This window comes from Salmo salar, chromosome 06 (assembly GCF_965601325.2).
Source record: "Salmo salar chromosome 06, fSalSal1, whole genome shotgun sequence".
NCBI lineage: Eukaryota > Metazoa > Chordata > Actinopteri > Salmoniformes > Salmonidae > Salmo > Salmo salar.
Window position 1 is genome coordinate 17,100,215 of NC_138296.1, and position 72,089 is coordinate 17,172,303.

General features: G+C 43.1%; 3 protein-coding genes across 3 annotated transcripts in view; 2 read left to right on the top strand and 1 right to left on the bottom strand.

The window, feature by feature from the left end:
* The window catches only part of LOC145879803 (metalloproteinase inhibitor 2-like), a 4,146-nt gene extending 2,055 nt beyond the window's left edge, over positions 1-2,091 (top strand). The window contains exons 2-5 of the mRNA XM_082976338.1: positions 20-90; positions 971-1,073; positions 1,531-1,655; positions 1,797-2,091. Of these exons, the coding sequence (XP_082832464.1) occupies positions 20-90; positions 971-1,073; positions 1,531-1,655; positions 1,797-1,970 (473 nt within the window). The 3' untranslated portion in view covers positions 1,971-2,091. The remainder of the gene's footprint in view (positions 1-19; positions 91-970; positions 1,074-1,530; positions 1,656-1,796) is intronic.
* Positions 2,092-27,178: 25,087 nt separating this feature from the next.
* LOC145879804 (metalloproteinase inhibitor 2-like) lies at positions 27,179-31,981 on the bottom strand (the record flags this gene model as incomplete). The annotated part of the gene is made up of 5 exons (XM_082976339.1): positions 27,179-27,576; positions 28,918-29,042; positions 29,438-29,531; positions 30,298-30,361; positions 31,917-31,981. Coding segments are annotated over 5 exons (510 nt in total), but the record flags the coding sequence as incomplete, so codon positions are not given.
* Positions 31,982-47,124: 15,143 nt separating this feature from the next.
* On the top strand, positions 47,125-51,417 carry LOC145879805 (metalloproteinase inhibitor 2-like). The gene is made up of 5 exons (XM_082976340.1): positions 47,125-47,391; positions 49,217-49,287; positions 50,164-50,266; positions 50,857-50,981; positions 51,123-51,417. The coding sequence occupies exons 1-5, from the start codon at positions 47,262-47,264 to the stop codon at positions 51,294-51,296; spliced, it is 603 nt and encodes a 200-aa protein (XP_082832466.1). The 5' UTR covers positions 47,125-47,261; the 3' UTR covers positions 51,297-51,417.
* The last annotated feature ends 20,672 nt before the right edge of the window (positions 51,418-72,089 follow it).

Below are 72,089 nucleotides of genomic sequence, written 5' to 3' on the forward strand. Positions count from 1 at the left end.
CCAAGTTTCTCTCTTCCAGTGATCAGGGCAAAGGTGGTTGGAGTGAAAGCTGTGTCTGGTAACACCAACTATTATGTCCAACAGATCAAGGTATGATCAGCCTTTTTATTAAGGTGTTGTTCCTGACTACATTGAAGCCCACTGAACCCCAGTCTGACAGCTTCACTCCTTTCCCCTGGGCTCCAACCCTTCAATGTTTGCCGATCTGGGCTGGCATAAGCAGTGTAGTTGTGGAGCTTCCATCGTATGAATAGGAGCTTCTGTAGTAATGGCTCATGCCTCTTGCTGGAAAGCACATTATTCAGTCAACGTTCCTACCAGTCCTAGACTATGGTGACATCTATATGAATGCAGCTGCCATTTCATTAAAGCTTTTAAATGCAGTTTATCATAATGCACTGCACTTTATTACTGGTGATGGGGGTTTGGTAATCATCACTGCATTCCCTACCAGGAAGTTGGCTGGCTCTGTCACGTTGGTTGATAAATTGCCAGATTTTCATTTATAAAGCCATTTTACTAAAACTCTCACTGTGCCTAAAATTACTACTGACCTTTTAGACATTTTAGTTAGTCGGTCTCAGATAAGGATGGTTGACTCTGGATATTCCATTGGTCTCAACTGAGTTGGATGAATCTGCCTGAAATATTTTAGCATTATTTGTGGAACGATCTTCAAAATGTTGTAAATGTGATGTTGAGTCAGAATTGTTTGACTGTTCTGCTTACATTTTGTAACTTGATGTTTGTAATTCGGCGATCTGTTAATAATACCTTGGTCTCTGTATGACACCCTGATAAAATAAAGGTTAGATTAATAAATATGTTGCTCTGCAAACATCAAAAGCTGAGGGGATGGGGTATAGGGAGGGAATTAGGAAAGACTGACAGTGCCTGAGAGCTGCTGTCTGTTAGGTTCCAAATTGTAGATGTTTGACAGATCTTCCTTTCTCTCCTTGTGATTGGCTAGATGTTCAAAGGTCCTGACCGGGTTATCCACACCATCTTCACTTCATCCTCTTCAGCCTCGTGCGGCGTGACTCTGGAACTCACCAAGGAGTATCTCTTCACAGGTGTGGATCTCACTACATTACCCAAGTTCATTGCTATCACTGGTTAAACTGCTCAACCTATGCTTGTAGCATCATGGCCGTTTGCAATGACGGCCAAACGCTGACGAAGCTGGGCAAATTGTGCGCCGCCCTATGGGACTCCCAACCACGGCCGGCTGTGATACAGCCTGGATCTTCAAGTTACGCTTTACAATACCAAATGTTATGAATTTAAATGTTTACAACTAATGCATCACTTATTTATTACGATAAATTCTAGTGTTCCAGGCTGCATCGGTATGTCTTCCTGCTCCAGGGTAAAGTTTCCCTAAGGGACAGATTTAGGATCTGTTTCCCCCTCCCCAATTCTAATCTTAACCATTTGTGGGGGAAAAAGGGGAAATGGTTCTAAGATCAGCATCTGGGGTTGACTTTTACCACACAGGTTGTTGACTCACTGTCTTCTCTCTGTCTTCAGGCAGGCTGAATACTGATGGCAAGATGCTCATAGGCATGTGTGACTTTATTCAGTACTGGGAGGACTTGAATGGCACACAAAGGAAGAGCTTGACTCAACGCTACCAAAGCGGCTGCGATTGCACGGTGTGTGACAGGAATTATAGTAAAATTACATCACACCACTTTTGTTCACTTTGTCACATTGGCTAAACACATGAGCTGGGGTATTGGGGTAATGATCAGTCAGTGATCTGGATCTTTCTCTCTCCCTGCTCTGATCTACAGATCATCCGCTGCTCTTCCCTCCCGTGTCCCGTCAGCGCCCCAGATGAGTGTCTTTGGACGGACTGGTTGTTGGCTGATGGCCAAAGCGGACCCCAGGCCAAGTACTCTGCCTGTCTCAAGAGGAGTGATGGGTCCTGTGCCTGGTACAGGGGGATGGCTCCATCCAAGAAGTAGTTCCTGGATATTGAAGACTTCTAAACTCTATAGGCCTTCCGCTCACTGCTCCCTGACTAAAGATGTCTGCAATTTAAAAGCTGGTCACTTCTTGTGCAATAAAAATGTACTACTCCTCAAATATAGTGCTCCAAGTATTCATTTCTTGTGCTTGTCTGTTTTTAAACTGGAACCAAAGGTGTTATTGAAACCCAAAAGGGTGATCTCAGTGTTGGCTGACACGGTTGTGTTTCTAACTAGACCATTATTCCTGAAATACCATCCTAAATCCTGGGGCATGTTCAGCTGGGCACAATATATTAGAATGAATGTTATATACATGAAGGCATTGACAAATGCAGGTGTGGTTCCCTTCTGCACATTGAATGAATTTAAATTAAATTGCTGAGAACCCTCACGCTTGCTGACCAAAAGATTGTCGGAGTTTTCAGAACATTTATCTTAAGTCAATAAATTTGTACTTTTTTTTTTTCTCACTCACTACCCACTGGGCAATGTTTTCCATGTAATTTAACACTGTTGCATCAAAGTGAAACTTATTTTGGATTTGAGAAGTCAAATCTTTTACCTGAATCCATTGACATTATTTGACAACTCAACCAAATGTCAATGAAATCTAAACGTTGAACTGACATCTGTGCTGAGTGAGTGGACTATATGGAGAACCGTTCAGAATATTTTGGAAAGCTATGTAACGTATTTAACTAGGTGAGCAAGTTAAGAACAAATTCTTAATTACAATGCTGGGACAATTGTGCGCCACCCAATCACGGCCGGTTGTGATTCAGCCTGGAATCAAACCATGGTCTGTAGTGACGCCTTTAGAACATATGCAGTGCTTTTAGACCGCTGCGCCACTCGGGAGCCCTAATACATGCATATTTGTCTCCTTTTCAGCACCAGTTGGTAATATGCAAATACTCAATTGTATATTTAAGGTTTGATAAAGTATTTAATAGTAAACTGGTTTAGACAATTGGTGAATTAAAAATACTGTTCTGGATTGACTTACGTTGTCTAAAAGTAATGATGGACTATCATTTCTCTTATTTGAGCTGTTCTTGCCATAATATGGACTTGGTCTTTTACCAAATAGAGCTGTCTTCTGTATACCACCCCTACCTTCTCACAACACACCTGATTGGCTCAAACGCATTAAGATGGAAATAAATTCCACATTGTTTTAAGGCACACCTGTTCATTGAAATGCATTCCAGGTGACTACCTCAAGAAGCTGGTTGAGAGAATGTCAAGAGTGTGCAACGCTGTCATCAAGGCAAAGGGTGGCTACATTGAAGAATCTCTATAAAATATATTTGTTTAATGCTTTTTTTGGTTACTACATGATTCCATATGTGCTATTTCATAGTTTTGATGTCTTCTCTATTATTCTACAATGTAGAAAATAGTAAAAATAAAGAAAAATCCTGGTATTAGTAGGTGTGTCCAAACTTTTGACTTACTGTACATCTGTCCAAATGAAAGATAGCCAGCTATATGTTAAGTCAAAATTGTCCAAACCGAAACAGTCACAATTGCAGACTTCAATATGGTGTCAATTGTTGCAGTTGTTTCGGTTTGGACAATTTTGACTTAACATATAGCTGGCTATCTTTCACTGTAAAAAAGGGGGTGCAAATCAAAATTAAAATATATTTGCACACCCTTTTTTTGCCCTCAGAACAGCCTAAATTCATGTGGGCATAGACTCTACTATGTGTCAAAAGTGTTCCACAGGGATGCTGGCCCATGTTGACTCCAATGTGAGTTGTGACAGTTGTGTCAAGTTGGCTGATGTCTTTTGGGTGGTGGACCATTCTTGATGCACACGGGAAACTGTTGAGCATTAAAAACCCAGGAGTGTGCAGTTCTTGACTGCAACTCTGATGCACATGGGAATATCTTTGGTTTGTCTCTGACATTCAGAAGCTGAGCTATGACCTGAAGTCGAAGAATCAAAGAAATTGGACTTTGCTTGGGAAGTATGCCACTTTAACATTCTAGTCGGAACTAGCAAAATCTGAAATTTTCAACTTGCTAATTCGTTGAACGCGGCACGTGATTAAATACAACCAGTTAGCAAGTGAAACATTTCAGAGTTTCCTAGTTCGGACTAGCATGTGAACACGGCATCAATCTTATACAATGTGTTACTATGCTGCTATCAATTGATCTGTTCACTTTCTGTCTAATAAAATACAGTATGTATGATTCAAATAAATGATCATAATTAAATATATTTGGGGAAATCGGGTCGAAAATTTATTTCCCTTATCCATCATTATTATTATTATTATTATTAAATAGCCTATCTAAAATATGTTAGGAGTCTTGTTAAACTATGTAAAATTGCAGGAAATTAGCTTCAAAACAACATTTTCCTAGGTCCCTCAAAGTCAACAAAATCATGCTGGTGTTGTATTTAATATAGGCTATCTCAATATGTGAAAAGGCAGACCCTGGGGAATAAACCCATGCTCTATTGTGCTGTACACTACTGTACTGTACTGTACTGTACTGTACTGTACCCTACTCTACTGTACTGTACCCTACTCTACTGTATTGAACCCTATTCTACTGTACTGTACCCTACTGTACTGTACTGTACTCTACTCTGCTGTACTGTACTCTACTCTACTCTGCTGTACTCTACTCTGCTGTACTGTACTCTACTGTACACTACTGTACTGTACTGTACCCTACTGTACTTTACTGTACCATACCCTACTATACTGTACTGTGCTTGAGTTTCTTACAATTGAAGAAAGGGCCCATGGACTCTTGATCTAGTGGTCTTGGTCTTGAGACCACATCAATTCAGTCTTTAACTTGTCATGGTCTCAACTTATTGGGTCTGGGTCTTGGGACAAATGTCCTGGTATAAATCTTGGTCTTAGCTCCTGGATATTATCTTAGTTTTTGGTTTACAAACCATAAGCAACCCAATTTGAAGAAGTCAATACTTTCTGATCATTGGCTGATTACTCCCAACCCATAGGAATCCCCACCCAGTTGACTACTTTTAAATGGTGGAAGCCCTCAATGGCAATGTCTTTCCTAAAATAAGTTATATCCATCTAGATCCTCCATTTAGCTCTATGATTGACACTTGACACCGAAATGCCTGTTATTCTGCCCACATAAAGATAGGTAGTGATAATTGAAACTTATAACAACATAAATAACTAGATGTATAAGTAATTCAATCAATAAACAAGTTTTAGATTCATACAATAATCACGCAATAGAGATTATACTTCTCTAAATTAAATTTAAAGGTTTTGAAAATCAGGTTAAAAATCATGTTTTTACTATTTTGTTAATTTGGTATGTAAATATATATTTTTTACATTCATCTGTAATAGAAGGTTAATCAACATTAACTCTACTGTTCATGGTTCTTCCTTTATTGCAACTTTTTCACTATGTTTCGGTAGTGACAAATTGAGTGAGGTGGTAGGGAATTCAGGTAAATATTTCAAATCTGCAGTAGGTGTGTGAATAATATACTGTATTTTCCTATTGGAAGACATGTGTGCTGAAAGTTTGGGAAAAATAAGATACAAACTAGCCTTTCTTTTCAACCCCCAATTTGCAGTCTAGCCTATGTCATCACTACTTGTTGATTTGATGAGTTTTGGATTAATGAAGACAATGGTGTAAAGTTACTACGTAAAATATTTTGAAGTACTACTTCGGTATACAGTATTTATACTATTACTCAAGTAGTATTTTACTTTGGTTACTTTCACTTTCTATGAAGGTATCTTTACTTTAACTCAATGACAATTGGGTAGCCTAGTTTTTCCACCTCTGGGCCTTGGTAGCCTAGCCAACCAAAGTTGATCAAGTTCACATTTTCTCCAAACACAAATAAATTGTCTTAGGCTATAAATACATAATGTTAGCACTTTGTTTCCCCTGGCCAGATGAGACAGGGTCCATAGAGGCCTACAGTTCGTCAGACTGATAGTGCAGGTCAGATCACTAATGTTTAGGTGTAGGCTGCTACAACATTTCTCTAAAGAGTTTTTGCTTGTCTATTGGGAGTGAGTTATTTTCCTGTTTGCTAAAATAATACCGGTGGGAAGATGATGGCACACGTCTATATAAATCAGAGCGCGCTCTGCTCCACCTGCACCACCTGTAATTTCTGTGAATCTGATTGGTCAAAGAGGTGGCACCACAGGTCCCAGAATGGTGAGGATTTTTTTTGCTTCTGCTGTAAAGTTACCCCAAGTTATTTTTTTTTACTGAAAGAAACAACACTGTAAGGAATTCCAGTAGGCGTAGCCTAAAATGTATCTTTCTGGTTCATCCCCATTGTTTAATTGAAAGACGGACAATTTATGTCCCGTTAGGCAGGGGAGTGGCTGTGGTTCTGGATTAATAGAATGATCAACCTACCACTGGCTTGATTCTGACTGGGGGAGGAGTTAACAGCCTGCAATAAAAGGCAGCTGATTCCTTGTACTATTTAGACGTCTTAATTGGTTTCTCGTAGTTATGGAGTGAATTGTTGTGGGGTAAACATTTTCCTTCCACACAATAGTTTTTTTCTTGTGTAAAGTCGACATTAAAGTTATACATTTCTATAATGACTTGGTCGTTAAGTAGTTATTTCATTAGTTTGGTAGTTCTGTTCCTCTGCCGGATCGATGACATCACAGAAGCTTGCACTTGCATGATTGTACATCCTCAACAGGCTTTTTGCAATGCAGCCGTCGTTAAGGCAAATTTGGCAACATTTCTTACATCTAGAGTTTCTTCACATGTTGATGGGGCTGTGTACTACACTATCAATGCACATCATGCAAACATGTTATGAATTCTCTGTGGTTGTTGTAATGTTAACATTTTTAAGACCTGATCATTAGGTCTATTTTTACATCTTCTCTCACCTACTTATGTAAATAACTGTAACAGTAAAATGGGCTACACCTGGGGTGTGTTCATTAAAGAGATGACGAAGGGACCTACCTGCATTTTTCTAATAGAAACTGTCGTATGCGTTTTCTGGTTAACCTTATCAGTTCTGAGACCCAAGCAAAAATCAGCTTTTCGTTTATCTGCATGTCCAGCCCTTATTGACAAATTAGAAAAATAATTGGTCTGCCAGAGCAAAAACCTGATTTTTAAAAAGGAATTTATAGGAATGCTGTAAGTACAGAAAGTGTTTGCTCACTGGGAAATGAATATGCAACTAGTCAGTGACAACTGTTTGGTGTTTGACAGCTACTATGTGCGCATATTACAGTACTAAAGACACTATCCTTGGATTTCCTATGGTCTTCAATGTAGAATAACCCTGACCTTCTAATGACACTTGTGTAGCTTGTGAGCGTCATAGAGCAAAATATTAGATGTGCGTGTCAGCTTTTCATAAATGGCATTTAGTAGTACCTCAACCCATTCAGACTCTACAGACATTTTTGTAAATGACTCTGCACTTGGCCCCTTCGAGATCTGCCCTTGTCTCAAACCTCCCTCTACCTAATTACAAACTAATGGCTGGTACCAACGGATGCAGTAGACATGGACTAATCCAACGTTACAAGCTAGAAGTGTGTAGCTCAAACACACTTTTTAAAAGGGATTAGAAGTCCATAAACTGGGACTCATTGGGTTAAACTGCTTCACATAATGCTCCCAGCATCACGGCCCACTCTAAACCATTCTCTTCACCTTGTACAAGTGTTATAGAAACAATACATTCTCTGTACATGGAGTTACACGTTATAACAATTTACACATAATTATGTGGACACCTGCTCGTATAACATCTCATTCCAAAATCATTCTCAATAATATGGAGTTGGTCCCCACCCCCCCTGCTATAACAGCCTCTCCTCTTCTGGGAAGGCTTTCCACTAGATGTTGGAACACTGCTGCGGGGACTACCATTCATCCACAAGAGTATTAGGGAGGCTTGATCTGTTGTTGGGTGACTAGGCCTGGCTTGCAATTGCTCTTCCAATTCATCCCAAAAGTGTTTGTGGTCAGGACGCTGAGCAAGCCGGTCAAGTTCTTCCACACTGATCTAGACAAACCGTTTCTGTACAGACCTCACTTTGTGCACTGGGGCATTGTCATGCTGAAACAGGAAAGTGCCTTCCCCAAAAACTATTGCCACATATGGAAGCACAGAATTGTCGAATGTCACTCCACCATGTTTTCCCCACAGCACATTGACTCCTGTCTGTAGGCAAGCTGGAGACTGGAAGGATGTACGTAACACTGTGTGGCTATAATCTGCCCTGGGAGGACTTGAGTGCTGCACAAAAGAACAGCTTGACTCACCGCTACCAAAGCGGCTGCGATTGCAAGGTGTGTGTGATGGGAATTATAGTCATATAACTGTACACCAATATTTACACAGCACATTTTCTAAAAGGGATTATATTACTCTGGTCACATTGTCAAACACATGCGCTGGCGTATTGGGATAATGATCAGTGATGTTGGTCTTTCTCTCTCTGCTCCACAGATCATCCACTGCACTTCCCTCCCCTGTCCGATCAGCACCACAGATGCGTGCCTGTGGACTGACAACGGCCAAAACCTTGCCTGTATCAAGAGACATGGTTCCTGTGCCTGGAAGTAGTTCCTGGATATTGACAAACCTTATAGTTTACAGGCTCTTTGCATTGTGATTTAAAGATGCCTGCAATAGTTAAAATATATATATATATATTATGATTTAAATGAATTAAAAGTGCTTACTGGTCCCTTCTAAAAGTGCAATAAAAATAAACTACAAATGAATTATAGCGCTCTAAGTATTAATTTTCATCTGCTGTTCATTTGTTACTAGTATTTTAAAAGAACAAAATGTGTTATTGAAACCCAAAATGGTTCTGTGGTGTTGGCCCATGTGGTTGTTTATAAATAGAACAGTTCCTGAAAAATGGCATCCTAAATCCTGGGGTGTGTTCAACAGCGCACAATGTAGAAAGTTCAGATGAAGAACAAATTGTCTTCTCTGTCAGGAAGAAAGGAATCATGTCGGCTCTAATGGCATTTCTATCTGGAACATTCTACATTTGTCTACTGAATATGGCTCTTTAGTAGTTTGGGTCTGTAATGACATTGACCAATTTAAACCACTTCGATTCTTCCTTGCTTTATAAGTCAGAACATTATTCTTGGTGTATATTCAGTGGATGAATATTCTGTTAATTCTTATGCACAATGCTGTGTTCATGTGCTAATCGAATTAGGAAACTGATGTTATCTTGCTAACTGGTTGTTATACAATTGCCATATTTAGCCAGTTGGATTATTATTTTATTAGCACAGGAGTGGTCAAAGTGCCACACTGGCTGACATCACTGGGTTGAATTCACTATAACTGCTTTATTCAATTGAATGGCTTATCTGCTTATCTTACTACGGACAAAAATATTCAATTTCTCTGCAGCGTAGATGGTAAACCTGGTTGATTTGGTTCACAGTGCAGGTTAGCATTTTTTTGTCGATCTTGTACCACATTGCAGATGGGCACAGGCCTAAAATCTGATTTTAAACTTCACTTTCACCACACTGCTAACCTTAAATTAAGACAAAAAAGCAATTTTTCCTTCATGAATTATATCTTTGACTGTGCAGCTGGCCTAAGGGGAAATCGCCCAGGTCTGCCTCCAGGACAAGACTCATGACAAACATCAACCTGTTCAGTGTATTCACCACCCCTTGGATTTTTTTACCATTTTTTTAGCGGGATTAAAATAGATTTTAAATAGGAATCCCCATCCAAAAATGCCGACAAAAGAATAAAATATAGTTGTGAAGTATTAACCGCCTTTGTTTAGGCGAGTCTAAATTAGGTTAAGGAAAAGCATCTGGTTTAACCAATCACATAAATGACATGGACTGAAAGAGTGGCTTACATGATTTTTGAGTGACTACCCTTCCTCTGTTCCTTATACATCTGCAAGGTTCCTCAAAGACCAGGGAGCTTTTTGAAAGGCTTATAAAGAAGGGCAGTGATTGGTGGATGGGTAACAAAGTTAACAATTATACTGTGGATTATGTATAACACCACCCAGACATAAAAGATAGTCGTCTTTATGAACTGAGCTGCAGGACAGGAAGGAAACTGATCAGGGGTGTCACCATGAGGCCATTGGGGATTTTAAAATGGTTATGGACTTCAATGGCTGTGATGGGAGAAAACTGAGGATGGATCAACATCGTAGTGACTCTACAATAATGACCTAAATGACAGTGAAAATAAAAATATTCCAAAACATGCATCTTGGAAGGCACTAAAGTAATACTGCAAAAAACATCTTGAATGAATACACTTTTTGGTCTAAATACAAAGCATTATATTTCGGGCAAATCCAGCTACCAATACTACTACTACGACTACTTCACAAGAAATACTTCTAGACTAGCAAGCACACCACATTTACTTCAGTAAATGTCCTTTTCTATTTTTTTTTAATACATTTCATAGGTGACCTGATTAGACAAACTCTGTTCTCATTATAGCCCATATAAAACCGTTTAGCAACTGACTAATCACTGTCATACCCTAGACAGATATTGATAAGGTCTGAAAGGGACTTTCCCATCGGCCAAACCAGCAGTCTTTCTTGGTTAACCAATGATTTTGGTAACTTGCCTGAAAAAGGGAAAATTGTTGTTTACACACAGAAATGCCATAACTTGTCGGTCTCTTAATTATACAACAGGAAGGAAGCCTATTAATTTCAATTAAACCCAGGTGTGATCACGCTGGCTCCACAGGAGGCTTGCGCTGCTCAAGCTTCAACTCACTCTCTGGTACTAAACTCAGCAAAAAAAGAAACATCCTCTCACTGTCAACTGCGTTTATTTTCAGCAAACTAAACGTGTAAATATTTGTATGAACATAAGATTCAACAACTGAGACATAAACTGAACAAGTTCCACAGACATTTGACTAACAGAAATGGAATAACGTGTCCCTGAACAAAAAGGGGGGTCAAAATCAAAAGTAACAGTCAATATTTGGTGTGGCCACCAGCTGCATTAAGTACTGCAGTGCATCTCCTCCTCATGGACTGCACCAGATCTGCCAGTTCTTGTTGTGAGGTGTTACCCCACTCTTCCACCAAAGAACCTGTAAGTTCCCGGACATTTCTGGGGGGAATGGCCTTAGCCCTCACCCTCCGATCCAACAGGTCTCAGACGTGCTCAATGGGATTGAGATCCGGGCTCTTCGCTGGCCATGGCAGAACACTGACATTCCTGTCTTGCAGGAAATCACACACAGAATGAACAGTATGGCTGGTGGCATTGTCATGCTGGAGAGTCATGTCGGGAAGAGCCTGCAGGAAGGGTACCACATGAGGGAGGAGGATGTCTTCCCTGTAACGCACAGCGTTGAGATTGCCTGCAATGACAATAAGCTCAGTCCAATGACGCCCCAGACCATGACGGACCCTCCACCTCCAAATCGATCCCGCTCCAGAGTACAGGCCTCGGTCTAACGCTCATTCCTTCGATGATAAACGCGAATCCGACCATCACCCCTGATGAGACAAAACCGCAACTTGTCAGTGAAGAGCACTTTTTGCCAGTCCTGTCTGGTCCAGTGACGGTGGGTTTGTTCCCATAGTCGACGTTGTTGCTGGTGATGTCTGATGATGACCTGCTTTACAACAGGCCTACAAGCCCTCAGTCATGGTCATGGTGCAAGTAACCAGTCAAAACCACCATAGCTTCCAACCCCTACTGGATTGTCTGACAATGTGTAGCATGTACATAGCATGCTTGCTAGTTTGTTAGCACCCACATGAGGGTGAAGCTGGCGTGATTAGGTGAGTTTCCATTAAATAGTGTATCTCAGCTGGAGTAATAGGATAAATGTGTCTCAGCTCTGCTCGCCCTGACTAAAAGTTACACTTCCAGTGTAGCAGGTAAAAAAACAAACGGATTTTGTGACGCCCCTACTGGAATTCTTTGCGGTTTGGTTGTTTTCTGTTAAAACCTCCCTGCCTAATGGGACAACAACAGGGCAGGCTCAACTTGCCTAGCTGCCATAAATGCCATAAATTGTCCATCTTTCACTTAAAAATGGGTATAAACCAGAAAGTTCAGTTTTAGGCTATGTCTACTGGAATTCCTTACAATTTTGTGGTTTTCTGTAGAAAACAACACTTGGGTCATTCTAACCCTGTAACCCTTAAAGTCCCTTCATCAGCTCTTGGACCAACAGGCTCTGAGACAGCTTCTACACCCAAGTCATAAAACTGATTAATAGGCATGAGACTACTAAATAGTAAATTAATTGGTGACCCGGGCTACATGCATTGATCCTATCATGCAATGAGTATATGCACACCCACATGACTCTACAGTATATACACACTGAATGTGCACTCTCACACAAAACCCACACATACTGACATACACTACACGCACAAAACTTTCACACTAATCATATGCTGCTGCTACTCTTTATTATACTGTTATTATTATCTATCCTGATGCCAAGTCACATTACCCTGTCTTCATGTATGTACATAAATACCTCGTACCTCTGCACACTGATCTGGTACTGGTACTCCCTGTATATAGATCCACACTGATCTGGTACTGGTACTCCCTGTATATAGCTCCACATTGATCTGGTACTGGTACTCCCTGTATATAGCTCCACATTGATCTGGTACTGGTACTCCCTGTATATAGCTCCACATTGATCTGGTACTGGTACTCCCTGTATATAGCTCCACATTGATCTGGTACTGGTACTCCCTGTATATAGCTCCACATTGATCTGGTACTGGTAGTCCCTGTATATAGCTCCACATTGATCTGGTACTGGTAGTCCCTGTATATAGCTCCACATTGATCTGGTACTAGTACCCCTGTATATAGCTCCACATTGATCTGGTACGAGTACTCCCTGTATATAGCTCCATTCTTGTGTATTTTATTCCTCTTGTGTTACTATTTTTATACTAATTGTTTTACCCTGTGTCACGTCCTGACCCTAGTAAAATGTCATTTTCTATAGTAGAGTAGGGCAGGGCGTAACAGGGGGTGTTTTGGGTTGTTCTATGTTTTCTATTTCTATGTTTAAGTTCTAGTTTTTCTATTTCTATGTTGGGATTGTTTGGGTTGCTCTCTAAATGGAGGCAGCTGATCCTCGTTGCCTCTGATTAGAGATCATATTTAAGTAGGGTTTTTTCTCTTCCTGTTTTGTGGGTTATTGTCTTTTGAGTAGTGTGTTTTCCTCTCTGCGTCACGGTTTTTTTTTTTGTGTGTGCAAGTATTTTTCATGTATTGAATTTAGTTTCACAATAAATTAATATGTGGAACTACGAACACGCTGCATTTTGGTACGATCCTTCAAACAGCCGTGACAGAATAACCCACCACCAAAGGACCAAGCAGCGGGGAATGGAGCAGCAGGACAAATGGACTTGGGAGGAGATATTGGATGGGAAAGGATATTGGATGGGAAAGGCGGCGGGTGAGCGATTATTTCATCTGAGGCAGGAGACGAGGAGCGCTCAGGACTTTGCCCTAGAGTTCCGGACTCTCGCCGCCGGATAGGGGTGGAATGAGGGGGCCCTGATTGACCACTACAGATGTGGTCTTCGTAAGGACGTCCGCCGGGAGCTGGCTTGCCGGGACAATTCTACCACCCTGGACCAACTTATAGACTTGTCCATCAGGCTGGACAACCTGCTGGCTGCCCGGGGACGTTCCAGTCGGGGTCTGTTTGTTCCACCTCCCAGCCCTCCTGCTCCTACGCCCATGGAGATAGGAGGGACTGCCACTAGGAGGACCGGAGGGGGGGCCTCTCCTGCGCACATTGTGGTCGTAGAGGACACACTGTGGACCGGTGTGGAGAGGTCCACCCGGGAGTTCAGATGGCAGGCAGAGCACCACATCCACCCCCAGGTGAGTCAGCACCAGTCACACCCAGAGCCTTCTGTCGATCACATGTACACCTCTGTTTGTTTTCCGGAGTTTTCCCCTCACTTCCAGTATAAGGCACTAGTCAATTCAGGTGCAGCTGGGAGTTTTATGGACCGCGGGGTCGCCAAGAAGTTAGGGATTCCTCTGGTTCAACTGGACCAACCCTTCCCCGTGCATGCCCTAGATAGTCAACCACTAGGGTCCGGCCAAGCAGGGGAAGTCCCTGTCCCACTAGTCATGGTGACGCGGGGGGGTCATGAGGAACGTATCAGCCTGTTCCTCATTGATTCCCCGGCATTTCCGGTGGTACTGGGAATTCCCTGGCAAGCCACACACAACCATAACATTTCGTGGAGGCAGAGGGCTCTTAAGAGGTGGTCAAGGGAATGCTCAGGCAGGTGTGTAGGAGTTTCCATCGGTGCGACCACGGTGGAGAGTCCAGACCCAGTCTCCACAGTGCACATTCCCTCTGAATATGCCGATTTGGCTATGGCCTTCTGTAAAAGGAAGGCGACTCAATTACCCCCTCATCGACAAGGGGATTGTGCGATTAAACCTCCAGGCTAACGCAGCCTTTCCTAGGAGTCATGTGTATCCTCTGTCTCAGGAGGAAACAGCGGCTATGGAAACATACGTCAGTGAGTCCTTGAGACAGGGATAAATTCGGCCATCTAAGTCACCCCTCTCCTCGAGCTTCTTTTTTTGTGAAGAAGGAGGGAGGTCTGCGTCCGTGCATTAATTATAGAGGTCTTAATGCCATCATGGTGGGTTTCAGTTATCCACTACCTCTCATTGCCACGGCAGTGGAATCTTTTCACGGGGCGCGCTTCTTCACAAAATTAGATCTCAGGAGCGCGTTTAACCTGGTGCGTATCCGAGATGGAGACGAGTGGAAAACCGCATTTAGTACTACATCTGGCCATTATGAGTACCTCGTCATGCCGTATGGGTTAAAGAATGCTCCCACCGTCTTCCAATCCTTTGTAGACGAGGTTCTCAGAGACCTGCTCGGTCAGGGTGTGGTGGTGTACATCGATGACATTTTGATCTAGTCCTCCACATGCGCCGCGCATGTGTCTCTGGTGCGTAAAGTGCTTGGGCGGCTGCTTGAGCATGACCTGTATGTCAAGGCTGAAAAATGTGAGTTTTTCAAACGAGCCGTTTCTTTTCTGGGATATCGCATTTCCACCAACGGGGTGGAGGTGGAATGTGACCGCGTTACAGCCGTGCGTAATTGGCCGACTCAAACCACGGTGAAGGAGGTGCAGCGGTTCCTGGGGTTTGCCAATTACTACTGGAGGTTTATCAGGGGCTTTGGTCAGGTGGCGGCTCCCATTACCTCACTGATGAAGGGGGGGCCGGTGCGGCTGCGGTGGTCAGCAGAGGCGGACAGAGCCTTTAGTGATCTGAAGGCTCTGTTTACCGACGCTCCGGTGCTGGTGCATCCGGACCCCTCTTTGCCATTCATAGTGGAGGTGGACGCGTCCGAGGCTGGGGTAGGAGCAGTGCTGTCGCAGCGCTCGGGTGCGCCGCCGAAGCCTCACCCCTGTGCGTTCTTTTCTAAGAAGCTGAGTCCGGCGGAGCACAACTATGATGTGGGGGACCGGGAGTTGTTAGACATGGTCAAGGCCCTAAAGGTGTGGAGACATTGGCTTGAGGGGGAACGACACCCTTTCCTCATCTGGACTGATCACCGTAACCTGGAGTACATCCGGGCAGCGAGGAGACTTAACCCTCGGCAGGCCAGGTGGGCCATGTTTTTTGCGAGGTTTCAATTCACATTGTCATATATTCCAGGTTCCCAGAACCGGAAGGCCGATGCACTGTCGCGTCTCCACGACACCGAGGAGCGAACCATCGATCTTACTCCCATCCTCCCTGCCTCCTGTCTGGTGGCACCAGTGGTCTGGGAGGTGGATGCGGACATCGAGCGGGCAGGTCAGTCAGAACCTACCCCACCTCAGTGTCCCTCTGGTCAGAAGTACGTCCCGCTCGATGTTCGTGATCGTCTGATCCGGTGGTCGCACACTCTACCCTCCTCGGGTCATCCTGGTGTTGAACGGACAGTGCGGGCCCTTAAAGGGAAGTACTGGTGGCCCACTTTGGTTAAGGATGTCAGGCGCTATGTCTCTTCCTGTTCGGTGTAAGCCCAGTGTAAGGCTCCTAGGCACTTGCCGCGAGGGAAACTACAGCCCCTCCCCGTTCCACAGCGATCGTGGTCCCACATGTCGGTGGATTTCCTTACAGATCTCCCGCTTTCTCAGGGGAACACCACGATCCTGGTTGTTGTGGATCGGCTCTCTAAGTCCTGTCGTCTGATCCCTTTGCCCGGTCTTCCTACGGCCCTACAGACCGCGGAGGCCTTGTTTACACATGTCCCCCGGCACTACAGGGTGCCCGAGGACATCGTCTCTGATCGGGGTCCCCAGTTCACGTCCAGGGTGTGGAGGGCGTTTATGGAGAGGCTGGGGGTCTCAGTCAGTTTGACATCGGGTTTTCACCCCGAGAGTAATGGGCAGGTAGAACGTATTAACCAGGATGTGGGCAGGTTCCTGCGGTCCTATTGCCAGGACCGGCCGGGTGAGTGGGCGAGGTTTGTGCCATGGGCCGAGATTGCGCAGAACTCTCTGCGTCACTCCTCTACTAACCTGTCGCCCTTCCAGGTGGTATTAGGGTACCAGCTGGTCCTGGTGCCTTGGCATCAGAGCCAGACAGAAGCTCCTGCGGTGGAGGAATGGGTTCAGCGCTCCAAGGAGACCTGGAGTGCCGTCCAGGAGTGCCTTAAACTAGCCATAGGACGGCACAAGGAGAGCGCTGACCGCCGCCGCAGTGAGGCCCCTATGTACAAACCAGGGGACAGAGTCTGGCTCTCGACCCGGAACCTGACCCTCCGCCTGCCCTGCCGGAAGCTGGGTCCACGATTTGTGGGGCCGTTTAAAGTCCCGAGGAGAATAAACGAGGTGTGTTATAGGTTACAACTTCCTTCATATTATCATATTTACCCCTCGTTTCATGTGTCTCTCCTCAGGCCGGTGGTAGCTGGTCCACTGCAGGGCGCTGAGGTGCGGGAGGTTCCGCCGCCCCCCCTGTACATTGGGGGGGGGGGGGGGGGGGCAGTGTACACAGTCCGGTCCATTTTGGACTCCCAACGTTGGGTAGGGGGCCTGCAGTCCCCCGTGGACTGGGAGGAGTACAGTGCTGAGGAGAGGTGCTGGGTCCCGGTGGGGGACATTCTGGATCCAGCCTTGTTGCAGAGTTTCCACAGCCTCCGACCGGATCGCCCTGCGCCTCATCCTCCGGGGCGTCCCCGAGGTCGACGTCGGCGCACTGCGGGGGCCGCGCGTCGGGGGGGGGGGGGGTGTGTACTCTCACAACGTCCACAGAAGTTGGCGCTCCTCCCCTGTCGGGCGGTGCTCGGCGGTCGTCGTCGCCGGCCTACTAGCTGCCACCGATCGATGTTTCAGTGTCTGTTAGTTACGTCTGTATTTGTACGCACCTGTTCCTTGTTAGTAATTAGTGGGGGTGTATTTAGTTTGTTGTTTGGGATTTGTGCGGGATTGTTTTCATGTAACGTTGTACGTAGTCAGGATTGGTTTTGGTATTGTTTGGTTTTCACGACGCATTTTGGATAGGCATTAGGGTTGCCGGGCTACGCCCCGTGTATTGGATTTTGAAGCTGTTCTCCTTCAGTTCTGTGGATTATTTTTACCCTGCCTTGTTGTTGTGATTCCTTTGGACTTTATTAAATACGTCTCTTATACGGATCTCAGTCTCCTGCGTTTGACTCACCTGTCTCCTGCTATTTTTAACAACGTGACACATGAACATTTACCACGCTGCGCTTTGGTCCGATGATTCATCTTCTTCAGACGACGAAGACTGTTACAATAACACGTTTTTTTACAGCAGCAGACTGATTGATAATGTCATAAGCTGCACTGGTTACCTAAAATAGCTCCCACAATCTTCTTATCAATTCCTTTCAGCCAATTATCATTAATTTGTTTCAGTGCCGTACATGTTGAGTGCCCTTCCCTATAAACATGCTGAAAGTCAGGTGTTAATTTGTTTAATGTGAAATAGCATTGTATCTGGTCAAACACAATTTTATCCAAAAGTTCACTAAGCGTCTGTAGCACGTTGATTGGTCGGCTGTTTGAACAAGTAAAGGGTCCTTCGCTATTCTTTCGTAGCGGAATAACTTTTGCTTCCCTACAGGTCTGAGGGCACACTCTTTTCTGCAGGCAAAGATTGAAGAAATGGCAAATAGGAGTGACAATATAGTCCGCTAACATCCTCAGTAATTTTCCATCCAAGTTGTCAGTACCAGGTGGTTTGTCATAATTGTGTTTTGTTATTTTTGTTCACCTATTCCACACTCACTTTACTGAGTTAAAATGACAATGCTTATCTTCCATAATTTGGTCAGTTATGCATGTATATGAAAGTTCAGGGTTTGTTGTTGGAATGTCATGTTAGGCCTACTGTACCCGTCCGATGCAGCAGGCCAGTAAAACAGATTTTTCTGCTTCCTCCTTGTTGTTTCATTAAGAAACTGATATGTATGTGTTCGTGAGAGTCTTGCCTTTCCATAGAGGGGTCATACACTATTAATATTTTTGTGAGAATACTGATTTTTGGGATGTCTCATGGTCCGACAAACACTGCTGTAGCTCAGCCACCTTCCACTGCAAATGCGGAAGGCTGCCATTGGAGGATGTGGTGATTGAGACATAGCCCATTGTGTGGGAAAGTTTTATTGTCTGAGGAGATAGCCTTGAATTGTACACAGCATCTCCTCTCACTCGATCTTGGTTCGTGCAGGTGACTGTGACCTCTTCCTCAGACCAATTGTCAGTACGCCCAGAACATTGCTCTGGGATCAAAAAGGAGTATCTTGGTTTCAAGGTCCTAGCTTTGAGAGAAGAAGCCTTGTGAGGCATCAGTCAGTCACATGCAGGAACCAATGTTAATAAGGGATAATGAATGTCAATCATGCTTATATGACTTGTTTGTGTAGCATTATATAAGGACTGAAAGGGAATGCCTTAGTTTTCATCAAGCTTGGATTGAGTTTGTGAACCTCTCCGGCTGTAATAATAAAGAGTGGTTCACTTAAAATTGACTTCAGGTGTCCCTGGTGTTGAATTTCCACCTTAATCTTGGCGTCAGTGAAGGTCTGCGAGGGAACACCGGTGGCACATTCCGTGTGAGGGAAATTCCCATCTGACCAAAGACGACGTGGACCCGCCCCGACCAGACTTTACTGTGAGGTGCCCTGGGGAAGATACCTGATCCGGCAAACCTCTGAGGGACACGTCTACTGAATTTCAGTAAGTCAATTTAAATTAATTTGTATAAAAATAAATACAAATCAATGAAACAAATCAAACTAAACATAAAAATGAAAAAAGGTACCATAGTCCTAAGAAGCCTATGGCTAGAGTGAGGGCAGGAAAAGCCCCAATGACAATTGTCTGTAGGTATTTATGAGAAGTGTCTACGTGGTCTGAGAACCACTGATAATAGCACAAGATGTAATTGATCACGAGCTGTTCTTTTATATGTATTGGAAGTAGTGGCAAGAGAACAGTTGAAGATGTGTATGTAAGCCTAGGAGGTAACAACAAGAGAACCGTTAAATACATATGTAAGCATAGGAGGTAACAACAAGAGAATCGTTGAAGATACATATGTATGCATAGGAGGTAATGACAAGAGGATCGTTGAAGATACATATGTATGCATAGGAGGTAACAACAAACGAACAGTTGAAGATGCATAAGGAGTAATAAGTGAGATTACTGAGTGTGTTTGGGAATAGTACTAAGTGAATATGGATGTGAGTATTATGTGATTGACTAATTGACTGAACAGGGGTTTAGACCTAGTGTAAGATTTGTGTGAGATGACGTGTTAAGATGGACATACATTTTTTTTTTTTTAAGTTCAACAGGCTTTAAGTATGGGAAAGGGAAATAGTAAGAGTAGGTTGGAGGATCCGTGCTGGGATTCAAAAGGGCTGTGTAGTGTAATGGCAAAAAAATGGTAGTGGGGTACTGGACCAAACAGAAGACTGGGCAAGATGGACAGATGGAGATTTCCCTGCTGACGGGACACTGAGCACAGAAAAACTTGCGTCTGTGACAGGACTGAGACAAGATCTAAAGACAGTTGAAGGAAAATGAAACTAAGGACGGAAAGACACTGAAGAAGGCACAGCTGATGTACTACTCTGGAAGAGAAAGAGGTCATTGAGAAAATGGGGGCAGCCATGGAAACCAAAGAGGCAGAGGAAGAGGTAGAGGCCGAGGGGCCCCTGCTGGAGCTGACGGAGGACGAGACTGGAGCTGCTACAACTGTGGGAAGTTTGGGCATTTCTCAAGACACTGTCCTGGAGCAGGGAAAGGCCAAGGAGAGTGGCCGTCCCCATCTGTTGGCATGCAGGTGGACAACCCATTTGGAAGAGGAGGTGGACAAGGGGGCTGCCAAACAGTGTCATGACTGACCACGAGAATCCAAATAGGTCAGATCAGGTTTGCAATGAATAACTTCAATCAGACCCCCTCTCACCCATAGAGGGGAAAGGAAAGAACTAGAGGGGATTAAGGTGGCAGTGTTCCGAAGTTCGGAGAGTCTGGAATGCCCAAAGTAAACTGCCTGTTACTCAGGCCTAGAAGCTAGGATATGCATATAATTGGATGTATTTGATAGAAAACACTTTGAAGTTTCTAAAACGGTTAAAATAATGTCTGTGAGTATAACAGAACTGATATGGCAGGCGAAAACTCGAGGAAATCCATCCTGAGTTTTTTTGGGGGACATTCCTATGCTTTGCTTTAGGAATTACTGCCAAAAAAAAACTCAGAGATTGCCGTACCTATGGCTTCCACTAGATGTCAACAGTCTTTATACAAGGTTTCAGGCTTGTTTCTTTAAAAACCAATGAGAAGTTGGAGTTTTTCCAAGGTGTTCCTCATAGGGTCTGAAGTCCTGTGAAGCGCGTGTATGAGTGCGCGCTCTTCGTTATTTATCTCCAGTATTGAACATAATAAAATTTAAGACGGAATGTAGTGTTTATTTACATATTAGTGTACCTGAGGTTTGATTAGAAACATTGTTTGAATTGTTTGGATGAAGTTTACGGTAACTTTCTTGATTCCTTTGTCTGTATATTGAGCGAGTTGAACGGGTGGATTACTGAATCAAACGCGCCAACTAAACTGACTTTTTGGGGATATAAAAAAGGACTTTATCGAACAAAACGACCATTTGTTGTGTAACTGGGACCCTTGGGATTGCAAACAGAGGAAGGTATTCAAAGGTAAGTGATTTATTTTATCGCTATTTCAGATTTGTGTGATGCTTGTGCTGGTTTTGAAAATATGTTTATGCTGGACATATGCGTGGCGCTGTCCTCAGACAATCAAATGCTATGCTTTCGCCATAAAGCCTATTGTAAATCGGACAAAGCGGTTCGATTACCAAGATTCTAAGCTAAAGAATCATGTATGACACCTGTATTTTCATGAATGTTTGATATTACATTTTTTGTATGTTGAATTTCGCGCTCTGCAATTTCACCGGATGTTGTCGAATTTGCTCCTGGTAATGGGATAAGATCCGCAAGAGGTTAAGCAATTGTCATTTATATTTACAATCCCCTTATACAAATGACTTTCTCATTTAGCTATTGTACACGTCACCTTCCAATATTTATTGGATTAAATATGTCAACTTTCAGGATTTTTCATTCACCAATATTTTGTGCGTAAAGGACCTCAAATCTATTTATTCCAGCTGCCAGTTTCCTAACCCTAAATAATATATACAGTTGAAGTCGGAAGTTTACATACACTTAGGTTGGAGTCATTAAAACTCGTTTTTCAACCACTCCACAAATGTATTGTTAAACTATAGCTTTGGCAAGTCGGTTAGGACATCTACTTTGTGCATGACAGAAGTAATTTTTCCAACAATTGTTTACAGACAGATTATTTCACTCTATCACAATTCCAATGGGTCAGAAGTTTACATACACTAAGTTGACTGTGCCTTTAAACAGCTTGGAAAATTCCAGAAAATGATGTCATGGCTTTAGAAGCTTCTGATAGGCTAATTGACATAATTTGAGTCAATTGGAGGTGTACCTGTGGATGTATTTACATTTACATTTAAGTCATTTAGCAGACGCTCTTATCCAGAGCGACTTACAAATTGGTGCATTCACCTTATGATATCCAGTGGAACAACCACTTCACAATAGTGCATCTAAATCTTTTAAGGGGGGGGGGGGGGGGGGTAGAAGGATTACTTTATCCTATCCTAGGTATTCCTTAAAGAGGTGGGGTTTCAGGTGTCTCCGGAAGGTGGTGATTGACTCCGCTGTCCTGGCGTCGTGAGGGAGCTTGTTCCACCATTGGGGTGCCAGAGCAGCGAACAGTTTTGACTGGGCTGAGCGGGAACTGTGCTTCCTCAGAGGTAGGGGGGCCAGCAGGCCAGAGGTGGATGAACGCAGTGCCCTTGTTTGGGTGTAGGGCCTGATCAGAGCCTGAAGGTATGGAGGTGCCGTTCCCTTCACAGCTCCGTAGGCAATCACCATGGTCTTGTAGCGGATGCGAGCTTCAACTGGAAGCCAGTGGAGAGAGCGGAGGAGCGGGGTGACGTGAGAGAACTTGGGAAGGTTGAACACCAGACGGGCTGCGGCGTTCTGGATGAGTTGTAGGGGTTTAATGGCACAGGCAGGGAGCCCAGCCAACAGCGAGTTGCAGTAATCTAGACGGGAGATGACAAGTGCCTGGATTAGGACCTGCGCCGCTTCCTGTGTGAGGCAGGGTCGTACTCTGCGAATGTTGTAGAGCATGAACCTACAGGATCGGGTCACCGCCTTGATGTTAGTGGAGAACGACAGGGTGTTGTCCAGGATCACGCCAAGGTTCTTAGCACTCTGGGAGGAGGACACAAGGGAGTTGTCAACCGTGATGGCGAGATCATGGAACGGGCAGTCCTTCCCCGGGAGGAAGAGCAGCTCCGTCTTGCCGAGGTTCAGCTTGAGCTGGTGATCCGTCATCCACACTGATATGTCTGACAGACATGCAGAGATGCGATTCGCCGCCTGGTTATCAGAAGGGGGAAAGGAGAAGATTAATTGTGTGTCGTCTGCATAGCAATGATGGGAGAGACCATGTGAGGATATGACAGAGCCAAGTGACTTGGTGTATAGCGAGAATAGGAGAGGGCCTAGAACAGAGCCCTGGGGGACACCAGTGGTGAGAGCGCATGGTGCGGAGACAGATTCTCGCCACGCCACCTGGTAGGAGCGACCTGTCAGGTAGGACGCAATACCATCTGAGTAGGGGCAGGGTGAGAAGTGTTGGATGAGAGCAAGAGGGAAAAGGATACAAGGTAGTGGTCGGAGATTTGGAGGGGAGTTGCAATGAGATTAGTGGAAGAACAGCATCTAGTAAAGATGAGGTCAAGCGTATTGCCTGCCTTGTGAGTAGGGGGGGAAGGTGAGAGGGTGAGGTCAAAAGAAGAGAGGAGTGGAAAGAAGGAGGCAGAGAGGAATGAGTCAAATGTAGACGTGGGGAGGTTAAAGTCACCCAGAACTGTGAGAGGTGAGCCATCCTCAGGAAAGGAACTTATCAAGGCATCAAGCTCATTGATGAACTCTCCAAGGGAACCTGGAGGGCGATAAATGATAAGGATGTTAAGCTTGAAAGGGCTGGTAACTGTGACAGCATGGAATTCAAATGAGGAGATAGACAGATGGGTCAGGGGAGAAAGAGAGAATGTCCACTTGGGAGAGATGAGGATTCCAGTGCCACCACCCCGCTGGCTCGATGCTCTAGGGATATGCGAGAACACATGGGCAGACGAAGAGAGAGCAGTAGGAGTAGCAGTGTTATCTGTGGTAATCCATGTTTCCGTCAGCACCAGGAAGTCTAGGGACTGGAGGGTAGCATAGGCTGAGATGAACTCAGCCTTGTTGGCTGCAGACCGGCAGTTCCAGAGGCTGCCGGAGACCTGGAACTCCACGTGGGTCGTGCGCGCTGGGACCACCAGGTTAGAGTGGCAGCGGCCACGCGGTGTGAAGCGTTTGAATGGCCTGTGCAGAGGGGAGAGAACAGGGATAGACAGACACATAGTTGACAAGCTACAGAAGTGTTGTTTCTTGTATTATTGTCTCTTGTGTCTTTAGAGAACTGTTTCACTTTGATATCCTTTTTCCTCTGTCCTGATTTTCTCTTTCTTTTCTTCTGTTAACTAGATATTCTTTGTTGACCCTATTTCAAGGTCTACCTTCAAACTCAATGCCTCGTTGCTTGACATCATGGAAAAATCAAAAGAAATCAGCCAAGACCTCAGAAAAAACATTGTTGACCTCCAGTCTGGTTCATTTTGGGAGCAATTTCCAAACACCTGAAGGTACCACGTTCATCTGTACAAACAATAGAACGCAAGTATAAACACCATGGGACCACGCAGAAATCATACCGCTCAGGAAGGAGACGCATTCTGTCTCCTAGAGATGAACGTACTTTGGTGCGAAAAGTTGTCACAAAAAGAGCCGTGTTGAATAGACCAAACTGCAGCGGGAATATGGATGCTCATGTTTTAATAAAAAAAAAGGAGTAAAGCATCCACTGGAAAAACAATACACACGACAGGACCAGTCTTACAGGCATACAAAAACGCAGTGCAAGAACAACTACCCACAACCCCAAAGAAAAACACACACACCTATATAGGACTTCCAATCAAAGGCAACTCAACACACCTGCCTTCAATTGGAAGTCCCAATCACCAACACAAACATTCACACACACAAAACTGCCACGTCCTGACCCCAAAACTAATACAATAGCTCCATCTGCTGGTCAGGACGTGACAAAAGTGCAAATCAATCCCAGAACAACAGCAAAGGACCTTGTGAAGATGCTGGAGGAAACAGGTACAAACGTATCTATATCCACAGTAAAACAAGTCCTATATCGACATAACCTGAAAGGGCGCTCAGCAAGGAAGAAGCCACTGCTCCAAAACCGACATAAAAAAAGCCAGACTACGGTTTGCAACTGCACATGGGGACAAAGATTGTACTTTTTGGAGAAATGTCCTCTGGTCTGATGAAACAAAAATATAACTGTTTGGCCATAATGACTATCGTTATATTTGGAGGAAAAAGGGGGACGCTTGCAAGCCGAAGAACACCATCCCAACTGTGAAGCAAGGGGCTGGCGGCATCATGTTGTGGATGTGTTTTGCTGCAGGAGGGACTGGTGCACTTCACAAAATAGATGGCATGATGAGGATGGAAATTATGTGGATATATTGAAGCAACATCAAGACATCAGTCAGGAAGTTAAAGCTTGGTTGCAAATGGGTCTTCCAAATGAGCAATGACACCAAGTTAAGGACAACAAAGTCAAGGTATTGGAGTGGCCATCACAAAGCCCAGACCTCAATCCTATAGAAAAGTTGTGGACATAACTGAATGAGCATGTGCGAGCAAGGAGACCTACAAACCTGACTCAGTTACACCAGCTCTGTCAGGAGGAATGGGCCAAAATTGAACCAACTTCTTGTGGGAAGCTTGTGGAAGGCTCCAAAACATTTGACCCAAGTTAAAGGCTATGCTACCAAATACTAATTGAGTGGATGTAAACTTCTGAACCACTGGGAATGTGATGAAAAAAATAAAAGCTGAAATAAATCTTTCTACTATTATTCGGACATTTCACATTCTTAAAATAAAGTGGTGATCCTAACTGACCTAAGACAGGGAATTTTTACTAGAATTAAACGTCAGGAATTGTGAAAAACTGAGTTTTAATGTATTTAGCTAAGGTGTATGTAAACATCCAACTTCAACTGTACAAGATCAGAGTACTGTCTATTGCCACGTTCACATGCTAGTCGGAATTAGGAGACTTCTGACTTGATAACTGGTTGAACGCAGCACATGTACAGTGCATTCGGAAAGTATTAAGACTTTTTCGACATTTTGTTACATCCTTACTCTAAAATGTATTAAATTGTTTTCTTTCCTCAATCTGCAGATCCTCAAGCTTTGTCAGGTTGGATGGGGAGCGTCGCTGCACAGCTCTTTTCAGGTCTCTCCAGAGATGTTAGATCGGGTTCAAGTCCGGGCTCTGACTGGGCCACTCAAGGACATTGAGACTTGTCCCGAAGTGCTGCGTTGTCTTGGCTGTGTGCTTAGGGTTGTTGTCCTGTTTGAAGGTGAACCTTCGTCCCAGTCTGAGGTCCTGAGGTTTCCATCAAGGATCTCTCTGTACTTTGCTCAGTTCATCTTTCCCTCGATTCCGACTAGTCTCCCATTTCCTGCTGCTGAAAAACATCCCCACAGCATGCTACACTGTAGGTATGGTGCCAGGTTTCCTCCAGATGTGACACTTGGCATTTAGGCCAAAGAGTAAATATTAGTTTCATGTGCCTTTAGGCAAAACTAGGCCACTCTACCATAAAGGACTGATTGGAGTGCTGCAGAGATGGTTGTCATTCTCCACAGAGGAACTCTGGCACTCAGTGAACATCGGATTCTACGTCACCTCCCTGACCAAGGCCCTTCTCCCCCAATTGCACAGTTTGGCTGGGCAGCCAGTTCTATGAAGAATCTTGGTTCCAGACCTCTTCCAGTGAGGGAGGTTTTGTTCTTGGGGACCATCGATGCTGCAGACATTTAACAGTCCCCACATCTGTGCCTCGATAATCCTTTGAGCCTATGGACAATTCTGACCTCATGGCTTGTTTTTTTAGCGCCGTCAACTGTGGGACCTTAGACGTGTGCCTGTCCATGCAATTGAATTTAGCACAGGTTGACTCCAATCAAGTTGTAGAAACAGCGATGATTCGAGACAGGATGCACCCGAGCGCAATTTTGATTCTCATAGAGAAAGGTCTGAATACCCAAGGGATTTTACTTAAAGTGGCAAATAAAATCTAAACCTTTTTTCACTTTGCCATATCAAAGCTTGTATTTAATCCATTTCTGAATAAGGCTGTAACTTAACATGTGGCAAAAGGGGTCGGAATACTTTCCCAAATGCACTGTATTACCAGTTAGCAAGTCGGAAATTTCAGTTTTTGCTAGTTGTGACTAGCACAGCTCATCCCAAGGAAGCAACAATGAGTTTAATTTGTTCAATGACAAAGCTTAAGCCCTGGTTTAGACAAACTATTCCAGGACCATGTTCAATAATGCCTTTGGTTCCAGTTTAAAAACAAGCAAATTAATGGCACAGGAAATTAGTACTTAAGCACTATATTTGTAGTTCATTTTTATTGTACTTTTACAACAAGTGACATTTTCATAATATTGTTGCTCTCTATCACATTGACCATTTCCTGCAACCTGTCCTCAGTGACATCACAACTTCACAAGTCAATATGGGTCCTCTAATTAATTGTTGTAAACTACCTCCTAGATTCATTTAGGTTTGTAGCTTTTTTTCATTGAGTAGATGGCTTGTAGAGTTTAGGGGTCATCAATATCCAGAAACTACTTCTTGGGCGGTGCCATCCCCTTGTACCAGGCACAGGACCCATCACCCCCCTTGATACAGGCAATGTTGTTGTCCCAGGGTCCACTTTGGCCAATCTCCATCCACAGGCACTCATCTGGGGCGCTGATCGGACAGGGAAGGGAATTGCAGCGGATGATCTGTAGATCGGAGTAGGGAGAGAGAAAGACCAAGATCACTACATTACATTACATTACATTTAAGTCATTTAGCAGACGCTCTTATCCAGAGCGACTTACAAAATGGTGCATTCACCTTATGATATCCAGTGGAACAGCCACTTTACAATAGTGCATCTAAATCTTTTAAGGGGGGGGGGGGGGTTAGAAGGATTACTTTATCCTATCCTAGGTATTCCTTAAAGAGGTGGGGTTTCAGGTGTCTCCGGAAGGTGGTGATTGACTCCGCTGTCCTGGCGTCGTGAGGGAGCTTGTTCCACCATTGGGGTGCCAGAGCAGCGAACAGTTTTGACTGGGCTGAGCGGGAACTGTGCTTCCTCAGAGATAGGGGGGCCAGCAGGCCAGTGGTGGATGAACGCAGTGCCCTTGTTTGGGTGTAGGGCCTGATCAGAGCCTGAAGGTATGGAGGTGCCGTTCCCTTCACAGCTCCGTAGGCAATCACCATGGTCTTGTAGCGGATGCGAGCTTCAACTGGAAGCCAGTGGAGAGAGCGGAGGAGCGGGGTGACGTGAGAGAACTTGGGAAGGTTGAACACCAGACGGGCTGCGGCGTTCTGGATGAGTTGTAGGGGTTTAATGGCACAGGCAGGGAGCCCAGCCAACAGCGAGTTGCAGTAATCCAGATGGGAGATGACAAGTGCCTGGATTAGGACCTGCGCCGCTTCCTGTGTGAGGCAGGGTCGTACTCTGCGAATGTTGTAGAGCATGAACCTACAGGATCGGGTCACCGCCTTGATGTTAGTGGAGAACGACAGGGTGTTGTCCAGGATCACGCCAAGGTTCTTAGCACTCTGGGAGGAGGACACAAGGGAGTTGTCAACCGTGATGGCGAGATCATGGAACGGGCAGTCCTTCCCCGGGAGGAAGAGCAGCTCTGTCTTGCCGAGGTTCAGCTTGAGCTGGTGATCCGTCATCCACACTGATATGTCTGACAGACATGCAGAGATGCGATTCGCCGCCTGGTTATCAGAAGGGGGAAAGGAGAAGATTAATTGTGTGTCGTCTGCATAGCAATGATAGGAGAGACCATGTGAGGATATGACAGAGCCAAGTGACTTGGTGTATAGCGAGAATAGGAGAGGGCCTAGAACAGAGCCCTGGGGGACACCAGTGGTGAGAGCGCATGGTGCGGTTCTCGCCACGCCACCTGGTAGGAGCGACCTGTCAGGTAGGACGCAATCCAAGCGTGGGCCGCGCCTACGCACTACACAAATACTGTAGCTCTTGCATTTGCTAATGGTGACCTGAGTGCTAAGCGTGCCGTGTAAATACACAACACAGATGTATAGTAATATTAACACACCTTGCAATCGCAGCCGCTTTGGTAGCGCAGAGTCAAGCTCCTCATTTGTGTGTCACTCAAAGCCTCCCAGGACTGAATGAAGTCACACATTATTACATGCACTGTTCCATCAGTATTCAGCCTGCCTGCAGACAAAGGAGATTGTGAGTCATCAATATGCTGTAGGGAAAAGGTGGTGTAGGGTATAGCTGGCCTCAGACAATGTTCTTGGATTGTTTTTCCCCCACATATGGTTAGGATTGTGGGAGATGAGCCTAGATCTGTCCCTGGAGGAAACTGCAACGGGAAATATACAGATGCAGCCCGGAAATCATCAAAAAAATTAGTTAAACATTAAAAACGTAATTTCATTAGCATGTATAATGATTTAGAGTTTGTAAGCTAATATAAAGTGTATAGAGAATGTTCTCTAAAGCACTTGTTTTCTTATACAAGATGAAGTCAATGGCAGGCCATGAGGCTGTAAGCATTTCTAACCAGTGCTGGCAATGGAACTTAGGTAACCTAGTGAGGACCGCACCTGTGAAGAGATACTCCTTGTTGGTTTCCAGAAACGCGTGACACGGGCCTCCAGTGAAGATGACATGGATATCCTGGTTAGGACCTTTGAACATCTAGCCAATCACGAGGAGAGAAAGGATACATCAAACATCTACAGTTTGATGTTTATATGGCATGTACAGACAGCTTAACCTCACTGGTCTCTTTTACAGAGGATCCCTGAAATACACATCTAAATACAAGCAGAAGAGAAACAGTCAAACATAAATCAGTAATAAGGTCCTCAACACTTTGAAATGCCCTGTTCCACAAAAACAATGAACAAAAGGTATTTACCTAACGGAGTAAAGACTGAAGGACTTCTCCAAAGTTATTCATCCCTTAGACCGGGTGTGGTAACTTATGTCAAAAGGTTAGTAATGCTGTTTGTTACAGTGAGGTTTTGTAAAAGGGATTAATAAATGAAAGTACTGCAATGTGTCAACCTATGTGACATCAAACAGGGCCAACCAACTTCCTAGTTGAGAATGTAGTGTGGAGTACTAGACCTGTCGCCCATAATAAAGAGCAGTGCACTATGATAAACTGCATCTAACTGATTTAATGAAGTGGCATCTGAGTTCATAGAGATGTCAACATTGTCTAGGACTGGTAGGAACATTCACTGAAACATGTCTTTGCCACTGAGCAAGAGGCATGACCCGTTTTTATAAATAATCCTCTTTTTCTTTTTAAATGGTAGAAGCTCCAGTTACACTGCTTGTACCTATCTAGATCTTCAGGGTTGGGTCCAAATTGGGACCAGCTGTCAGACTGGGGTTAGGTGGGCTTCAATGTTTCAGTGCAGGAAGAACCACTTAATATAAAGGCTGATCATACCTTGATCTGTTGGACATCATAGTGGGTGTTACCAGACGCAGCTTTCACACCAACCACCTTGGCCCTGATCACAATAAAATAAACAGAGGGAGACATGGTTTAACTACTGAAATAATCAGTTTCTGCTGCACCAGTCAAACATCAGTTTCAGGGTGTTAAGGGATCTGAGAGAACATTGAATCCATTACAGACCCAAGATGTCACAGGCTTTAGCACCATCCTCTACCAACAAAGCCACCATGCCAAACAATTTACTCTCATGTCAAGTGTTACACATTGTGTCCCTCAATCATTTTAGAGAATATACCACAAAATAAAGTCGCTTCACTTTTCCATAAACTAAACAGGAAATGTCCTCAGGGAAGCATGTTGCATGTCATCACTCCTCTTCACTAACAAACAGTAATTGAGTAAAGGTAAGATTCTTTGAAAGGTCAAGTAGCTGCTCATGATGTAGTGCTGTCCAAGACCCTCAACCATCCTGTTTTACCATACTGCATCCATGGTTGAAGTAGAATGAAAAGGTGCCAAGACACTAAATTCACAATGACTAACCTATTCTATACGAGGTGCCTATACACACAGTTGATAGTGTGGTGTTAACAGCAATTTATCAAAATAGAACTACCTTCTCATTTAACAGAATGAACAACCATTAACCAACCTATCTGCGAGATTAACAGAGACAAACCCTGAATGAGTGAGTAAGGTTTACAGAACAGTGACCTAATAGCTGAGACATGTAGCCTAGTCCATTCTGCCATGTACGCCTAATTTATTCTGATGAGTTCTAAGTAAAATGTCAAGTATGTGAAGCTTTGAATAATGTCATGTTGAACATTTCCTTTGACAAGTTAGTCATCTTTAGGCCTAGAGCAAGGATGGGAAACTCCAGTCCTCAGGGATAAGAGAGTTTCTATTGACCTGTTCACCAGATGTGCTACCTGTCCCAGACCTGCTGTTTTCAACTCTCTAGACAGCAGGAGCGGTAGAGATACTCTGAATGATCGGCTATGAAAAAGACAACTGACACTTACTCTTGAGTTTCTGACTTGTTGCACCCTCGACAACTGATTATTATTATTAGACCATGCTGGTCATTTATGAACATCTTGGCCATGTGCTGTTATAATCTCCACCAGGCACAGCCAGAAGAGGACTGGCCACCCCTCATAGCCTGGTTCCTCTCTAGGTTTCTTCCTAGGTTTTGGTCTTTCTAGGGAGTTTTTCCTAGCCACCGTGCTTCTACACCTGCATTGCTTGCTGTTTGGGGTTTTAGGCTGGGTTTCTGTACAGCACTTTGAGATATCAGCTGATGTAAGAAGGGCTATACAAATAAATTTGATATCGTAAAAAAAATTCAGGTAGGTCCCTCACTGTTTCACTTGGTTCTTAAGTGGCAAACGTTTCCGTAATGAATACACCCCAGGTGTAGCCCATATTGTTGCCGACTTTATGTAAATACTTACGAGAACATGTAAATAGACCTAATGAGTGTGTCCTGAAAATAATTACAACGACAGAGAATTCCTAACATTTTTGCATGATACGGTGTAGTAGGCAGCCTGCCAACATGTGAAGAGAAACTACAGAAGTCAGAAATGTCTAAAATGACTTACCGACGTCTGCTTTGCAAAAAGCCTGCTGAGGATGTACAATCATGCAAGTGCAAGCTTCTGCGACTTCATCGACCTGCCAGAGGAACAGAACGACCAAAGTAATGAAACAACTACTTACTGACCAAGTCATTTTAGAAACAAATGATCTTACTGTCGACTCTATAGGACAAAATCATATTGTGTTAAAGGACAACGTTTACCCTACGACAGTTTATTACTGCGCGAAAACCAAAGGCTTCTACTATTACATGGAATCAGCCGGCTTTTATTGCAGGCTGTGAGCTCCTCCCCGCAGTTACAACCAAGCCAGTGGTAGGCTGATCACTCTATTAAACCTGAACCACAATCCCCTGTTTATTGGACAACCACAGAGCAGGCTCAATTTGCGGCCATAAATGTCATATATTGTCCACATTTCACTTAAACGATCGGGATCAACCAGCAATATTAGTTTTAGGCTCCACCTACTGGAATTCCTTATAGCTTTGATGTTTTCATTTATTTATTTTTATCCCCCTGGGCAAGTTTAAAGCAGGCTCAACTTGTCCAACTGGTCAGTTCACTTGACCCAGGCAATGGGGTAACCCTTATATCTCTGTCCAACTGACCAGTCCACTTGACCCAGGCAATGGGGTAACCCTTATATCTCTGTCCAACTGGCCAGTCCACTTAACCCAGGCAATGGGGTAACCCTTATATCTCTGCCCAACTGGCCAGTCCACTTGACCCAGGCAATGGGGTAACCCTTGTATCTCTGCTACAGCTTGTTTACGGAATTTCACCTGGTTAGCATCAGGAGAGAAAAAAAATGCCACACCACCAATCAGATTCACAGAAATCACAGGTTGGGCAGGTCGGGCATGGGACAGGAAAAGAACTTACTCCCATCAGACACAGGCAAGAACTCTTTACAGCAATGTTGTAGCAGCCTACACCTAAACGTTAGTGATCTGACCTGCTGTATCAGACTGATCAACTGTAGGCCTCTATACGCCTTGTCCAGTCTGGTCAGGGGAAACAAAGTGGTGGTAACAGTCTAGCCTATGACATATGCCTTCTTTAATCCAACAATCAATTCAACAAATAGTGATGACATAGGCTAGACTGTGTTAATGCACCTGTACTTGTAATTACAGATGAACAGTATATGGGTCATTCTACAGAAGTAGTGCAAATTGTGGGATAAAAAAAATATGTAATTTGTATCCTATTTTTACCCCAAACTTGAATTCCTTACCACCCCAGACAATGTGTCACTACCAAAACATAGTGAAAAAGTTTTCAAGAATGGTGAAAATTCACTTTGTCTGAGGATGACAGAATGAGTGTAGGGGTCTATGACCCTACTATGATATACCATCTGACTCCATTATCATGAGAACACTATGGGCCCATAATCATAACCAGTGGGAATTGCCAAGGTTGCAAGCCTTGTGTCACCACTCTGAATACTATAAGATGTACGTGTGTAGGTTTACCATTATGCAATCATTAAGAGGCTAAGGAACAAGGAGCTAATGTCCTAGCATTCAATTATTGACTTAACCTTAGCTCAGAGATGCACAGTGAAATCTTGAAACAATCCAAACATGACAGTGGAATTCACACAGTAACATTTATTTAGTTGCTTCACGTTTCATCAGTCTTCACACTTCTCCTGGGGACAGTGACTACATGTACATTGAAGTATTATTTGCAGTTGTCACTATGACACAGGACACACCCTGAAAACAATGAATGGTCAGAAACAGTTAGAGACCTCATGAATGATCTGAACCAGTATCTGTGTGTTAGAGACCTCATGAATGGTCTGAACCAGTATCTGTGTGTTAGAGACCTCATGAATGATCTGAACCAGTATCTGTGGGTTAGAGACCTCATGAATGATCTGAACCAGTATCTGTGGGTTAGAGACCTCATGAATGATCTGAACCAGTATCTGTGTGTTAGAGACCTCATGAATGATCTGAACCAGTATCTGTGTGTTAGAGACCTCATGAATGATCTGAACCAGTATCTGTGTGTTAGAGACCTCATGAATGATCTGAACCAGTATCTGTTTGTTAGAGACCTCATGAATGATCTGAACCAGTATCTGTGGGTTAGAGACCTCATGAATGGTCTGAACCAGTATCTGTGTGTTAGAGACCTCATGAATGATCTGAACCAGTATCTGTGGGTTAGAGACCTCATGAATGATCTGAACCAGTATCTGTGGGTTAGAGACCTCATGAATGATCTGAACCAGTATCTGTGGGTTAGAGACCTCATGAATGATCTGAACCAGTATCTGTGGGTTAGAGACCTCATGAATGATCTGAACCAGTATCTGTGGGTTAGAGACCTCATGAATGATCTGAACCAGTATCTGTGTGTTAGAGACCTTAACGGTCTTGTGTTACCATCTTATTAATAGGCAGCGTGCAGTAGGATGCGTTGATCAGTTGATTGACAGGTGCAGGACTGTAGAACGATACTTTCCTCTAGTGTGGATGCTCACCAACATTTTATAGTTCTGTAGCTTATAGTTTATTATTATAGTTATCGTTATAGTTACTGGCTTTGTGGACGGCCCAAATGTGTTGTGGATGTGACACACAGTGGGCCTGTTTTGCATGTTATTTATGCATTAATACGTGTCACATATCAGTATGCAAACAATGTAAAAAATATATATAATTGAGTTAATAAAGCCGCATATAAATGTAACAGGGTTGGTTATGTTTCCACTTGCCTCTAAAGAAATGTGTATTTAATGTTCAAGCATTCTTATTGGTTGGTTCAACTCTGATGACAGTAAGGTGTGTTGTGATTGGCCCCGCTTGTAGATAGGGGGAGATCGCGAACGTCGGGTCTTCCCAGTATGAAAATGTGATGCAAGGTGTAGGTCACGTTCTGAATACTGTTTTATATTTTATATTTTACAATGTGTACAAGTTTGCTGTACGTTACTGATTTATACATGTGTGGGTATATGGTACCTGTTAGGGATTGAGGGGCTTTCTGGGATGTGCTTTGGCATATAATTGCTGTAAATAAGTGTGTTAGCTAGCATACACCGATGTAATGGTCACATAAGCCCACTGCTAACACAGTTGTCTTCATGCTACAGATTTTGCCATCGACAGCCATCAATATTGTTAAGCCCTGCACAACTAACGTGCTGTTTCCCATTTAACAACAGAAATAAATGATGCTCAACTGGGACCACTGGCTGATGTGATTTATTAGGAGAAAACACAACGCAAGGAGAGTACGATATACATCTGTTACATAAACATGGTGTCTTTTTAGTTGTCTTGATAAGGCAGCTCCAAAATGCAGGTGTTTCAGCCTGGCTCAGTGCTTTCACTGGTGGTGGGGCAAGCCAGCATAAAATACAGAGCGTTGCGCCGTGATTGGCTCAGTGTTCTTTCACTCATGGGGATACTACGTCACCGCCAAGTCTAGGGGAGAGCTAGAAAATTCTAGCCTCTTGGGTGCTGCCATGGAGTTACCTTATAAGTGTCCATCCAAGAAGGCTCAAGGCCATTGGTCACAGATCAAAAGACGTCAAATCACGTTATGTGTACAGTAGCTTTGATTGGACTGATCATGTCAACATCATACTTTAAAAATCTTAGCTAGCAGTCATCATCATGACTCAAGTCAACATCTACATCGGCCATTGGACATAAGCATTACACAACAAGTTGAAAATCGCTAATTCAACAATAAGTGGTTTGGAAGGAATCAGTGACTGGCTAATGTTAACTGCAGGCATTACAAAGCAATCACCAGCCTGCTATTCAGTGGAGTGTCTGTGTGATCCCAAATCTGGGATTTTTTTATTTATTTATTTAACCTTTATTTAACTAGGCAAGGCAGTTAAGAACAAATTCTTATTTACAATGACGACCTACCAAAAGGAAAGGCCTCCTGCTGGGACGGGGGCTGGGATTACATTTTTTATATATATATATTAATATAGGACACAACACACATCACGACAAGAGAGACAACACAACACTACATAAAGAGAGACCTAAGACAACAACATAGCAAGGCAGCAACACATGACAACTGATTAATCGCTATGTCATACTCTACACAGAGATTGACTTTAAAGGCACAGTGCAGTCAAAAACGTGATTGTTCTATGTTTTATATATATTTCTACACTATGAGGTTGGAAGAATACTGTGAAATTTTGAGAATTATGATAATGCCCTTTTAGTGTAAGAGCTGTTAGAAAATAAATGTCAGCCTGTTTAGGTGGGATTGAGTTTTGGGCGCCTGGTAACATCCCCAGGTGATAAATGAGTGAACAGACCAATACGACCAAACCGTTTTAATTGAAAACAATCATAGTAAGGTACTTAACTGTAGCCCAGAAATTATTTTATATTGAGATAAAAACAGCTGCATTGGACCTTTAAGGTCTGAAAGTCTCTTTCCTATTGGCCAAGACAGCAGAATGTTTTGGTTGTCGGAAGATTATGGTCACTTACCCGAAAATGTGAAGACAGATGTTAACACAAAGAAATGCCATAACTTGTCAGTCTCTTAATTAAACAATAGGGAGGAAGCAGGAAAATCAGTTTAAATGGCCTGCTACATCGGACACGTAGGCCTAACTGTTACAGAGTGTGAGACTGTGCTCCATGAGAGGAAAACGGTGAGAAGTGAAGTGGGCGGGGGCTGGTGGGTAATGCGAGCATGGGGCTATGGAGCTGAATGCAGCGGGACGGCAGGTAGCCTAGAGGTTAGAGAGTTTGGCCCGTAACTGAAAGGTTGCTGGTTCGAAGACAAGGTGAAAACATTTTCTGTGTGCCTTTGCACAAGGCACTTAACTCTAATTTGCTCCAGGGGCGCTGTTCTACTATGGCTGACCCTTTAAAACCGCACCGGTGGATATGAAAATAATGCTTTTTTTGGTGGGGGGCAAAGTTGAACTTTGTGCAAGTCGTAGGTAATATCACAGTGCGAGTAACCAATTGAAGCGCACCATAGCATCCAACCCCTACTGGATTGGTGAGGTCAGTACAGGTGCATCAAAGCTGGCACCGAGAGACTGAAAAATATCTTCTATCTCCAGGCCATCAGACTGTTAAACAGCTGTCACTAACACAAAGAGGCTGCTGCCTACATACAGACTTGAAATCATTGGCCACTTTAATAAATAGATCACTAGTCACTTTAATAATGTTTACATATCTTGCATTACTCATCCCAAATGTGTATACTGTATTTTTATACCATTTATTGCTTCTTGCCTATGCCGCTCGGTCATCGCTCATCCATATATTTACATGTATATATTGTTATTCCATCCCTTTACTTAGATGTGTGTGTATTAGGTAGTTGTTCTGGAATTGTTAGATTACATTTTAGATATTACTACACTGTTGGAACTAGAAGCACAAGCATTTCACTACACTCGCAATAACATCTGCTAACCATGTGTATGTGACCAACAACATTTGATTTGATTGGCTGACAATGGATGTTGATGTGTAACACAACATAGCATGCTTGCTAGCTTGTTAGCACCAACATCAGGCCGAGGCTAGCGTGGCTAGGTGAGTTACCACTATAATAGTATCTCAGCCAGTTAGATCAATAGCTTAAAGTTGCTCAAGCTCTGCTCGCCCTGACCAAAAGTTATGCCTCCAGTGTAGCAGGTTAAAAAATGTACGTATATTGCAGCACCCCTACTTGAATTCTTTGCAGGTTGGTTGTTTTCAGTTTTAAAACTTCCCCTGCCTATTGGGACAACCACAGAGCAGGCTCCACTTGCCCGGCTGCCATAAATGCCATAAATTGTCCATCGTTCACTTAAACAATAGGGATGAACCAGAAAGATCAGCCTACTGGAATTCCTCACTGTTTTTTTCTCCAATCACCTGCGGCAAGGGGGTAACCCTTAAAGTCCCTAGTACAACTACACTATATATACAAAAGTATGGGGACACCCCTTCAAATTTGTGGATTGGGCTATTTCAGCCACACTCATTGCTAACAGGTGTATAAAATTGAGCACACAGCCATGCAAACTCCATAGACAAACATTGATAGTGGAATGACCTTACCGAAGAGCCTTCTTTCATCCAAAATATATTAAATAAATAAATAGTGATGACATAGGCTAGACTGTGTTATACACCAGAGGTCTGTCTGTAATAAAGCGCTGCTCTGCTTTCTTGACATCACCATCAACAAAACAAGTCCTACAGGCCCTAGTTTTGTCACACCTGGACTACTGCCCAGTCATATAGTCAAGTGCACAAAGAGGGACATTGGCAACTTACAATTGGCCCAGAACAGAGCAGCACAGCTGGCCCTTAAAAGTACATGGAGAGCTAGCATTAATAATATGCATGTCAATCTCTCCTGGCTAAAGTGGAGGAGAGATTGACTTCATCACTGCCTGTATTTGTGAGAGGTGTTGATGTGTTAAATATACTAAGCTGTCTGTTTAAATTACTAGCACACAGCTCAGACATCCATGCATACCCCACAAAACATGCCACTAGAGGTCTCTTCACAGTCCCCATAGCTAGAACAGACTATGGGAAATGCACAGTACTACATAGAGCCATGGCTACATGGAACACTATTCCACATCAAGTAACACAAGCGAGCAGTAAAATCAGATTAAAAAGCAGATAAAACAACACCTCACGGTACAACCCGGACTGTGAGGACACACATGCACACATTGTAAAATGTAGTAATGTAGTATTGTACATTTTATATTGTAAATGTGTAATATTAGAGTAATAATGTAGTAATGTCTTGTATGATATATTGTTTTATTTTTGATGTAGACTGTTGTTTTGTTGTGATGTAATTGTTTTATTTATGATGTAGGCTGTTGTTTTGTTGTGATGTAATTGTTTTATTTATGATGTAGGCTGTTATTTTGTTGTGATGTAATTGTTTAATTTATGATGTAAGTTGTTGTTTTGTTGTGATGTAATTGTTTAATTTATGATGTAGGCTGTTGTTTTGTTGTGATGTAATTGTTTTATTTATGATGTAGGCTGTTGTTTTGTTGTGATGTAATTGTTTTATTTATGATGTAGGTTGTTGTTTTGTTTTGTTGTGATGTAATTGTTTAATTTATGATGTAGGCTGTGGTTTTGTTGTGATGTAATTGTTTAATTTATGATGTAGGCTGTTGTTTTGTTGTGATGTAAATGTTTTATTTATGATGTAGGCTGTTGTTTGTTGTGATGTGAATTTTTTATTCCTGTTTGGAACCCAGTAAGAGGAGCTGCTAAATACTACAAATACAAAATACTTTTGCCAAAGTGATACACTCCTATTAATTTAAAATCAAATCAAATGTTATTCGTCACATGTGCTGAATACAACGGTGTTGACTTTACCATGAAATGCTTGCTCATGAACCCTTCCCAACAATTCAGAGTAAAAAATAGTTTTTATTAAAATAGTAACACAAAAGGAATAAAATACACAAAAATGAAGCAATATACAGGGGTACTAGTACCAGATCAATGTGCAGAGGTACGAGGTATTTGAGTTAGATATGTACATAAAGGCAGGGTAAAGTGACTAGGCATCAGGATAGATAATAATAAGGTATTTGAGGTAGATATGTACATGAAGACAGGGTAAAGTGACTAGGCATCAGGATAGATAATAATAAGGTATTTGAGGTAGATATGTACATGAAGACAGGGTAAAGTGACTAGGCATCAGGATAGATAATAATAAGGTATTTGAGGTAGATATGTACATGAAGACAGGGTAAAGTGACTAGGCATCAGGATAGATAATAATAAGGTATTTGAGGTAGATATGTACATGAAGGCAGGGTAAAGTGACTAGACATCAGGATAGATAATAAAACGAGTAAAATAAAGAACAGAATAAGAGCAGCATATGGTGTGTGTGTGTGTTTGTGTGTGTGTGTGTGTGTGTGTGTGTGTGTGTGCATATGTAGTGCATGTAAATGTGTGTGGGTTTTGTGTCAGTTCACCTTGTATAAAGTGTGTATATAAAGTCTTGTCAGTTTCATGTGATTCTGAAGATATACAAAACGTTGCAGAGAGAATATCCAACTGTCAATCTCTTAGAAACAAATATTGTAACCATGACTTAAAAAGAACTGATGTTGGCACAAGATGGATGGAAAGTTGGAGCATAACCTTCACAGTTACAGTTAACTAAAATGTACACTTAATCCAGTATAAACTAATGTATAGAATTTATTATGCAAGAGACATTCTACAGCACAACAGCAGGGGGTCATGTCCTAAGTGTAAAACTAATAATGACTCAATAAACCATGCTTTCAGAACCAATAGAACTAACATGGCTGAGCTTGCTTTATGCAGGGTTGTATCTTGTAGGTCTATAGTGCCTTCAGAAAGAATTCAGACCCCTTGACTTTTTCCACTTTTTGTTAGGTTATAGCCATATTCAAAAAAAATCTACACACAATACCCCATAATGACAAAGCAAAAACAGGTTTTTATAAATGTTAGCTAATTTATAAAAATAATAAAACTGAAATATCACAAATATTCACACCCTTTACTCAGTACTTTGTTGAAGCACCTTTGGCAGCAATTACAGCCTCAAGTCTTCTTGGGTATGATACTACAAGCTTGGCACACTGGTATTTGGGGAGTTTCTTCCATTCTTCTCTGCAGATCCTCTCAAACTCTGTCAGGGTGGGGAGCGTTGCTGCACAGCTATTTTCAGGTCCCTCCAGAGATGTTCAATCGGGTTCAAGTCCGGGCTCTGGCTGGGCCACTCAAGGACATTCAGAGACGTGTCCCGAAGCCACTCCTGCATTGTCTTTGCTGTGTGCTTAGGGTCGTTGTCCTGTTGGAAGGTGTACCTTCATCCCAGTCTGAGGTCCTGAGTGCTCTGGAGCAGGTTTTCATCAAGCATCTCTCTGTACTTTGCTTCGTTCATCTTTCCCTCGATCCTGACTAGTCTCCCAGTCCCTTCCTGCTGAAAAACCTCCCCACAACATGATGCTGCCATGCTTCACCGTAGGGATGGTGCCAGGTTTCCTCCAGCCGTGACGCTTGGCGTTCAGGCCAAAGGTTTCAATCTTGGTTTCATCAGACCAGAGCATATTATTTCTCATGGTTTGACAGTCTTTTGATGCCTTTTGGCAAACTCCAAGCAGGCTATCATGTGCCTTTTACTGAGGAGTGGCTTCCGTCTGGCCACTCTACCATAAAGGCCTGATTGTGGAACGCTGCAGAGATGGTTGTCTTTCTGGAATGTTCTCCCATCTAGAGGAACTCTAGAGCTCTGTCAGAGTGACCATCCGGTTCTTGGCCACCTCCCTGACCAAGGCCCTCCTCCCCTGATTGCTCAGTTTGGCCAGGCTGCCAGCTTTAGGAAGAGTCTTGATGGTTCCAAACTTCTTTTAAAAAAACATTTTAAAAAAGGAAAGTTGGTAGGTGCACATTGCACTGTTGGGATGCTGGATTCCCCTAAAGTAAATGTATGTTTTGCCAAAATTCTATATTTACTCCTGTCTATATAAAATAATTCAAAATACTCATTAGCTTCTTTAAAAAAATATATCTCTGCATTGTTTCAAATTACAGGTGCGTAGGCCATGCCTATTTTGTTGGGAAGCCCGACATGTTGTTACCACGCGTGGCAATATAAATACTTGATTATCGAATTATGGCTGCCAGTGAAAAGCGACTAAAATATGTGTGAAGATAACGTGTTTTGAGTATAATTTAAAATTTTGAGATGAAGAAGGGGAGGGGTGTGGCCAAGATATGGCGCGTTTCATTCCAGAATTCATGCACTCAGCTCTCCAGAATGTGCTAAGCTCTCCCAACAATTCTTGCACATTCATTGTTTCATTGGGTGAATTGTTTGCCCTTTGTTAATTTTGATAAATTCTCCATTACATATGTACCAGTAGGCCTAGTAATTGTACTGTTAATGGCCATCGTTAGGTTACATATATATTTCTGTTAATGCAGGCAGTAATTACATTAATTTACCGTTCTCACTCTCAAACTTGAAACATTATTTGCAGAGTTCAACCTGCTACACTTGATTTAATAACCATAATTTACGAGTTTTGTCATTTTTTTCATTTAACTTTGTTTGGAGTGCCCCATGTGCGCAATGAGCACGTGTCTGGTTTCTCTCTCCTGATAATGTTGAGTGAGCGCGCACCTGAGCGTGCATAAAAGTAAGCCTAACTGACCTGCTGTGGGCAAATGTAGGAAAGTTCCCATTAGGGGATATCGGATTTCTGATTGTCTTAATTAACTCACCACGTCCACCACTAATAAGCTGAGCTTCTTCACCTCACACAGTAGATCTGAGTCAACGAAGTCCGTTTTTTTAAACATCCATTACAAAAAATAATAGTTCTTCACAGTATTTGAAAAATCTTTCCAACACTCGATATTCACCAAGCCTCGATGTGAAAAAGCAACATATCATGATCTGATGATCCCATATATCCAGTGGAAACGAAATTTAAAAATAAAGCTGTCTGTCCGGAGCTCACTGGTTCGGGATACTCTGAGGGCCCAGAATAGGCCTTCTCTAGTTGAAACAATGTTGCAAGTTCACTAGCAACAGCTTCGGGCCCAGACCCAGTTCATTTATTTGGTAGCCTACAATGTTGCACTTCACCAGCTATGGCTCAAGTAAAGACAGATAGAAAGTGGGGCAGACAGGCAGAGAAGAGAGATTCATGTGATTGAAAGAACCTGCATTTTCAGCAGGATATTTTCTTCTGTTTTTATTTGTTGAATTTTAATTCTGACGTTTATGATTAACCAAGTGAAAAACATTTAGAAAAACAAAAAGGTTATTATTGAAATCAAACTTTTCCACGAAATTCTGTTATAAAAATAATCAACTGGTAGACAGATCGGTAGAAGTTGTAGGATAAGTTGTAAGCTTCCCCAAACTTGAAACTCACGAGCGGCCTGTGGTCTTTACTCTAACACCCATTAAAAAAATGTGTGCACGCGCTTGAGTTGCGTGAAAAACGCACAATAACGTGCATTCCCAGCTAGCACATAACGTTCTGAGAACCATATGTTTCTTAGATGGGAATTTCAGTACTTCAGCATAACGTTTCCTACAGGTTTGCTCATGGTTCTATTAAAAGTAATGTTCTCAAATTGTTCAGAAAACATTAAGAAACAACGTTCTTCTGTGGGAATTGCAGTACTTCAACATAGCTTTTTCTACAGGTTTCCTCAAAGTTCCATTTAAAATAATGTTCTAAGAATATTCAGAGAACGTAAAGAAACAACGTTCTTCTATGGAATTTCAGTAGTACAGCATAACATTTTCTGCAGGTTTCCTCATGGTTCTATATAAAGTAATGTTCTCAGCACATTAAGAAAACTTTCTATAAAAACCACAAGAAAACATTGGTAACGCTCAAAGAATGTTCTAAGAATGTAATTTAAAAACATATACATTCTGTTCTCAGCATCAACAAAACTATCTATCCTGTGTGTGTGTCCAGGTGTGTTGCCCGTACCCACTAATTGTCCACACCTTATCTTAATGAGTGCTTTTTTCCTTTGAAAGGGGTCTGTTTGAATAAACTAAAATGAACAGCATTGTATGAGTTAAAAATACATGGCATACTAGCTCCATCCTGGTGGTGCAGTGGACTAATTCTATGGATAGATAACAGAGCATGTGTGCGGAGCTGGAGCGTTCTCAAATCTGACTGAAGCGCGGAGCAAGTTGCCCAAAGGCTGGAGCATCGGCCTTCTCGCCGCCTCCAATTTTGCTCCATTACCGCTCCAGTAACGCTCACTTCACGAGCTCAGTGCATGCCCGGCCCAGCATGCATTTGTAGTCTACTTGTGTGCTGCTATAGCCCCTTGCTTTAGCTACTGTCATGGAGTTCGCTAAATATTTTCATTTACATTTACATTTACGTCATTTAGCAGACGCTCTTATCCAGAGCGACTTACAAATTGGTGCATTCACCTTATGATATCCAGTGGAACAACCACTTTACAATAGTACATCTATATCTTTTATAAAGAAACTGATAAAGAAACTGATAAAACACAAAGGTGTGAAATCAAGGTGACTTACAAAGATGAGGAGGACCAAGAGCAAGAGAGGGAGTGTGGTGATGTAGTGTCCACAACTATAGAAGAGAGGTAGTGTGGTGATGTAGTGTCCACAACTAAATTATCATTGTGAAATCTGAAAAGACATCCTGAAAGAATGATGGTGTACTACGTGCACATTCTAACAGAAAGGAACGCGGTGGGTAGCTAGCTAAGTGTGTCATTATAGCAAAGTATTTATAAACAAAAAAATTGTTGTATTATCTTTACAATAGGCTATTGTTGATTTTGGCCCAATTGGCCTGGCATGTTATCTCTTTCAAAGAGCTTTCCATTTTGATAGGGTTATTTTACCATGAAATCTTTAGGCCTACCTATAAAATAAAAGTTAAAAAAATCTGCATCCCTGCCCAGCCTGGCAGGAGTGGCCCAAAAGGTGTTTAGCATCCTCAGTGGCTCTGCAGGGTCTGAGAGAGTATTCTCCACTGCTGGCCTGCTCTCCAGGCACCATCACATGAGCCTGAAGCCACAGACTCTGGCCAAACTTGTGTTTCTAAAAGTGAATTCAAGGGCACTGTAGACTTTGTATTTAAGTCTAGTAATTCATGTCTGGCTCCTGACCTGTTGTCACAACTTCCACTGAAGTCAGTCCCTCTCCTTGTTCAGGCAGCATTGGACATCACTGGCCTTCTAGCCATCACCAATCCACTCGACTTTTCAATGATGGCCTAGGAACAGTGGGTTAACTGTCTGTTCAGGGGTAGCGCTGGGATTTGAACTTGCAACCTTTTGGTTACTAGTCCAACACTTTAACCACTAGGCTACCCTGCCACCCCGTTATTGTGGGCTTGGTATATTGTATTTTATTTTGTAATTACTTGAGTAAATCCGTTGATTACTCTTATCTGCTGTCCTGCGCCTGACTCTCTACACCAGCTTCACACAGGCCGATTACACCTGTTTTGAGTGTTTATGTGCTGTTTAATACTACGTGGCCTATTTGAAATTATGAGCGCTTCCTTTTCATGTTGTTTACTAAAATACTTTTCATTCAAATCATATGGTTTGGTTTCGATACTTCCAAACCAAATGGTAGGTCCAGGTAGTCACTACAAATAGATGGGTGTTTGTGATTTTAATGAATGGAGTGAATTTGGAACTGCAGGTTTTTTTCCTATGAGGAGTGGTTTTTAGCACTCAATTCCACTCACATGCTCTGATAGAGAACAGAAGATGCCACATTGAAAGATAAATGTGTTTGTATGATTAATGCCTAAGCAAATTAATTTCCATGCGTCCTTTCTGTGCTTGGTTCAACATTTAACCCAAAATAAGCTAGCAGTGACTGTAAAAATCGCATGGAAACATTTTCTCAGAATGTTCATTAATTACCTTCAAATAAACTAAAATTTGCGTTGTCAGAACCTCCCTGCAACCTAAAAAAAATCTAATTCCCAGAACAGGTGAAATGTTCACTACTGTCCTCAGGCGTAAAAAAATAACATTTAAGAAAGTTAACGGTCAGGAAACGTATGGTTTCGTTTCCAGAACCAATGGGAAATCAAAAAACGTGCATTCCCACAACTTCCAAGGAACCAAATGTGCTAGCTGGGAGGCTTTCAAAGGGCACTTGAGACAAACAGATTGCAATTTTGGTGCACATAGAATGGAGTCTTGAGTACATTCAAGTGCGTGTTCCATGGCAAATCTTCTGTTCAGGACAACCCAGGGCATAATCCATGTCACCCTAGTACGTGTGGATTAAACATAGAGTTCATGAACGTTGACACTGTAAATGACATGACTTTTCAAATATGGAAATGTGAAGCTTCCAACAATAGCTGAATTTGCAAAGCAAGCGAGCACCAATTCCATTTCAGTGGTGTTTGCTATAATCTTTGCTACCCGGGTTAAAAAAAAATAAATAAATAAAAGTTCCCTTGCGACAATTTAGCTTTTGCAACGAGACCATTAAATATATTTAAGACAATGGTAGAAGAGAGTGTAGTTCTGTTCAGTTTGGACTTCAGTTTATCGCTAACCTTATCACAGGGACTTTGAAGCACTAACTTACATCATCTGCATGCTGATCTCGGAATAAATTGACGATAGCAAAGATTCCATCTTTGACGAGGCCACATAAATGGAATAGGTACTAGCTAGCTTAATAGTTCATATTTGCGCGCTAGCTCTGCATATTCAGCTAGTGTGTGTGCGTGATTGACTGGATTAACCTCACGTCAGTTACGTTCATTGAGTGCCTTTCAGACAGTAGACACGACCCCTCTGTTACCTAGCAAGCTAAGGAACTGGCAGTGGATCAAACCATTGTGAGGAAAAGGGTGGGGGGGTCGCAATCTTTTGAAACTTAAAAACGCGCTATTAAGTGTCTATAATCAGCACAATTGCTTTCATTGCGTATTATTAATATTATTTAAATTACATAGTTATGTTTCAGTGATATATTGGGGGGGACAAATCATATTTTTCCCAGGATGGGGGGGGGGTCGTGTCCCCCCCGTCCCCCCCAGGATTTCCGCCCCTGGTAGAGCCCATCGATGTTCCATTCGTTTGGAGGTAGTATTCATCATCAAACCTCACTCATACAATAACAAATGTGCAAAAGTAGCCCAATTAGCGGGGGACGGGGCATCTTCTTGTTGTGCATGGTGCTCAGGAGCATGCTAGTTTTCTGTTCTACCTGATAACGAATTGCACCCACCTGGTGTCCCTGGTCAAAATCAGTCCCTGATTAAAGGGGAACAATAAAAAAATGCAGTGGCACTGGCTTCACGTCGAGGTCCAGAGTTGAGTTTGAGGGGCCTAGGGCAAGTGAACTGAACTGAGTAGTTGGGCAAGTTGAGCCTGCTTTAAAGTTGCCCCAGGTGTTTAAAAAAACTATTTCAAATAGGCATATCCTAAAACGGATATTTCTGTTTCATCGCCATTGTTTAGGCGAAAGACAAACAATTTATGGAATTTATGTCAACCGGGCAAGTTGAGCCTGTTCTGTGGTTGTCCCTTTAAGCAGGGTATTTTTCCCAATGGAGTTGCTATGGTTCTGGATTAATAGAACGCTCAGCCTACCACTGGCTTGGTTCTGACTGGGGAGGAGCTCACAGCCTGCAATAAAAACGGGCTGATTACATCGAAGGGAAAACAGATTTCTAGGTGTTAGTCTGTCTGGGAACATCTTTGAATGTTCTAGTGTGGTTTACAATACAACTGTTCTTTAGCTCCTGGAGTAAACATATCTTACGCGATACATTGTTGATAGATATTTTCCAAAATGACTTGGTCTATAAGCAGTTGTTTCATCACTCTGGTCGTTTTGTTCCTTTGGCGGATCGAAGACGTTGCAGAAGCTTGCAGATGCGCTCCTGTCCATCTTCAACAGGCTTTTTGCAGCGCAGACGTCGGTAAGGAAACTGCCAATATTTCTGACTTCTCAGGTTCTCAACTCCGGTCCTCGAGTTACTCCAACGGTACACATTTTTGTTGTATCCCTGGACAAGAACACCTGATTCAACTAATCATCAGGGCCTCAATGAGTTGAGTCAGGTATTTTTGTCCGGGGATATAACAAGTGTGCTGTTGGGTGTACTCGAAGGCTGGAGTTGGCAACCACTGGGCTACTACACTGTATCAATGCGCAACATGACCACAGAATTCTTAATGTTTGTTATAATAATAACCATGACATGATCAATGTATTTACATAATTAAGTAGGCAACAGTAAGATGGGCTACAACCAGGGCTCTCCAACCCTGTTCCTGGAGAGCTGCCATCCTGTAGGTTTTTGATCCAACCCTAATGTGCTCACCTGATTCTAATAATTAGCTGGTTGATAAACTGAATCAGGTCTGTTACAACTGGGTTTGGATTGATAACCTGCAGGAGGGTACCTCTCCAGGAACAGGGTTTGAGAGCCCTGGCTGTAGCCCTGGATGAGACCCTGCTACACCAAGTGTTATATTTGCTTCTAGGCCTACACATTATGCCTACAGTTGAATTGTTTCATTTTATATACTACAATTAAGTAAATACATTATCTTTCTACATTTAACCCAAGGCATTCAGTTGTAGTGTAGACTTATTTAAATCAAATAGTGGTAGGCTACAGATCCCGTATCTTAATTTGAGCCAGTTTCACGCATCAGGAACATAATCCTGCAGCAACATGAATTGTTATGCGGATTATAATGAATGGATTTTTTTGTTGTTAGGGTTGATATAATTTTCATTGGGGCAAATCAAGTCTGGCATTTTTAGTGGAAATTGATAACTTTAGTTGGCTTTTTAAACCTTGAATACGCTACAAGTTTGCAGTTCCTGATGTGCAGGAAAACCCCTGCAACAGGATGATAAATTAAGATTTGGCAACTGTCACTTTTGTTGGAGAGTTAATTTATTTCATGTGCTCCTTAAAATGAATTATCTCTACCTGAATTGTACTAGAACAAAGGAAATGCATATGCTCTGCACAACTGTGGGCTGTGGTGCCATCTTGCGGGCCGGGAAACATCTGCCAAATGGTTTTGGAGAGTGATGTCCTGTAGCTGGTAAAGCTGTTAGTAAAAACCCATTCTACTGTAGTTTCATTAGATCAGTATGTCTACAAAACAAACTGTAATTCCAGTGATAAAAGCAACAAGTACTACTGTGGTGTACTGGTCCTAATGATGATAGACAGCAGTGGAATAGAGGGAACTTAACATTACAGGAGTAGTTAATCTGATTGGCAAGGATGAATCGTTTGAATATCTTCTGAATCAGACTGAAGTGAAGAGGTTGTTGCTGTCAGCACCTTCTACCCAGACAGGTGGGCGGAGGAGGAGCATGTGTCATAAGGTACGTGTGCCTGTGAAGGTGCCTCAGCAGGCCAGGCATATTCCTCTCTGACTACAGCTGATGGAAGGCTCATGTGCCTCAGTCTTCCTACCAGCCCCTGGTTGGCGCCTGAACATCTGCAGACCAGGCAGGGCAGCATAGTTAAACAAGGTGTTGAATTAATGGCAGATGACCAGAGTTGGGAATCTAGGACCTGGAGGGAAAATTACTCGTCTGATTCGCCCAAACAGTGTGAACTTATCCACAAACATTTTTATGACTGTAAAATCTTGTCTGTGAAGGTTTCTACTGTTCTCTTAGATCTCATTACACCCTTAAACAATCAGTGTCTGACTGACCATTTAAAGGAAAATGGGTGATGTTAGTAGTTAAACCAAGTTTCTCTCTTCCAGTGATCAGGGCAAAGGTGGTTGGAGTGAAAGCTGTGTCTGGTAACACCAACTATGATGTCCAACAGATCAAGGTATGATCAGCCTTTTTATTAAGGTGTTGTTCCTGACTACATTGAAGCCCACTGAACCCCAGTCTGACAGCTTCACTCCTTTCCCCTGGGCTCCAACCCTTCAATGTTTGCCGATCTGGGCTGGCATAAGCAGTGTAGTTGTGGAGCTTCCATCGTATGAAAAGGAGCTTCTGTAGAAATGGCTCATGCCTCTTGCTGGAAAGCACATTATTCAGTCAACGTTCCTACCAGTCCTAGACTATGGTGACATCTATATGAATGCAGCTGCCATTTCATTAAAGCTTTTAAACGCAGTTTATCATACTGCACTTTATTACTGGTGATGGGGGTTTGGTAATCATCACTGCATTCCCTACCAGGAAGTTGGCTGGCTCTGTCACGTTGGTTGATAAATTGCCAGATTTTCATTTATAAAGCCATTTTACTAAAACTCTCACTGTGCCTAAAATTACTACTGACCTTTAGACATTTTAGTTAGTCGGTCTCAGATAAGGATGGTTGACTCTGGATATTCCATTGGTCTCAACTGAGTTGGATGAATCTGCCTGAAATATTTTAGCATTATTTGTGGAACGATCTTCAAAATGTTGTAAATGTGATGTTGAGTCAGAATTGTTTGACTGTTCTGCTTACATTTTGTAACTTGATGTTTGTAATTCGGCGATCTGTTAATAATACCTTGGTCTCTGTATGACACCCTGATAAAATAAAGGTTAGATTAATAAATATTTGTTGCTCTGCAAACATCAAAAGCTGAGGGGATGGGGTATAGGGAGGGAATTAGGAAAGACTGACAGTGCCTGAGAGCTGCTGTCTGTTAGGTTCCAAATTGTAGATGTTTGACAGATCTTCCTTTCTCTCCTTGTGATTGGCTAGATGTTCAAAGGTCCTGACCGGGTTATCCACACCATCTTCACTTCATCCTCTTCAGCCTCGTGCGGCGTGACTCTGGAACTCACCAAGGAGTATCTCTTCACAGGTGTGGATCTCACTACATTACCCAAGTTCATTGCTATCACTGGTTAAACTGCTCAACCTATGCTTGTAGCATCATGGCCTATTCTAAACTATTGACTTCATCTTGTACAAGAAATCAATTGCTTTAGAGAAAATACTTCATCTTTAACCATTTTAATTGAATCTTTATTTAACAAGGCAAGTCAGTTAAACATTCTTGTTTGCATTGACGGCCAAATGCTGACGAAGCTGTGCCAATTATGCGCCGCCCTATGGGACTCCCAACCACAGCCGGCTGTGATACAGCCTGGATCTTCAAGTTACGCTTTACAATACCAAATGTTATGAATTTAAATGTTTACAACTAATGCATCACTTATTTATTACGATAAATTCTAGTGTTCCAGGCTGCATCGGTATGTCTTCTGCTCCAGGGTAAAGTTTCCCTAAGGGACAGATTTAGGATCTGTTTCCCCCTCCCCAATTCTAATCTTAACCATTTGTGGGGGAAAAAGGGGAAATGGTTCTAAGATCAGCATCTGGGTTGATCAGCATCTGGGGTTGACTTTTACCACACAGGTTGTTGACTCACTGTCTTCTCTCTGTCTTCAGGCAGGCTGAATACTGATGGCAAGATGCTCATAGGCATGTGTGACTTTATTCAGTACTGGGAGGACTTGAATGGCACACAAAGGAAGAGCTTGACTCAACGCTACCAAAGCGGCTGCGATTGCACGGTGTGTGACAGGAATTATAGTAAAATTACATCACACCACTTTTGTTCACTTTGTCACATTGGCTAAACACATGAGCTGGGGTATTGGGGTAATGATCAGTCAGTGATCTGGATCTTTCTCTCTCCCTGCTCTGATCTACAGATCATCCGCTGCTCTTCCCTCCCGTGTCCCGTCAGCGCCCCAGATGAGTGTCTTTGGACGGACTGGTTGTTGGCTGATGGCCAAAGCGGACCCCAGGCCAAGTACTCTGCCTGTCTCAAGAGGAGTGATGGGTCCTGTGCCTGGTACAGGGGGATGGCTCCATCCAAGAAGTAGTTCCTGGATATTGAAGACTTCTAAACTCTATAGGCCTTCCGCTCACTGCTCCCTGACTAAAGATGTCTGCAATTTAAAAGCTGGTCACTTCTTGTGCAATAAAAATGTACTACTCCTCAAATATAGTGCTCCAAGTATTCATTTCTTGTGCTTGTCTGTTTTTAAACTGGAACCAAAGGTGTTATTGAAACCCAAAAGGGTGATCTCAGTGTTGGCTGACACGGTTGTGTTTCTAACTAGACCATTATTCCTGAAATACCATCCTAAATCCTGGGGCATGTTCAGCTGGGCACAATATATTAGAATGAATGTTATATACATGAAGGCATTGACAAATGCAGGTGTGGTTCCCTTCTGCACATTGAATGAATTTAAATTAAATTGCTGAGAACCCTCACGCTTGCTGACCAAAAGATTGTCGGAGTTTTCAGAACATTTATCTTAAGTCAATAAATTTGTACTTTTTTTTTTTCTCACTCACTACCCACTGGGCAATGTTTTCCATGTAATTTAACACTGTTGCATCAAAGTGAAACTTATTTTGGATTTGAGAAGTCAAATCTTTTACCTGAATCCATTGACATTATTTGACAACTCAACCAAATGTCAATGAAATCTAAACGTTGAACTGACATCTGTGCTGAGTGAGTGGACTATATGGAGAACCGTTCAGAATATTTTGGAAAGCTATGTAACGTATTTAACTAGGTGAGCAAGTTAAGAACAAATTCTTAATTACAATGCTGGGACAATTGTGCGCCACCCAATCACGGCCGGTTGTGATTCAGCCTGGAATCAAACCATGGTCTGTAGTGACGCCTTTAGAACATATGCAGTGCTTTTAGACCGCTGCGCCACTCGGGAGCCCTAATACATGCATATTTGTCTCCTTTTCAGCACCAGTTGGTAATATGCAAATACTCAATTGTATATTTAAGGTTTGATAAAGTATTTAATAGTAAACTGGTTTAGACAATTGGTGAATTAAAAATACTGTTCTGGATTGACTTACGTTGTCTAAAAGTAATGATGGACTATCATTTCTCTTATTTGAGCTGTTCTTGCCATAATATGGACTTGGTCTTTTACCAAATAGAGCTGTCTTCTGTATACCACCCCTACCTTCTCACAACACACCTGATTGGCTCAAACGCATTAAGATGGAAATAAATTCCACATTGTTTTAAGGCACACCTGTTCATTGAAATGCATTCCAGGTGACTACCTCAAGAAGCTGGTTGAGAGAATGTCAAGAGTGTGCAACGCTGTCATCAAGGCAAAGGGTGGCTACATTGAAGAATCTCTATAAAATATATTTGTTTAATGCTTTTTTTGGTTACTACATGATTCCATATGTGCTATTTCATAGTTTTGATGTCTTCTCTATTATTCTACAATGTAGAAAATAGTAAAAATAAAGAAAAATCCTGGAATTAGTAGGTGTGTCCAAACTTTTGACTTAGTGTACATCTGTCCAAATGAAAGATAGCCAGCTATATGTTAAGTCAAAATTGTCCAAACCGAAACAGTCACAATTGCAGACTTCAATATGGTGTCAATTGTTGCAGTTGTTTCGGTTTGGACAATTTTGACTTAACATATAGCTGGCTATCTTTCACTGTAAAAAAGGGGGTGCAAATCAAAATTAAAATATATTTGCACACCCTTTTTTTGCCCTCAGAACAGCCTAAATTCATGTGGGCATAGACTCTACTATGTGTCAAAAGTGTTCCATAGGGATGCTGGCCCATGTTGACTCCAATGTGAGTTGTGACAGTTGTGTCAAGTTGGCTGATGTCTTTTGGGTGGTGGACCATTCTTGATGCACACGGGAAACTGTTGAGCATTAAAAACCCAGGAGTGTGCAGTTCTTGACTGCAACTCTGATGCACATGGGAATATCTTTGGTTTGTCTCTGACATTCAGAAGCTGAGCTATGACCTGAAGTCGAAGAATCAAAGAAATTGGACTTTGCTTGGGAAGTATGCCACTTTAACATTCTAGTCGGAACTAGCAAAATCTGAAATTTTCAACTTGCTAATTCGTGATTAAATACAACCAGTTAGCAAGTGAAACATTTCAGAGTTTCCTAGTTCTGACTAGCATGTGAACACGGCATCAATCTTATACAATGTGTTACTATGCTGCTATCAATTGATCTGTTCACTTTCTGTCTAATAAAATACAGTATGTATGATTCAAATAAATGATCATAATTAAATATATTTGGGGAAATCGGGTCGAAAATTTATTTCCCTTATCCATCATTATTATTATTATTATTATTAAATAGCCTATCTAAAATATGTTAGGAGTCTTGTTAAACTATGTAAAATTGCAGGAAATTAGCTTCAAAACAACATTTTCCTAGGTCCCTCAAAGTCAACAAAATCATGCTGGTGTTGTATTTAATATAGGCTATCTCAATATGTGAAAAGGCAGACCCTGGGGAATAAACCCATGCTCTATTGTGCTGTACACTACTGTACTGTACTGTACTGTACCCTACTCTACTGTACTGTACCCTACTCTACTGTATTGAACCCTATTCTACTGTACTGTACCCTACTGTACTGTACTGTACTCTACTCTGCTGTACTGTACTCTACTCTACTCTGCTGTACTCTACTCTGCTGTACTGTACTCTACTGTACACTACTGTACTGTACTGTACCCTACTGTACTTTACTGTACCATACCCTACTATACTGTACTGTGCTTGAGTTTCTTACAATTGAAGAAAGGGCCCATGGACTCTTGATCTAGTGGTCTTGGTCTTGAGACCACATCAATTCAGTCTTTAACTTGTCATGGTCTCAACTTATTGGGTCTGGGTCTTGGGACAAATGTCCTGGTATAAATCTTGGTCTTAGCTCCTGGATATTATCTTAGTTTTTGGTTTACAAACCATAAGCAACCCAATTTGAAGAAGTCAATACTTTCTGATCATTGGCTGATTACTCCCAACCCATAGGAATCCCCACCCAGTTGACTACTTTTAAATGGTGGAAGCCCTCAATGGCAATGTCTTTCCTAAAATAAGTTATATCCATCTAGATCCTCCATTTAGCTCTATGATTGACACTTGACACCGAAATGCCTGTTATTCTGCCCACATGAAGATAGGTAGTGATAATTGAAACTTATAACAACATAAATAACTAGATGTATAAGTAATTCAATCAATAAACAAGTTTTAGATTCATACAATAATCACGCAATAGAGATTATACTTCTCTAAATTAAATTTAAAGGTTTTGAAAATCAGGTTAAAAATCATGTTTTTACTATTTTGTTAATTTGGTATGTAAATATATATTTTTTACATTCATCTGTAATAGAAGGTTAATCAACATTAACTCTACTGTTCATGGTTCTTCCTTTATTGCAACTTTTTCACTATGTTTCGGTAGTGACAAATTGAGTGAGGTGGTAGGGAATTCAGGTAAATATTTCAAATCTGCAGTAGGTGTGTGAATAATATACTGTATTTTCCTATTGGAAGACATGTGTGCTGAAAGTTTGGGAAAAATAAGATACAAACTAGCCTTTCTTTTCAACCCCCAATTTGCAGTCTAGCCTATGTCATCACTACTTGTTGATTTGATGAGTTTTGGATTAATGAAGACAATGGTGTAAAGTTACTACGTAAAATATTTTGAAGTACTACTTCGGTATACAGTATTTATACTATTACTCAAGTAGTATTTTACTTTGGTTACTTTCACTTTCTATGAAGGTATCTTTACTTTAACTCAATGACAATTGGGTAGCCTAGTTTTTCCACCTCTGGGCCTTGGTAGCCTAGCCAACCAAAGTTGATCAAGTTCACATTTTCTCCAAACACAAATAAATTGTCTTAGGCTATAAATACATAATGTTAGCACTTTGTTTCCCCTGGCCAGATGAGACAGGGTCCATAGAGGCCTACAGCTCGTCAGACTGATAGTGCAGGTCAGATCACTAATGTTTAGGTGTAGGCTGCTACAACATTTCTCTAAAGAGTTTTTGCTTGTCTATTGGGAGTGAGTTATTTTCCTGTTTGCTAAAATAATACCGGTGGGAAGATGATGGCACACGTCTATATAAATCAGAGCGCGCTCTGCTCCACCTGCACCACCTGTAATTTCTGTGAATCTGATTGGTCAAAGAGGTGGCACCACAGGTCCCAGAATGGTGAGGATTTTTTTTTCTTCTGCTGTAAAGTTACCCCAAGTTATTTTTTTTTACTGAAAGAAACAACACTGTAAGGAATTCCAGTAGGCGTAGCCTAAAATGTATCTTTCTGGTTCATCCCCATTGTTTAATTGAAAGACGGACAATTTATGTCCCGTTAGGCAGGGGAGTGGCTGTGGTTCTGGATTAATAGAATGATGAACCTACCACTGGCTTGATTCTGACTGGGGGAGGAGTTAACAGCCTGCAATAAAAGGCAGCTGATTCCTTGTACTATTTAGACGTCTTAATTGGTTTCTCGTAGTTATGGAGTGAATTGTTGTGGGGTAAACATTTTCCTTCCACACAATAGTTTTTTTCTTGTGTAAAGTCGACATTAAAGTTATACATTTCTATAATGACTTGGTCGTTAAGTAGTTATTTCATTAGTTTGGTAGTTCTGTTCCTCTGCCGGATCGATGACATCACAGAAGCTTGCACTTGCATGATTGTACATCCTCAACAGGCTTTTTGCAATGCAGCCGTCGTTAAGGCAAATTTGGCAACATTTCTTACATCTAGAGTTTCTTCACATGTTGATGGGGCTGTGTACTACACTATCAATGCACATCATGCAAACATGTTATGAATTCTCTGTGGTTGTTGTAATGTTAACATTTTTAAGACCTGATCATTAGGTCTATTTTTACATCTTCTCTCACCTACTTATGTAAATAACTGTAACAGTAAAATGGGCTACACCTGGGGTGTGTTCATTAAAGAGATGACGAAGGGACCTACCTGCATTTTTCTAATAGAATCTGTCGTATGCGTTTTCTGGTTAACCTTATCAGTTCTGAGACCCAAGCAAAAATCAGCTTTTCGTTTATCTGCATGTCCAGCCCTTATTGACAAATTAGAAAAATAATTGGTCTGCCAGAGCAAAAACCTGATTTTTAAAAAGGAATTTATAGGAATGCTGTAAGTACAGAAAGTGTTTGCTCACTGGGAAATGAATATGCAACTAGTCAGTGACAACTGTTTGGTGTTTGACAGCTACTATGTGCGCATATTACAGTACTAAAGACACTATCCTTGGATTTCCTATGGTCTTCAATGTAGAATAACCCTGACCTTCTAATGACACTTGTGTAGCTTGTGAGCGTCATAGAGCAAAATATTAGATGTGCGTGTCAGCTTTTCATAAATGGCATTTAGTAGTACCTCAACCCATTCAGACTCTACAGACATTTTTGTAAATGACTCTGCACTTGGCCCCTTCGAGATCTGCCCTTGTCTCAAACCTCCCTCTACCTAATTACAAACTAATGGCTGGTACCAACGGATGCAGTAGACATGGACTAATCCAACGTTACAAGCTAGAAGTGTGTAGCTCAAACACACTTTTTAAAAGGGATTAGAAGTCCATAAACTGGGACTCATTGGGTTAAACTGCTTCACATAATGCTCCCAGCATCACGGCCCACTCTAAACCATTCTCTTCACCTTGTACAAGTGTTATAGAAACAATACATTCTCTGTACATGGAGTTACACGTTATAACAATTTACACATAATTATGTGGACACCTGCTCGTATAACATCTCATTCCAAAATCATTCTCAATAATATGGAGTTGGTCCCCACCCCCCCTGCTATAACAGCCTCTCCTCTTCTGGGAAGGCTTTCCACTAGATGTTGGAACACTGCTGCGGGGACTACCATTCATCCACAAGAGTATTAGGGAGGCTTGATCTGTTGTTGGGTGACTAGGCCTGGCTTGCAATTGCTCTTCCAATTCATCCCAAAAGTGTTTGTGGTCAGGACGCTGAGCAAGCCGGTCAAGTTCTTCCACACTGATCTAGACAAACCGTTTCTGTACAGACCTCACTTTGTGCACTGGGGCATTGTCATGCTGAAACAGGAAAGTGCCTTCCCCAAAAACTATTGCCACATATGGAAGCACAGAATTGTCGAATGTCACTCCACCATGTTTTCCCCACAGCACATTGACTCCTGTCTGTAGGCAAGCTGGAGACTGGAAGGATGTACGTAACACTGTGTGGCTATAATCTGCCCTGGGAGGACTTGAGTGCTGCACAAAAGAACAGCTTGACTCACCGCTACCAAAGCGGCTGCGATTGCAAGGTGTGTGTGATGGGAATTATAGTCATATAACTGTACACCAATATTTACACAGCACATTTTCTAAAAGGGATTATATTACTCTGGTCACATTGTCAAACACATGCGCTGGCGTATTGGGATAATGATCAGTGATGTTGGTCTTTCTCTCTCTGCTCCACAGATCATCCACTGCACTTCCCTCCCCTGTCCGATCAGCACCACAGATGCGTGCCTGTGGACTGACAACGGCCAAAACCTTGCCTGTATCAAGAGACATGGTTCCTGTGCCTGGAAGTAGTTCCTGGATATTGACAAACCTTATAGTTTACAGGCTCTTTGCATTGTGATTTAAAGATGCCTGCAATAGTTAAAATATATATATATATATTATGATTTAAATGAATTAAAAGTGCTTACTGGTCCCTTCTAAAAGTGCAATAAAAATAAACTACAAATGAATTATAGCGCTCTAAGTATTAATTTTCATCTGCTGTTCATTTGTTACTAGTATTTTAAAAGAACAAAATGTGTTATTGAAACCCAAAATGGTTCTGTGGTGTTGGCCCATGTGGTTGTTTATAAATAGAACAGTTCCTGAAAAATGGCATCCTAAATCCTGGGGTGTGTTCAACAGCGCACAATGTAGAAAGTTCAGATGAAGAACAAATTGTCTTCTCTGTCAGGAAGAAAGGAATCATGTCGGCTCTAATGGCATTTCTATCTGGAACATTCTACATTTGTCTACTGAATATGGCTCTTTAGTAGTTTGGGTCTGTAATGACATTGACCAATTTAAACCACTTCGATTCTTCCTTGCTTTATAAGTCAGAACATTATTCTTGGTGTATATTCAGTGGATGAATATTCTGTTAATTCTTATGCACAATGCTGTGTTCATGTGCTAATCGAATTAGGAAACTGATGTTATCTTGCTAACTGGTTGTTATACAATTGCCATATTTAGCCAGTTGGATTATTATTTTATTAGCACAGGAGTGGTCAAAGTGCCACACTGGCTGACATCACTGGGTTGAATTCACTATAACTGCTTTATTCAATTGAATGGCTTATCTGCTTATCTTACTACGGACAAAAATATTCAATTTCTCTGCAGCGTAGATGGTAAACCTGGTTGATTTGGTTCACAGTGCAGGTTAGCATTTTTTGTCGATCTTGTACCACATTGCAGATGGGCACAGGCCTAAAATCTGATTTTAAACTTCACTTTCACCACACTGCTAACCTTAAATTAAGACAAAAAAGCAATTTTTCCTTCATGAATTATATCTTTGACTGTGCAGCTGGCCTAAGGGGAAATCGCCCAGGTCTGCCTCCAGGACAAGACTCATGACAAACATCAACCTGTTCAGTGTATTCACCACCCCTTGGATTTTTTTACCATTTTTTTAGCGGGATTAAAATAGATTTTAAATAGGAATCCCCATCCAAAAATGCCGACAAAAGAATAAAATATAGTTGTGAAGTATTAACCGCCTTTGTTTAGGCGAGTCTAAATTAGGTTAAGGAAAAGCATCTGGTTTAACCAATCACATAAATGACATGGACTGAAAGAGTGGCTTACATGATTTTTTTTATACATCTGCAAGGTTCCTCAAAGACCAGGGAGCTTTTTGAAAGGCTAATAAAGAAGGGCAGTGATTGGTGGATGGGTAACAAAGTTAACAATTATACTGTGGATTATGTATAACACCACCCAGAAATAAAAGATAGTCATCTTTCTGAACTGAGCTGCAGGACAGGAAGGAAACAGCTCAGGGGTGTCACCATGAGGCCATTGGGGATTTTAAAATGGTTATGGACTTCAATGGCTGTGATGGGAGAAAACTGAGGATGGATCAACATCGTAGTGACTCTACAATAATGACCTAAATGACAGTGAAAATAAAAATATTCCAAAACATGCATCTTGGAAGGCACTAAAGTAATACTGCAAAAAACATCTTGAATGAATACACTTTTTGGTCTAAATACAAAGCATTATATTTCGGGCAAATCCAGCTACCAATACTACTACTACGACTACTTCACAAGAAATACTTCTAGACTAGCAAGCACACCACATTTACTTCAGTAAATGTCCTTTTCTATTTTTTTTTAATACATTTCATAGGTGACCTGATTAGACAAACTCTGTTCTCATTATAGCCCATATAAAACCGTTTAGCAACTGACTAATCACTGTCATACCCTAGACAGATATTGATAAGGTCTGAAAGGGACTTTCCCATCGGCCAAACCAGCAGTCTTTCTTGGTTAACCAATGATTTTGGTAACTTGCCTGAAAAAGGGAAAATTGTTGTTTACACACAGAAATGCCATAACTTGTCGGTCTCTTAATTATACAACAGGAAGGAAGCCTATTAATTTCAATTAAACCCAGGTGTGATCACGCTGGCTCCACAGGAGGCTTGCGCTGCTCAAGCTTCAACTCACTCTCTGGTACTAAACTCAGCAAAAAAAGAAACATCCTCTCACTGTCAACTGCGTTTATTTTCAGCAAACTAAACGTGTAAATATTTGTATGAACATAAGATTCAACAACTGAGACATAAACTGAACAAGTTCCACAGACATTTGACTAACAGAAATGGAATAACGTGTCCCTGAACAAAAAGGGGGGTCAAAATCAAAAGTAACAGTCAATATTTGGTGTGGCCACCAGCTGCATTAAGTACTGCAGTGCATCTCCTCCTCATGGACTGCACCAGATCTGCCAGTTCTTGCTGTGAGGTGTTACCCCACTCTTCCACCAAAGAACCTGTAAGTTCCCGGACATTTCTGGGGGGAATGGCCTTAGCCCTCACCCTCCGATCCAACAGGTCTCAGACGTGCTCAATGGGATTGAGATCCGGGCTCTTCGCTGGCCATGGCAGAACACTGACATTCCTGTCTTGCAGGAAATCACACACAGAATGAACAGTATGGCTGGTGGCATTGTCATGCTGGAGAGTCATGTCGGGAAGAGCCTGCAGGAAGGGTACCACATGAGGGAGGAGGATGTCTTCCCTGTAACGCACAGCGTTGAGATTGCCTGCAATGACAATAAGCTCAGTCCAATGACGCCCCAGACCATGACGGACCCTCCACCTCCAAATCGATCCCGCTCCAGAGTACAGGCCTCGGTCTAACGCTCATTCCTTCGATGATAAACGCGAATCCGACCATCACCCCTGATGAGACAAAACCGCAACTTGTCAGTGAAGAGCACTTTTTGCCAGTCCTGTCTGGTCCAGTGACGGTGGGTTTGTTCCCATAGTCGACGTTGTTGCTGGTGATGTCTGATGATGACCTGCTTTACAACAGGCCTACAAGCCCTCAGTCATGGTCATGGTGCAAGTAACCAGTCAAAACCACCATAGCTTCCAACCCCTACTGGATTGTCTGACAATGTGTAGCATGTACATAGCATGCTTGCTAGTTTGTTAGCACCCACATGAGGGTGAAGCTGGCGTGATTAGGTGAGTTTCCATTAAATAGTGTATCTCAGCTGGAGTAATAGGATAAATGTGTCTCAGCTCTGCTCGCCCTGACTAAAAGTTACACTTCCAGTGTAGCAGGTAAAAAAACAAACGTATTTTGTGACGCCCCTACTGGAATTCTTTGCGGTTTGGTTGTTTTCTGTTAAAACCTCCCTGCCTAATGGGACAACAACAGGGCAGGCTCAACTTGCCTAGCTGCCATAAATGCCATAAATTGTCCATCTTTCACTTAAAAATGGGTATAAACCAGAAAGTTCAGTTTTAGGCTATGTCTACTGGAATTCCTTACAATTTTGTGGTTTTCTGTAGAAAACAACACTTGGGTCATTCTAACCCTGTAACCCTTAAAGTCCCTTCATCAGCTCTTGGACCAACAGGCTCTGAGACAGCTTCTACACCCAAGTCATAAAACTGATTAATAGGCATGAGACTACTAAATAGTAAATTAATTGGTGACCCGGGCTACATGCATTGATCCTATCATGCAATGAGTATATGCACACCCACATGACTCTACAGTATATACACACTGAATGTGCACTCTCACACAAAACCCACACATACTGACATACACTACACGCACAAAACTTTCACACTAATCATATGCTGCTGCTACTCTTTATTATACTGTTATTATTATCTATCCTGATGCCAAGTCACATTACCCTGTCTTCATGTATGTACATAAATACCTCGTACCTCTGCACACTGATCTGGTACTGGTACTCCCTGTATATAGATCCACACTGATCTGGTACTGGTACTCCCTGTATATAGCTCCACATTGATCTGGTACTGGTACTCCCTGTATATAGCTCCACATTGATCTGGTACTGGTACTCCCTGTATATAGCTCCACATTGATCTGGTACTGGTACTCCCTGTATATAGCTCCACATTGATCTGGTACTGGTACTCCCTGTATATAGCTCCACATTGATCTGGTACTGGTAGTCCCTGTATATAGCTCCACATTGATCTGGTACTGGTAGTCCCTGTATATAGCTCCACATTGATCTGGTACTAGTACCCCTGTATATAGCTCCACATTGATCTGGTACGAGTACTCCCTGTATATAGCTCCATTCTTGTGTATTTTATTCCTCTTGTGTTACTATTTTTATACTAATTGTTTTACCCTGTGTCACGTCCTGACCCTAGTAAAATGTCATTTTCTATAGTAGAGTAGGGCAGGGCGTAACAGGGGGTGTTTTGGGTTGTTCTATGTTTTCTATTTCTATGTTTAAGTTCTAGTTTTTCTATTTCTATGTTGGGATTGTTTGGGTTGCTCTCTAAATGGAGGCAGCTGATCCTCGTTGCCTCTGATTAGAGATCATATTTAAGTAGGGTTTTTTCTCTTCCTGTTTTGTGGGTTATTGTCTTTTGAGTAGTGTGTTTTCCTCTCTGCGTCACGTTTTTTTTTTTTGTGTGTGCAAGTATTTTTCATGTATTGAATTTAGTTTCACAATAAATTAATATGTGGAACTACGAACACGCTGCATTTTGGTACGATCCTTCAAACAGCCGTGACAGAATAACCCACCACCAAAGGACCAAGCAGCGGGGAATGGAGCAGCAGGACAAATGGACTTGGGAGGAGATATTGGATGGGAAAGGATATTGGATGGGAAAGGCGGCGGGTGAGCGATTATTTCATCTGAGGCAGGAGACGAGGAGCGCTCAGGACTTTGCCCTAGAGTTCCGGACTCTCGCCGCCGGATAGGGGTGGAATGAGGGGGCCCTGATTGACCACTACAGATGTGGTCTTCGTAAGGACGTCCGCCGGGAGCTGGCTTGCCGGGACAATTCTACCACCCTGGACCAACTTATAGACTTGTCCATCAGGCTGGACAACCTGCTGGCTGCCCGGGGACGTTCCAGTCGGGGTCTGTTTGTTCCACCTCCCAGCCCTCCTGCTCCTACGCCCATGGAGATAGGAGGGACTGCCACTAGGAGGACCGGAGGGGGGGCCTCTCCTGCGCACATTGTGGTCGTAGAGGACACACTGTGGACCGGTGTGGAGAGGTCCACCCGGGAGTTCAGATGGCAGGCAGAGCACCACATCCACCCCCAGGTGAGTCAGCACCAGTCACACCCAGAGCCTTCTGTCGATCACATGTACACCTCTGTTTGTTTTCCGGAGTTTTCCCCTCACTTCCAGTATAAGGCACTAGTCAATTCAGGTGCAGCTGGGAGTTTTATGGACCGCGGGGTCGCCAAGAAGTTAGGGATTCCTCTGGTTCAACTGGACCAACCCTTCCCCGTGCATGCCCTAGATAGTCAACCACTAGGGTCCGGCCAAGCAGGGGAAGTCCCTGTCCCACTAGTCATGGTGACGCGGGGGGGTCATGAGGAACGTATCAGCCTGTTCCTCATTGATTCCCCGGCATTTCCGGTGGTACTGGGAATTCCCTGGCAAGCCACACACAACCATAACATTTCGTGGAGGCAGAGGGCTCTTAAGAGGTGGTCAAGGGAATGCTCAGGCAGGTGTGTAGGAGTTTCCATCGGTGCGACCACGGTGGAGAGTCCAGACCCAGTCTCCACAGTGCACATTCCCTCTGAATATGCCGATTTGGCTATGGCCTTCTGTAAAAGGAAGGCGACTCAATTACCCCCTCATCGACAAGGGGATTGTGCGATTAAACCTCCAGGCTAACGCAGCCTTTCCTAGGAGTCATGTGTATCCTCTGTCTCAGGAGGAAACAGCGGCTATGGAAACATACGTCAGTGAGTCCTTGAGACAGGGATAAATTCGGCCATCTAAGTCACCCCTCTCCTCGAGCTTCTTTTTTTGTGAAGAAGGAGGGAGGTCTGCGTCCGTGCATTAATTATAGAGGTCTTAATGCCATCATGGTGGGTTTCAGTTATCCACTACCTCTCATTGCCACGGCAGTGGAATCTTTTCACGGGGCGCGCTTCTTCACAAAATTAGATCTCAGGAGCGCGTTTAACCTGGTGCGTATCCGAGATGGAGACGAGTGGAAAACCGCATTTAGTACTACATCTGGCCATTATGAGTACCTCGTCATGCCGTATGGGTTAAAGAATGCTCCCACCGTCTTCCAATCCTTTGTAGACGAGGTTCTCAGAGACCTGCTCGGTCAGGGTGTGGTGGTGTACATCGATGACATTTTGATCTAGTCCTCCACATGCGCCGCGCATGTGTCTCTGGTGCGTAAAGTGCTTGGGCGGCTGCTTGAGCATGACCTGTATGTCAAGGCTGAAAAATGTGAGTTTTTCAAACGAGCCGTTTCTTTTCTGGGATATCGCATTTCCACCAACGGGGTGGAGGTGGAATGTGACCGCGTTACAGCCGTGCGTAATTGGCCGACTCAAACCACGGTGAAGGAGGTGCAGCGGTTCCTGGGGTTTGCCAATTACTACTGGAGGTTTATCAGGGGCTTTGGTCAGGTGGCGGCTCCCATTACCTCACTGATGAAGGGGGGGCCGGTGCGGCTGCGGTGGTCAGCAGAGGCGGACAGAGCCTTTAGTGATCTGAAGGCTCTGTTTACCGACGCTCCGGTGCTGGTGCATCCGGACCCCTCTTTGCCATTCATAGTGGAGGTGGACGCGTCCGAGGCTGGGGTAGGAGCAGTGCTGTCGCAGCGCTCGGGTGCGCCGCCGAAGCCTCACCCCTGTGCGTTCTTTTCTAAGAAGCTGAGTCCGGCGGAGCACAACTATGATGTGGGGGACCGGGAGTTGTTAGACATGGTCAAGGCCCTAAAGGTGTGGAGACATTGGCTTGAGGGGGAACGACACCCTTTCCTCATCTGGACTGATCACCGTAACCTGGAGTACATCCGGGCAGCGAGGAGACTTAACCCTCGGCAGGCCAGGTGGGCCATGTTTTTTGCGAGGTTTCAATTCACATTGTCATATATTCCAGGTTCCCAGAACCGGAAGGCCGATGCACTGTCGCGTCTCCACGACACCGAGGAGCGAACCATCGATCTTACTCCCATCCTCCCTGCCTCCTGTCTGGTGGCACCAGTGGTCTGGGAGGTGGATGCGGACATCGAGCGGGCGGGGCAGTCAGAACCTACCCCACCTCAGTGTCCCTCTGGTCAGAAGTACGTCCCGCTCGATGTTCGTGATCGTCTGATCCGGTGGTCGCACACTCTACCCTCCTCGGGTCATCCTGGTGTTGAACGGACAGTGCGGGCCCTTAAAGGGAAGTACTGGTGGCCCACTTTGGTTAAGGATGTCAGGCGCTATGTCTCTTCCTGTTCGGTGTAAGCCCAGTGTAAGGCTCCTAGGCACTTGCCGCGAGGGAAACTACAGCCCCTCCCCGTTCCACAGCGATCGTGGTCCCACATGTCGGTGGATTTCCTTACAGATCTCCCGCTTTCTCAGGGGAACACCACGATCCTGGTTGTTGTGGATCGGCTCTCTAAGTCCTGTCGTCTGATCCCTTTGCCCGGTCTTCCTACGGCCCTACAGACCGCGGAGGCCTTGTTTACACATGTCCCCCGGCACTACAGGGTGCCCGAGGACATCGTCTCTGATCGGGGTCCCCAGTTCACGTCCAGGGTGTGGAGGGCGTTTATGGAGAGGCTGGGGGTCTCAGTCAGTTTGACATCGGGTTTTCACCCCGAGAGTAATGGGCAGGTAGAACGTATTAACCAGGATGTGGGCAGGTTCCTGCGGTCCTATTGCCAGGACCGGCCGGGTGAGTGGGCGAGGTTTGTGCCATGGGCCGAGATTGCGCAGAACTCTCTGCGTCACTCCTCTACTAACCTGTCGCCCTTCCAGGTGGTATTAGGGTACCAGCTGGTCCTGGTGCCTTGGCATCAGAGCCAGACAGAAGCTCCTGCGGTGGAGGAATGGGTTCAGCGCTCCAAGGAGACCTGGAGTGCCGTCCAGGAGTGCCTTAAACTAGCCATAGGACGGCACAAGGAGAGCGCTGACCGCCGCCGCAGTGAGGCCCCTATGTACAAACCAGGGGACAGAGTCTGGCTCTCGACCCGGAACCTGACCCTCCGCCTGCCCTGCCGGAAGCTGGGTCCACGATTTGTGGGGCCGTTTAAAGTCCCGAGGAGAATAAACGAGGTGTGTTATAGGTTACAACTTCCTTCATATTATCATATTTACCCCTCGTTTCATGTGTCTCTCCTCAGGCCGGTGGTAGCTGGTCCACTGCAGGGCGCTGAGGTGCGGGAGGTTCCGCCGCCCCCCCTGTACATTGGGGGGGGGGGGGGGGGGGGGGGCAGTGTACACAGTCCGGTCCATTTTGGACTCCCAACGTTGGGTAGGGGGCCTGCAGTCCCCCGTGGACTGGGAGGAGTACAGTGCTGAGGAGAGGTGCTGGGTCCCGGTGGGGGACATTCTGGATCCAGCCTTGTTGCAGAGTTTCCACAGCCTCCGACCGGATCGCCCTGCGCCTCATCCTCCGGGGCGTCCCCGAGGTCGACGTCGGCGCACTGCGGGGGCCGCGCGTCGGGGGGGGGGGGGTGTGTACTCTCACAACGTCCACAGAAGTTGGCGCTCCTCCCCTGTCGGGCGGTGCTCGGCGGTCGTCGTCGCCGGCCTACTAGCTGCCACCGATCGATGTTTCAGTGTCTGTTAGTTACGTCTGTATTTGTACGCACCTGTTCCTTGTTAGTAATTAGTGGGGGTGTATTTAGTTTGTTGTTTGGGATTTGTGCGGGATTGTTTTCATGTAACGTTGTACGTAGTCAGGATTGGTTTTGGTATTGTTTGGTTTTCACGACGCATTTTGGTTAGGCATTAGGGTTGCCGGGCTACGCCCCGTGTATTGGATTTTGAAGCTGTTCTCCTTCAGTTCTGTGGATTATTTTTACCCTGCCTTGTTGTTGTGATTCCTTTGGACTTTATTAAATACGTCTCTTATACGGATCTCAGTCTCCTGCGTTTGACTCACCTGTCTCCTGCTATTTTTAACAACGTGACACATGAACATTTACCACGCTGCGCTTTGGTCCGATGATTCATCTTCTTCAGACGACGAAGACTGTTACAATAACACGTTTTTTTACAGCAGCAGACTGATTGATAATGTCATAAGCTGCACTGGTTACCTAAAATAGCTCCCACAATCTTCTTATCAATTCCTTTCAGCCAATTATCATTAATTTGTTTCAGTGCCGTACATGTTGAGTGCCCTTCCCTATAAACATGCTGAAAGTCAGGTGTTAATTTGTTTAATGTGAAATAGCATTGTATCTGGTCAAACACAATTTTATCCAAAAGTTCACTAAGCGTCTGTAGCACGTTGATTGGTCGGCTGTTTGAACAAGTAAAGGGTCCTTCGCTATTCTTTCGTAGCGGAATAACTTTTGCTTCCCTACAGGTCTGAGGGCACACTCTTTTCTGCAGGCAAAGATTGAAGAAATGGCAAATAGGAGTGACAATATAGTCCGCTAACATCCTCAGTAATTTTCCATCCAAGTTGTCAGTACCAGGTGGTTTGTCATAATTGTGTTTTGTTATTTTTGTTCACCTATTCCACACTCACTTTACTGAGTTAAAATGACAATGCTTATCTTCCATAATTTGGTCAGTTATGCATGTATATGAAAGTTCAGGGTTTGTTGTTGGAATGTCATGTTAGGCCTACTGTACCCGTCCGATGCAGCAGGCCAGTAAAACAGATTTTTCTGCTTCCTCCTTGTTGTTTCATTAAGAAACTGATATGTATGTGTTCGTGAGAGTCTTGCCTTTCCATAGAGGGGTCATACACTATTAATATTTTTGTGAGAATACTGATTTTTGGGATGTCTCATGGTCCGACAAACACCGCTGTAGCTCAGCCACCTTCCACTGCAAATGCGGAAGGCTGCCATTGGAGGATGTGGTGATTGAGACATAGCCCATTGTGTGGGAAAGTTTTATTGTCTGAGGAGATAGCCTTGAATTGTACACAGCATCTCCTCTCACTCGATCTTGGTTCGTGCAGGTGACTGTGACCTCTTCCTCAGACCAATTGTCAGTACGCCCAGAACATTGCTCTGGGATCAAAAAGGAGTATCTTGGTTTCAAGGTCCTAGCTTTGAGAGAAGAAGCCTTGTGAGGCATCAGTCAGTCACATGCAGGAACCAATGTTAATAAGGGATAATGAATGTCAATCATGCTTATATGACTTGTTTGTGTAGCATTATATAAGGACTGAAAGGGAATGCCTTAGTTTTCATCAAGCTTGGATTGAGTTTGTGAACCTCTCCGGCTGTAATAATAAAGAGTGGTTCACTTAAAATTGACTTCAGGTGTCCCTGGTGTTGAATTTCCACCTTAATCTTGGCGTCAGTGAAGGTCTGCGAGGGAACACCGGTGGCACATTCCGTGTGAGGGAAATTCCCATCTGACCAAAGACGACGTGGACCCGCCCCGACCAGACTTTACTGTGAGGTGCCCTGGGGAAGATACCTGATCCGGCAAACCTCTGAGGGACACGTCTACTGAATTTCAGTAAGTCAATTTAAATTAATTTGTATAAAAATAAATACAAATCAATGAAACAAATCAAACTAAACATAAAAATGAAAAAAGGTACCATAGTCCTAAGAAGCCTATGGCTAGAGTGAGGGCAGGAAAAGCCCCAATGACAATTGTCTGTAGGTATTTATGAGAAGTGTCTACGTGGTCTGAGAACCACTGATAATAGCACAAGATGTAATTGATCACGAGCTGTTCTTTTATATGTATTGGAAGTAGTGGCAAGAGAACAGTTGAAGATGTGTATGTAAGCCTAGGAGGTAACAACAAGAGAACCGTTAAATACATATGTAAGCATAGGAGGTAACAACAAGAGAATCGTTGAAGATACATATGTATGCATAGGAGGTAATGACAAGAGGATCGTTGAAGATACATATGTATGCATAGGAGGTAACAACAAACGAACAGTTGAAGATGCATAAGGAGTAATAAGTGAGATTACTGAGTGTGTTTGGGAATAGTACTAAGTGAATATGGATGTGAGTATTATGTGATTGACTAATTGACTGAACAGGGGTTTAGACCTAGTGTAAGATTTGTGTGAGATGACGTGTTAAGATGGACATACATTTTTTTTTTTTTAAGTTCAACAGGCTTTAAGTATGGGAAAGGGAAATAGTAAGAGTAGGTTGGAGGATCCGTGCTGGGATTCAAAAGGGCTGTGTAGTGTAATGGCAAAAAAATGGTAGTGGGGTACTGGACCAAACAGAAGACTGGGCAAGATGGACAGATGGAGATTTCCCTGCTGACGGGACACTGAGCACAGAAAAACTTGCGTCTGTGACAGGACTGAGACAAGATCTAAAGACAGTTGAAGGAAAATGAAACTAAGGACGGAAAGACACTGAAGAAGGCACAGCTGATGTACTACTCTGGAAGAGAAAGAGGTCATTGAGAAAATGGGGGCAGCCATGGAAACCAAAGAGGCAGAGGAAGAGGTAGAGGCCGAGGGGCCCCTGCTGGAGCTGACGGAGGACGAGACTGGAGCTGCTACAACTGTGGGAAGTTTGGGCATTTCTCAAGACACTGTCCTGGAGCAGGGAAAGGCCAAGGAGAGTGGCCGTCCCCATCTGTTGGCATGCAGGTGGACAACCCATTTGGAAGAGGAGGTGGACAAGGGGGCTGCCAAACAGTGTCATGACTGACCACGAGAATCCAAATAGGTCAGATCAGGTTTGCAATGAATAACTTCAATCAGACCCCCTCTCACCCATAGAGGGGAAAGGAAAGAACTAGAGGGGATTAAGGTGGCAGTGTTCCGAAGTTCGGAGAGTCTGGCATGCCCAAAGTAAACTGCCTGTTACTCAGGCCTAGAAGCTAGGATATGCATATAATTGGATGTATTTGATAGAAAACACTTTGAAGTTTCTAAAACGGTTAAAATAATGTCTGTGAGTATAACAGAACTGATATGGCAGGCGAAAACTCGAGGAAATCCATCCTGAGTTTTTTTGGGGGACATTCCTATGCTTTGCTTTAGGAATTACTGCCAAAAAAAACCTCAGAGATTGCCGTACCTATGGCTTCCACTAGATGTCAACAGTCTTTATACAAGGTTTCAGGCTTGTTTCTTTAAAAACCAATGAGAAGTTGGAGTTTTTCCAAGGTGTTCCTCATAGGGTCTGAAGTCCTGTGAAGCGCGTGTATGAGTGCGCGCTCTTCGTTATTTATCTCCAGTATTGAACATAATAAAATTTAAGACGGAATGTAGTGTTTATTTACATATTAGTGTACCTGAGGTTTGATTAGAAACATTGTTTGAATTGTTTGGATGAAGTTTACGGTAACTTTCTTGATTCCTTTGTCTGTATATTGAGCGAGTTGAACGGGTGGATTACTGAATCAAACGCGCCAACTAAACTGACTTTTTGGGGATATAAAAAAGGACTTTATCGAACAAAACGACCATTTGTTGTGTAACTGGGACCCTTGGGATTGCAAACAGAGGAAGGTATTCAAAGGTAAGTGATTTATTTTATCGCTATTTCAGATTTGTGTGATGCTTGTGCTGGTTTTGAAAATATGTTTATGCTGGACATATGCGTGGCGCTGTCCTCAGACAATCAAATGCTATGCTTTCGCCATAAAGCCTATTGTAAATCGGACAAAGCGGTTCGATTACCAAGATTCTAAGCTAAAGAATCATGTATGACACCTGTATTTTCATGAATGTTTGATATTACATTTTTTGTATGTTGAATTTCGCGCTCTGCAATTTCACCGGATGTTGTCGAATTTGCTCCTGGTAATGGGATAAGATCCGCAAGAGGTTAAGCAATTGTCATTTATATTTACAATCCCCTTATACAAATGACTTTCTCATTTAGCTATTGTACACGTCACCTTCCAATATTTATTGGATTAAATATGTCAACTTTCAGGATTTTTCATTCACCAATATTTTGTGCGTAAAGGACCTCAAATCTATTTATTCCAGCTGCCAGTTTCCTAACCCTAAATAATATATACAGTTGAAGTCGGAAGTTTACATACACTTAGGTTGGAGTCATTAAAACTCGTTTTTCAACCACTCCACAAATGTATTGTTAAACTATAGCTTTGGCAAGTCGGTTAGGACATCTACTTTGTGCATGACAGAAGTAATTTTTCCAACAATTGTTTACAGACAGATTATTTCACTCTATCACAATTCCAATGGGTCAGAAGTTTACATACACTAAGTTGACTGTGCCTTTAAACAGCTTGGAAAATTCCAGAAAATGATGTCATGGCTTTAGAAGCTTCTGATAGGCTAATTGACATAATTTGAGTCAATTGGAGGTGTACCTGTGGATGTATTTACATTTACATTTAAGTCATTTAGCAGACGCTCTTATCCAGAGCGACTTACAAATTGGTGCATTCACCTTATGATATCCAGTGGAACAACCACTTCACAATAGTGCATCTAAATCTTTTAAGGGGGGGGGGGGGGTAGAAGGATTACTTTATCCTATCCTAGGTATTCCTTAAAGAGGTGGGGTTTCAGGTGTCTCCGGAAGGTGGTGATTGACTCCGCTGTCCTGGCGTCGTGAGGGAGCTTGTTCCACCATTGGGGTGCCAGAGCAGCGAACAGTTTTGACTGGGCTGAGCGGGAACTGTGCTTCCTCAGAGGTAGGGGGGCCAGCAGGCCAGAGGTGGATGAACGCAGTGCCCTTGTTTGGGTGTAGGGCCTGATCAGAGCCTGAAGGTATGGAGGTGCCGTTCCCTTCACAGCTCCGTAGGCAATCACCATGGTCTTGTAGCGGATGCGAGCTTCAACTGGAAGCCAGTGGAGAGAGCGGAGGAGCGGGGTGACGTGAGAGAACTTGGGAAGGTTGAACACCAGACGGGCTGCGGCGTTCTGGATGAGTTGTAGGGGTTTAATGGCACAGGCAGGGAGCCCAGCCAACAGCGAGTTGCAGTAATCTAGACGGGAGATGACAAGTGCCTGGATTAGGACCTGCGCCGCGTCCTGTGTGAGGCAGGGTCGTACTCTGCGAATGTTGTAGAGCATGAACCTACAGGATCGGGTCACCGCCTTGATGTTAGTGGAGAACGACAGGGTGTTGTC

Excerpts from the sequence above, each read along its gene's own strand:
- LOC145879805 (XM_082976340.1), top strand. The coding sequence starts at position 47,262 with ATGACTTGGTCTATAAGCAGTTGTTTCATCACTCTGGTCGTTTTGTTC. Across the intron at positions 47,392-49,216 it reads TTTTTGCAGCGCAGACGTCG|TGATCAGGGCAAAGGTGGTT; the intron begins GTAAGGAAACTG and ends TCTCTCTTCCAG. Across the intron at positions 50,267-50,856 it reads CAAGGAGTATCTCTTCACAG|GCAGGCTGAATACTGATGGC; the intron begins GTGTGGATCTCA and ends CTCTGTCTTCAG.